This window comes from Equus quagga, chromosome 11 (assembly GCF_021613505.1).
Source record: "Equus quagga isolate Etosha38 chromosome 11, UCLA_HA_Equagga_1.0, whole genome shotgun sequence".
Taxonomy (NCBI): Eukaryota; Metazoa; Chordata; class Mammalia; order Perissodactyla; family Equidae; genus Equus; species Equus quagga.
Genome location: NC_060277.1, coordinates 23,313,241 through 23,385,329, shown reverse-complemented (window position 1 = coordinate 23,385,329; position 72,089 = coordinate 23,313,241). Strand labels below are relative to the sequence as shown.

Sequence of the window (72,089 nt, the reverse complement as noted above, 5' to 3'; positions counted from 1 at the left end):
AGTGGACAGCTATGTCTTTGCTGGCGAGTATGAAGGTAGGAGGATGTCAGATAGATGAAACTCTTTTTTTTTTTTAATATGCTTTTTAGAGAAAGTAGCTCTGTTATTTCTCAACAAGTTTCCTTCAAATTTTTCTGCAGACACTCTTGGGACTTGTGTTATATTTGAAGAAAATGTTGAACATGGTAAGTGATTGCTATGCTAACTCAACTCTTTTTACTATGAAATATTTCTAACATACTTAATGTACAGTGAATATTAAAATTAACATCTCATGTACCCATTGTCTAGCTGTGTCAAATCCTACCATTTTGCCAGATAATTAAAAAACATCCCAGATACATTTGAAGCCCCTGGTATACCCCTCTCTAAACTTACTCCCTTCTTCTGTCTTCAGAGGTAATCACTCTCTGAATTTGGTGCTTTTCTTTCCTATACTTGATTTTATATTACATATATATCCACAATAAATAGCATTTTTTGGTATATTTTCAAATTTGATATAAACTGTAGCATACAGTACATATCATTCTACATCTTTTTTCAATCAGAGGTATGTTTTGAGATTTATACATGTTGATAGATATAACTCTTATTTTCCCTGTCGCTTAGTATTCCATTTGTGACTATACTGCAGTTTATTCTCCAGTTAATGGACGTGTTGGTTGCTTCCACTTTTACTAGTAGTTATTAATTACAACTAAAATTTATTGCGTGCCTTCTATATGTCAGGCACTGTTCTAAATGCTACATGTCTAAACTCATTTAATTACCACAAGCCTATGAGGTAGATACCATTGTTATCTTTATTTTATGTTCGAAGAAACTGAAGCACAGAGAGGTAAATGACATTCCCAAGGTCATACTCAAGTAAGCAGCAGAGCCAGGATTTGAACCCAGGGGGTCTTCTCCAGAGCCCACGTTCTTAATTATGCTTATAACTCACTACTAAATGCCGCCATGAATATTTTATATGTCTCCTATGCCTATATGTAAAAATATCTTTAAGGTATACTCTTAGAAATGAAATTGCCAGATTGATGGGTGTGTGTATCTTCAACTTTGCTATTAGGTTCAGCCATATGAAATTACCAATTTTGGCTGAAGATTGACAGTTTCACATGGTTCAACTTAACAGATGCCACTATGTTGCTTTCTCAAGTGGAGTTTCAGTTTACACTCACAGTAGCAGTGTATAGAAGTTCTCAGTGGGGTTCACATCCTTAGCTCAGACCCTCATCCTCCCTCCTGCCTGTGTCCACAGCTTTCTATAAAGCTGTAACCCCCAGCAGCAGGTTAGCAGCAGTGTCTGTCTCAGCCTTCTTTCATGATTGGAAATATCCGCACTCCAGTCTCTGGCTTCAGGATTTGGTCCTTCTTCTTCTTCTTCTTCTTCTTTTTTTTTTTTTGCTGAGGAAGGCTGGCCCTGAGCTAATCCATGCCCATCCTCCTCTACTTTATGTGGGACCCCCGTCACAGTGTGGCTTGCCAAGTGGTGTGTAGGTCCGTACCAGGGATCTGAACTGGTGAACCCCAGGCCATTGAAGCAGAATGTACGAACTTTAACTGCTGTGCCACCTGGCCGGTCCCTGGTCCTTCATTTTGAGTGGTAGAATTTTAGACCTCATCACCCTGTAAGGCCAAATTCTTGGCCCCAGTTTCCTATTTAAGGGCTGCAGCCTAAGTGGCCCATAGTTTAATCTCACTCAGAGCTTTGGGTTTTCTATCCCCTGGAGATGTGTGTTGTTTTTGAGTCTGGTTGTGCCCTCAGTTGTTACGTGTTTTTGTTTTTTTTCTTTTTTCTGCTTTTTCTCCTCAAATCCCCCCAGTACATAGTTGCATATTTTAGTTGTGGGTCCTTCTAGTTGTGGCATGTGGGATGCCACCTCAGCATGGCCTGATGAGTGATGCCATGTCTGCACCCAGGAATTGAACTGGTGAAACCCTGGGCCGCAGAAGCGAGGGTGTGAACTTAACCACTCCGGCATGGGCCTGGCCCCTGTTACGTGTTATATCTGTCATTTATCTGTGCTTGGGGCGGAAGGGATGAGTAAATCTTGAACTTACTACCCTATCTTGACAGGAAGTAGTTTAGTCTTTTGAGGCTTAACATGATGATTTTATTTGATGGCATCCAGCAGTATAATAATTGAGTTGATTTTGTTCTAGTGGATGCAGAAGGAAATAATAAGACAGTGCTGAAGTATAAGTGCCATACAATGAAGAAGCTCAACATGACGAGAACTCTTCTGACAGAAAAGAAGGAAGGAGAAGAAAACATAGGTTGGTTCACTTAGGTCTTTGAAAACAGATGATTTAATATTGGCTCTGGTAATGACATATTGCTGCCAGGACGTTCCTTGTACTTTGAAGTAATGACTGTATGTAATATGTTAAATATATTAAAATTGAGGTGCTCCATGAAAAGTACCAAACATAAATTTAAAATTCAGTGGAATTCTAATATAGCAGAGATATGTAAGAAATCTCTATCTGCTTTGCATGGGAAACAATTGTGAGGAATTTCCCAAGAAACTTAATATGATTTCCAACCCCTAGGGAATTCAGCGTGTGTGTGTCTGTCTCTTCCTCTCTTTTATAATGAAAACTTCCCTGTAAGTGGGGGAGATATGATAGCAGTTCTGGATTCCCAGGGTGTAACCTCAGAGATCTCCTGACACTTTGGCAGCTGCTGCAGCCTTCCCCAGGAGCTCACAGCTGGAAGAAGCTGGCTTTAGACGTGAGGGAGGGACTCAGACTCTAGTACACAGTTGTTAGTCCTGAGTCCAGTTCTTAATTAGCGTCCATTTAGCCTTCTCCAGTCGCTTGTCATCCCAGACTAGAGACTTTAGACCAGGGCTGCTTGTGTCCACAGCAGGCACATGTTTATGGAGATAAACAGAGAATCACTCGAGAGTTTTAAAAGCTCATTGCTCAAAGACATATTTGAAACTCTAGTAAACATGACCTTAGTGATGAATATATTCATGACTCAGTAGGTTTATTGTATTTTAAGGAATAAAATTTGAAGGTACATTAATCATACAGAAATTAATAACACCAACTACACATTACTCCATAACAAATCTCTGTTCTTATGTATATCCCAAAACTATCCCCTTTTTTAGGCACTCTCTGAAAATAGCAGGAAGAATAGATAATACTTGAAGTTCTAGAATGAACTTGAAGGGCAGATGCGTATCAGATGAGCTTAGCTATTGTTTAGATACTCTTGTTAAAGGAAATTATAGAATTTCCTCTCTTGTAGTCTTTAATAGTCTGATAGATCTTTGGAACAATTTGGATGTTTTGCTTAATCAAATAAATTAGTAAGCAACTGTTCAAGGCTGTATTAGTTATCTATTGCTGCATAAAAAATTACCCCTAAACTTAACGGCTTAAAACAATAGCAAAAAACGCCATCTTACACAGTTTCTGTGAATCAGGAATTTGGGAGCAGCTTAGCTAGGTGGTTCTGGCTCTAGGTGGCTCCCGAGGCTGCAGTCATCTGAAGGCGTGAGTAAAGCTGGAGGGTCCGATGGTAAGATGGCTCACTCACATGGCCGGCAAGTTTGTGCTGGCCGTTAGCAGGAGGCCTCGGTTCCTTGCCTTCACTTAGTACTGTTTGAGTGCCCTCCTCACAAGGCAGCTGGCTCCTCCCAGATCAGGTGATCCATGAGAACGTCTTATGAACTAGCCTTAGAAGTCACATTCTGTGATTTCTGCAGTTTCCTATACAGTGTGGGAGGGGGTGACATGGGCATGAAGGTGAGGATCATTGGGGACCTTAGAGGCTGGCTGCCAAACATGGCAGTATGCTGGAGGCAGGCAAAGCAGACTGGAGATGTGGTCCTTACTTTCTGGGAACTTCACTCTAAAGGAAGTCACACTGAAATAGCCGTGGATGAATGTGAGTCCACGCCTATTTCATTCAGCTTATTTTAAGTATCTGTTATGTGCCAAGTATTATGCTAAATAACAGAATAAAGGATGGCTTCAAGGTTTTGAATCTGGGTGACTAGGAGAATGATGCCATTGCAGGAAAAAAATAAGAAAGTCAATAGTTGAAGCTGAACTGGAGAGAAAAGGACTAATCAGTCTTCGATAGAGGTAGACTTTATAGGAACAACACATGAGAAGACGCGGGATCAGCAGTGAGGACGTTTCAACAAACAGCTGCAGAAGAGCTCATTTATAGTGGGGAGTAGGAGCAGATGGATGTGTGAGCAGGTGACAGGATACGTTGGGGTATCTTAGAGATAGCTAGTGGAATTTTGAAAATGAGAGTAAACAGCTTGGGCTTGCTACAGAAATTAATGAGAATCAATTGCAAATATTTGGCTGAAAGGGTAATAAGAATAAATGAAAAAATGACTAGCATTATTGGAGCAGTTCTTGATTATAGGGCTTCATTGAGGGGTTAGGGCTTTGACTATGAGTATGGAGAGAAACAAAACTTTTCCAAGTGTTTTTTTTTTTGAGAGGTGTCTTATTTCACAATTGGATATTCCAACTCAAAACGACATGTAAGTGTTGACTTAGAAGATGATAGGTCAGTATCATCCATTGTGTTATGAAAACTGAGAGGTAAGGAGAAAGTTGTAGGGAAGTGACAGTTTTCGTTACTCTAAGGCTTGAGGTAGCAGTGAGAGCTCAAATTATCGTTCAGAATGAGTTGGGAATTGAACTCTGGGAAGAGGCCTTGCAGTGCTAACTGAAGTTGATTGCTTTTAGTGATTTTGACAATGCATCCCCTGTTAGCATTCCAAGGTCTCCATGTAAGATGGAAATTACTTAATTATTTATCAGTAGTTACAGGCACCATGTTCCTTGGTTTATGGTGGGCTTTTACTTTGACATTTATTCATAGGATGAATATTTAAATTAAAGAAAAATATGCTTAAGTAACTAAGACCCCTTTTTCCTGTGTCTTTCTTGGTTTGTCCTCCCCTCTTTCCCCTCCCTCCCCATTAGGTGGTGTGGAATGGCTGCAAATCAAGGATAATGATTTCTCCTATAGACCCAACATGATTTGTAGCTTTCTACATGAAAATGAAGATGAAGATGTTGTAGTTCCAGCCTCAGATAAACCTTTGGAGTTGGAAGAGCAAGAAATTCAAATGAAGGATAATTCAAACCTGAGTCACGAACAGGGGAAGCCACTGCACCTGGAAATAGAGGATTCTGGTCCTCTTATTGATATCCCTTCTTTTGAGACAGAAGGTTCTGTTTTTATGGAAACTCAAGATGCTACTTTAGAAAGCTCTCCTAGATGAAATGTTTCTCGTAATAACTAGTCGTGAACTTTTTAGAGTTTTTATATAAAATATTTGGCTGTGTAGCTTTCAGTTCACTATTATTTTATTTTTGTTGGCTATACACATATTTCCAATTATAGCTACAACTTAATATAACAGAATCATTAAGGACCAGGTATGAACTGAATTTTTTAAAATATGGTTTAAATGACTATAGCAACCCTTCTCTGCTGAGTCCTTTAAATTGGAGATTTTACTAAGGTAAGTGTATAAGTTTTCTATTTCGGCCATCATAAACTACCACAAACTTAGTGGCTAAAAACAGCAGGAATGTATTTTCTTACAGTTTTGTGTGTCAGCAGCTGGACATGGGCCTCACCTGGGCTGAAATCAGGGTGCTGGTAGGGCTTTATTCTTTTCTGAAGAGGGGCGTGGGGAGACATTTCCTTGTTCATTCAGTTGTGGGCAGAATTCAACTCTTGGAGTTGAAGGATTAAGGTCCCATTTCCTTGCTGTCAGCAAAGGGCCATTCCGGGCTTTTAGAGGCTGCCTGCATTCCTTGGCTCATGGTCCCCTTCTCTTCAAAGCCAGCAATGGCAGGTCAAGTCCCTCTCACGCTAAAATCTATGCTGCTTCCACCATCCTGTCTCTAACCAACCCTTCCTGCCTTTGCCTTTAAAGGTCCATTTGATTACATTGGGCCCACCTGGATGACCTTCCTGTTTTAAGGTCTGTAACTTTAATTTCATTTGCAAAGTCTGTTTTGCCATGTAACTTACGTAAACAGGCATAAAACTGAGGATTAGGGCCTGAAAATTTTGGGGGGCCATTTTCCGGTCTACCACAGTAAGTATTATATCTAGGAACAGAAAAAGAATTCAGAAGTGCTTAAGGATAAAGTTCAAGTTCCTGATAGTCCAGCTGTAATTCCACTCCTCTCCCCCTTGAGAAAGATACTGGAATTCAGCTGTAACAGTCATTCTATTATGGTGATGAGCAGATCTGGTCTAATTTGTATTTTTTAAGTAAATTATTCACAAACTTTAATACTTTGTTATAGGTTGAACTATATGAAATTGCCAATATTCAATTGTTTCTAACTACAAAAAACAGCAACTTCGTATGGTTTAACCTGGTGTTGATATGTTAAAACACACCTCACATTAATTATATCTCATAAGTGTTGGAGATATAACTGTTTTTTGTGACAGATCAGATAACTAATGTTCTAGGGTGAGGAATTTTTTTCTTCAATAAGTTTTGTAACTTTTCAAAAAAAAACTTACGCTGATTAAAAACATTTCCAAATCATAACTGCATATGTCTTCCCAATTTTTATACGGCTTTTTTAGCCTCAGCTTTTGTTAATAAAAAGCTTACTTTTCCCACCATATGTCTGTGTAGGAGAGACTGCTAATTATCTGACCCAATATCTGTTCTTCCTTTTTTTCTTTGTAACAGAATCCCAGAATTTATTCAGGTTATCAATGTGCCCAGCTTTCCTTGCGTGTATACATGGCCATTTGACTAAATTCTGGGCAGTGACATGGAATTAGAAGTGTCAAGAGTGGGATGATTCTGGCAAGTTTCCTTAACCCTTAAGGTGTAAGAGGAAATGGGCCAGCTCATCTTCTCTTTCTTCCTGCTGGGACATGGCTGTGGCGGCTAGAGTTCCACCAGGCTTCGTAGACTGTAAAGTAGCCTTGGAAATAGAAGCCCTGGGTGGCAGAGCAGCAAGATAGAAGATCGGATTCTGACGCTGCTGCTGCCCTAGACTGCTGTGAACAGAGGGTTAGTAAAACCCTTCTTTTTCTTCCTAGTAGAATGAGCTCGACTTTACCTTTCAGCAGCGTTTTCTCTGGAAACCTGCTGGACAAGGTACCAATAGAACATCAGCTGTAATGCCAGGCGATATTGTTTGTCATTTAAAATTACCCTTATCGGTAAGCTGTACCTGGACCAGGACGACTGGGACAAGTGCTATAAATGTCCATTGGAAAGCGTGGACTTTGGACTTCCTTAAGTGCTGTGTTTCTTTTTGCAAAGATCCCTGGAAGCGACACTCATGGGCTCTGAAGAGATATTGGTTCTTAGGGAGCATGAAGGTTGTAAGCCAATGTGGCTTCTGCACCCACCCAGATGATCTTGTTCCCTTAGAGTGGAGCTCACACTTGGGAGTCTGGAGCAAAGACTCCTGCTGAAACAAGTCATGCTGCTGTGCTTTTTCCTATGAAGTCAAGTGAGCCGCTGCAGGTTGGGTCCCCCAGGCTTATTGGGTCCTGTGAGCGAATGTCATTCCAAAACTCTGACTACTACTGCTGTTCAGGCAGAGAAGGCATTGCAACTACCTACCTCTGGCCTTTTACGTGAGAGAAATAACTTCTCTCTTGTTTAAGTCACTCTGTAATTGCCACAGTTAACCCTAATGGATACATTGTGCATTTTAGAAAACTTGAAAAATGTAGAAAAGTATAAAGAAGTTGAGTGGAAGCTTCTTGAGATTTGTAAACTTGTAAAAGAAACTGATGTAGACTATTAGGTAAGTTACACCTTAAATTGAAGAAGAAAATGAAATCATAAATTCTGAAGAGAATATGTGTTTTAGCTTCTTACCTGTTAATAGGATAGATGTTTGGAATTTAGTGAAATAAAATCTTATTTTTCAACCATGAAATATTTTGTAAGACTAGAACTTCATGTATGAATTTCTCCTCTGTTGGTTTGCCTTGTAACTTACTAGGATTACTCATCTTGGAACCAGTCTCTCTGTAGCTGTCACACTAAAGACTACTTCTGACACCAAATGCAGTGGGTGGCTTTTACTTGCAAATGATGGTGTTCTATTCAAAAGGGATCATATTGTTAGAATGTATCATGGAGAATTCTTCCTTAAGGCCATTATAGAAATGTTTGAAAACCCACCCGTTTTTCTTTTGTTTTTCTTTTTTGAGGGAAGTACTGGTATTTTGTCTCTGGGTTTAATGTAACTGTACTTACATAACATTAATGCGAATGTCAAGGTAGCAAGAGGTTCTAGTTTTCTCAGATCCAAAATAAAATTTCTTTCACTATCTTGTCTTAACAACCTCTTATTTCCTACTTATATTCCACGCTCCCAATTTGTGATTCTGTTAGTTTCCTACTGCTGCTGTAACAAATTACCAAGAACTTAGTGGGTTAAACAATATAAATTTATTATCTTGTAGTTCTGGAGGTCAAATTTCAAGATTAAGTCTTGGGGGATAAAATCAAAAGGTAGGGCTGCATTCCTTCTGGAGGCTCCAGAGGAGAATCCACTTCCTTGTCTTTTCCAACTTCTAGAGGTTACCTGCATTCTTTGGCTTGAGGCCTCTTCCCCCATATTCAAAGCCAGCAATTAATATCTTCACTCAATCATCAGTCTCTTTCTTCTGACCTCTGCTTCTGTCATCATATCTCCTCTGATTGTTACACTCCTGCCTTCCTCTTAGAAGATCCTTTGTGGGTCAGCCCAGTGGCTCAGTGGTTAAGTGCACATGTTCCGCTTCGGTGGCTGGGGTTTACTGGTTCGGATCCTGGGTGCAGACATGGCACCACTTGGCAAGCCACGCTGTGGTAGGTGTCCCACATATAAAGTAGAGGAAGATGGGCACAGATGTTAGCTCAGGGCCAGTCTTCCTCAACAAAAAGAGGAGGATTGGCAGCAGGTGTTAGCTCAGGGCTAATCTTCCTCAAAAAAAAAAATTATAAAAAAATAAAAAAGATCCTTTGTAATTAGATTGGGGCCACCCAGGAAATCCAGGATAATCTTCCTATCTAAAGATCCTTAATCACATCTGCAAAATTCCCTTCACGTATAAGGTAATATTTACAGATTCAGGGCATTAGGACATGGGCATTTTAGGGAGCCATTATTCTGCCTGCCACACTTTGGTGCATAAATTTTTCTGGGAGACAAATGAGGTGAGCCCTCTTATTGCCCCAGCATACCACCTGGAGAGAGTTTCCATGGCCCAGTGTAGGGAGGGGGAATCCAGATGGAGCCCAGTAGTCTCTGAGTTGAGGACATGGAACTGGGAATCCAGGGAGACCAAGGGGGCTGGAGTTTGCAGAGCAGAATATTAGAAAGAGGAGAGTGTACAGAGAAGGATCCAGAGATCTGCAGAGAGTCTCCCTGGAGTCTTCAGCAGAATACCAATCAAGTGTGTCAGAAGACCCCTGGAGGCAGGGAAAAGCGCCATCTGAACAGTCCCCGGAGCTTTTAACAGTTCCCAGCCAGAGTATAAAATCTCCTAATTCGTGGGGCATGGATAGAGTGCTTAGAAGGGTCCTGTCTCAGTACTGGAGCAAAATTAGCCTAAATAGGGCTCTCGCCCCACCTAAGAAAGCTTAAAAACAAGACCTGAGAGGATCAAACTGTTAGCTGCATCCCAGAATGACACTCAAGAATATTTTTAATGAATCCATCACCCAGCAAGGTAAAATTGACAATGTCTGGCATTCAATAAAATATTACCAGAGACTTCTGGTTTCTGGTCTGGCATGTAAGAAGCTGGAAGTCATCACTCTATCCTAACAAATAAAAAGGTAAACTGAAAAGCAACTCTCCTAAGACCCATCAGAGAAGTGAGGTCCCAGGGCAAACCACAGGGACAAGAATTGGAGAAAGTGAATACAGACAATCACAACTTACCAGAGCAGAAACCCACAAGCACAAACCTGCAAGAACCAGTGCTGAGATAGGAAAACCTGAACTGTGATTGATGGATTGCTAGAGGCTCAGTGTGGACAACCGAGAATTTAAAACCCCATGGGGTCTGGGTCATTGGGGGCCTCCACACTTTCTTGAATTTTGCCTCCAAGAGGTAGACCAGGTTGTCACAGTGAATATTGGAGAAAAATTCCTTTGTGCTTCTAGCATGGGGAGGGACAAAGGAACCATTTTCAAATATGCCAGAGCATGTTCTTAACAATGTCTGCCTTTAGGAGAAAGTATTTAATCAGAGCCAGCTGACCCTGGGGAGGGGAAATACCCAACTCCATCCCATTCTAGCCATCCTGTTCCATTAAAGAGAAGGGAGAAAATACTGAGAAGCACATGTGAAGTCCACAGTCCAGAGGATCAAGTCCACTGAGAGACCGAGTCCTCCCCATAGGTCAGGAGAACACTCCCCTGTCCCACACCTCACCACCACGTTACTAGAGGCCTGTTTACGGTAGTTCCTTTTACCCAGTACATCATGTCCAGCTATCAAAACAATTACAACACATACTAAAAGGTAGAAAGCACAGTTTGAAGAGACAGAGCAAGCATCAGAACCAGACTCAGATATGGCAGGGATATTGGAATATCAGACTGGGAATTTAAAACTATGATTAAGATGCTAAGGGCTCTACTGGACAAAGTGCATAGCGTGCAAGAGCAGATGGGCAATGTAAGCAGAGATTCTAAAAAGAACCAAAAGGAAATGCTGGAGATCAAAAACACTGTAACAGAAATTAATAATGCCTTTGATAGGCTTATTAGTTTACTGGACACAGCTGAGGAAAGAATCTGTGAAACTGAGGATGTCTCAATAGAAACCAACAAAACTGAAAAGCAAAGAGAAAAAAGACTGAAGAAAAAAAAGAACAGAATATCAAGAATGTGGCACAGCTACAAAAGATGTGACAGACGTGTATGGGAATTCCAGAAGAAAAGACAAGAGTAGAAGACATAATTGAAACAATAATGACTGAGAACTTCCCCCAAATTAATGTCAGATAACAAACCACAGATCCAGGAAGCTGAGGGAACACAAGAGGATAAATGCCAAAAACCCTACACCTAGGCAAATCTTTTTTCTTCTGCTGAGGAAGATTTGCCCTGAGCTAACGTCAGTGCCAGTCTTCCTCTATTTTGTATGTGGGTCACCACCATGGCGTGGCTGCTGCCAAGTGGTATAGGTCCACTCCCGGGAACTGAACCCAGGCCACTGAAGTGGAGTGCACCAAATTTAACGACTTGGCTGTGGGGCCAGCCCCTAGGCATATCATTTTTAAACTACAGGAAATCAAAGATAAAGTAAAAATATTGAAAGAATATAGAGGGGGGAAAAAAACCTTACCTATAGAGGAGCAAAAATAGGAATTATATCTGACTTCTCATCAGTAATCATGCAGGCAAGAAGAGAGTTGAAATGAAATAAAGCGTTGAGAAAAATAAATCACCCTAGAATTCTGTACTCTGCAAAATTATCCTTTAAAAGTGAAAGAGAAATACATTTTCAGACAAACAAAAATTGAGGGAATTTGTTGCCAGTAGATCTGTCTTACGAGAAATATTAAAAGAAGTTCTTAGAAGGAAAGTGATATGAGTCAGAAACTCAGATCTACATAAAGAAGGAAGAGCATCAGAGAATAAGTGAAGGTAAAATAAAAATTTTTATTTTTCTTATTCTTAATTGATCTAGCAGACAATAATTTGTTCAAATAAATAGCAACAATATATGTGGATTGTTATAGAATAAATGTCTGTGTCTCCCCCAAATTAATATATTGAAATCCTAACCTGCAGTGTGATGGTATTAGAAGGTGGGGCCTTTGGGAGGTGATTAGGTCGTGAGGGTGGAGCCCTTATGAATGGGATTACTGCTCTTATAAAGGAGACCCCATAGAGCTCCCTTGACCCTTGTTCCTTGTGAGGACACAGCAAAAACATGGCTATCTGTGAACCCAGAAGTGGGCCCTCACCAGACACCAAATCTTCTGGTCCCTTGATTTTAAACTTCCCAGGTTCTAGAACTGTGAGAAATACATTTCTGTTATTTACAAGCCACCCAGTCAATGGACTAAGACATGTATGCTTATGTACAAGTGAAATGACTGACAGTAATGATACATGGGACAGGAAAGATGAATTAGGATTATTTTGTTATTATAAGGTACTTCAACACCCCATGAAGTGGTATGTTGTTATTTGAAAGTAGACTTGGGGGGCCAGCCCTGCAGCCTAGTAGTTAAGTTTGGCATGCTCCACTTTGGTGGCCTGGGTTCAGTTCCTGGGTGTGGACCTACACCATTTGTTGGCAGCCATGCTGTGGTGGTGACCCACATACAACATAGAGGAAGTTTGGCACAGATGTTGGCTCAGGGTGAATCTTCCTCAGCAAAAAAAGAAAGAAAGGAAGAAAGGAAGGAAGGAAGGGACGGAGGGACGGAGGAAGGAAGGAAAGAAAGACCATTTTTAAAAAAAGAAAAAGTAGACTTGGATTAGTTGTAAATGTATATTGCAAACTCTAGGGCAACCACTAAAAAATGTTAAAAAAAGAAGTATAACCAAATATGCTAGGAAAGGAGTGGAAATGGAATCATATAAAATGTTCAATTAAAACCACAAAAGGCAGAAAAAGAATGGAAGACAAAACTATGAATGAAGAACAAGGGCAACAAATAGAAAACAATAATATATATGGTAGATATTAATCCAACTATATCAAAAATCACTTTGAATGTCAATGGTCTAAATGTACCAATCAAAACACAGAGATTGTCAGAGTGGATGAAGAAACAAGACTGAACTCCATGTTGTTTACAAGAAACCTGTTTTATGTATAAAGACACATATAGATTAAAACTGAATGGAGAAAGATATACATGCTAACACTAATCAAAAGAAAGTAGGAGTAGGGGCCAGCCGGGTGGCATAGTGGTTAAGTTCGCATGCTCTGCTTCAGCAGCCTGTGGTTTGCAGGTTCAGATCTCAGGCACAGACCTACACACTGCTCATCAAGCTACGCTGTGGCGGCATCCCACATACCACAACTAGAAGGACCCATGACTAAAAATACACAACTATGTACCGGGGGGCTTTGGGAGAAAAAGGAAAATAAAGTATTTAAAAAAAAAGTTTAAAAAAACAAAGAAATGGACAGATCCTGCAGGCAAAAAATCAATAAGGACATAGTCGATCAATAACACCATCAGTCAACTGGATATAATGGAAATCTGTAGATTGCTTTATACAAGAAGAGCAGCATTTACCTTCTTTTTAAGCTCACATGGAACACTCACCAATGCGGACCATAATTGGGGCCATAGAACACACCTTAACAAATGTAAAAGGATATAAATCATATAATGTCTGCTCTCAGGCCACAACAGAATTAAACTAGAAATCAATAACAGAAAGAGAGCTAGAAAATTCCAAAATACTCAGAGATTAAACAACACACTTCTAAATAACATGAGTCAAAGAAGAAATCTCAAGAGAAATATAAAAATATTTTGAACTAAATTAAAATGAAAACACAACTTATCAAAGTTTATGGGATGCAGAGAAAGCAGTTCTTTTTTTTTAATTTTTTTTTTTTGAGGAAGATTAGCCCTGAGCTAACATCTGCTGTCAATATTCCTCTTTTTGCTGAGGAAGAATGGCCCTGAGCTAACATCCGTGCCCATCTTCCTCTATATGTGGGACACCTACCACAGCATGGCTTGCCAAGTGGTGCCATGTCTGCACCTGGGATCCAAACCGGTGAACCCTGGGCCACTGAAGCAGAACATGCGCACTTAACTGCTGTGCCACCAGGCTGGCCCCAAGAGAAAGCAGTTCTTATAGGGAAATTTATAACACTAAATGCATATATTTGAAAAGAAGAAAGATCTAAAATCAACCATCCAAGCTTCCACATTAAGAAGCCAGAAAAAGAAGAGCTAATTAAATCCAAAGTAAGCAGAAGAAAGAAATAATAAAAATTAGAGCAGAAAGGAGTGAAATTGAAAACAGGAAATAGAGAAAATCAACAAAACCAAAAGTTGGTTCTTTGAAAAGATAATAAAATCAATAAACCTCAAGCCAGACTAAGAAAAAAGAGAGGACACAGATTTCTAATATCAGAAATGAAAGAGAGGACATCATTACAGATCCCATGGGCATTAAAAGGATAATCAAGGAATACTATGAACAACTCTGTCTACAAATTTGATGACCTAGATGAAATGGACTGATTCATTGAAAGATACAATCTGCCAAAGCTCACAAAAGAAGAAATAGACAATCTGAATCGGCTTATACCAATTAAAGAAATTGAAGCAATAAATTATAAGCACCAGACCTAGATGGGTTCACTGGTGAATTCTACCAAACATTTAGAGAAGAAATTATAAGAATTCTCTACAATCTCTTTCAGAAGATAGAAGCAGAGGGAATACTTCTTAACTCGTTCTAGGAAACTAGCACTATGTTAATACCAAAAACACATAAAGACATTACAAGAAAAGAAAACTACAGACCAACATCTCTCATTAACATACATGCAAAAATCCTCATCAAAATATTAGCAAATTGAATCCAACAATGTATAAAAAGAATTATACACTGTGACCACGTGGGATTTAGCCCAAGTATGCAACGCTAGTTCAACATTCGAAAATTTATTAATGTAATTCATCACATCAATAGGCTAAAGAAGAAAAATCACATGATCATATCAATAGAAGTAGGAAAAGCATTTGACAAAAATCCAACACCTATTCCTGGTAAAAACTCTTTGCAACCTAGAATAGAGGGGAACTTCCTGATCTTGACAAAGACTATCTACAAAAAAAACCTACCACTAACATTATACTTTTATTTTTTTAAGATTTTATTTTCCCTTTTCTCCCAAAGTCCCCAGGTACATAGTTTTATATTTCTAGTTGTGGGTTCTTCTAGTTGTGGCATGTGGGATGCTGCCTCAGCATGGCTTGATGAGTGGTGCCATGTCCGTGCCAAGGATTTGAACCTGTGAAACCCTGGGCCGCCGAAGCAGAGCATGCGAACTTAACCACTCAGCCATGGGGCTGGCCCCCTAGTAACATCATACTTAATGATTAGAAACTTGAAACTTTCCCACTAAGATCAAGAACAAGGCAAGGATATCCTCTCTCACCACTGCTTTTCAACATTGTACTGGAAGTCCTACCTAATGCAATAAGACAAGAAAAGGAAATAAAAAGTATACAGATTGGGAAGGAAGAAATAAAACTGGCTTTGTTCTCAGATGACATGATTGTCTACATAGAAAATTTGAAAGCATTGACAAAAAAACTCCTAGAACTAAAAGTGATTATAGCAGAGATGCAGGATACAAAGTTAGTACACAAAAGTCAATTGCCTTCCTGTATATCAGCAATGAACAAACGGAATTTGAAATTTAAAACACAATACCATTTACATTAGCATCCCAAAATGAAATACTTAGGTGTAAATGTAACAAAAAATGTATAAGATCTATATGAGAAAAACTACAAATCTCTGATGAAATAAATAAAAGAAGAACTAACTAAATGGAGAGATAATTCATATGGATAGGAAGGCTCAATATTGTGCAGATGACAGTTCTTCCCACCTTCCCAACACTGATCTATAGATTCAATGCAATCTCAATCAAAATCCCAGCAAGTTATTTTGTAGACATTGACAAACTGATTCTAAAGTTCATATGGAGAGGCAAAAGACCGACAATAGCCAACACAATATTGAAGAAAAAGTAAGGAGACTGACACTGTCTAAGTTCAACACTTACTATAAAACTACAGTAATAGAGACAGTATGGAGTTGGCAGAAGAATAGACAAATAGGTCAATGGAACAGAATAGAGAGCCCAGAAATAGACCTATATAAATATAGTCAATTGATCTTAGACTAAGGAGCAAAGGCAACACAATGAAGCAAATATAGTCTTTTCAATAAATGGTGCTGGGACAAGTGGATATCCATATGCAAAATATTGAAGTTGGACTCCTATCTCACATTATACACAAAAACTAATTCAAAATGGACCAAAGGCCTAAATATAAGAGCTAAAATTATAACTCTTTGAAGAAAATAATAGGTGTAAATCTTTATCATCTTGGGTTAGGGAATGGCCTCTAAGATATGACACCAAAAGTACAAGCAACAACAACAACAAAATGGATAAATTGGACTTCATCAAAATTGAAAACTCTTTTTGCTTCAAAGGACACTATCAGAAAGTGAAAAGACACCTGCCCAATGGGAGAAAATATTTGCAAATTATAGTTCAGATAAGAGACTTGTATCTAGAATATATAAGGAACTATTACAACCCAACAATTAAATGAGAACAGAATTTAAAAAGGGGCAAAAGAGGGACCAGCCTGGTGGCGTAGTGATTGGGTTCACATGTTCCACTTCAGTGGCCCAGGGTTCACTGGTTGGGATCCCAGATGCGGACCTGCACACTGCTCATCAAGCCATGCTGTGGTGGCAACCACATAGAAGAACTAGAAGGACCTAGAACTAGGACATACAACTACGTAGTGGGGCTTTGGGGAGAAAAAAGAAATGGGGAAAAGATTTGCATAGACATTTTCCCAAAGGAGGTATACAAATAGCCATCAGCCTGTGAAAAACTGCTCCACATCAGGGAAATGTAAATGAAAATGTAAATGAAGCTACAATGAGATACCACTTCACACCTGCTGGGATGGCTTAATTAAAAAAAGATGAATAAGAGCAAATTTTGGTGAAGATGGGAGAAATTGGGAACCTGTGGTTTGTAGACTAATGCTCCCCCTAAAAGATGTCCATGGCCTAAACTCAGGAATCTGTGAATGAATTACCTTACGTGGCCAAAGTGAATTTGCTGTTTGATTAAGTTAAGGATCTTGAGGTGGGGTGATTATCATGGATTATCCAGGTGGGCCTCATGTAACCACAAAGGTCTAATAAGAGCAAGTCAGCATTGTCACAGTCAGAGAAAAAGATGTGACAGTGGAAACAGGTTCAACTAATGCCCTTTGAAGATGGAGAAATACCAAGAAATGCAGACAGCATCTAGAAGTTGGAAAAGGCAAAGAAACAGATTCTCCCCTGGAGGAACGAAGCCCTACTGACATCTTAATTTTTGACCTGTAAAACCAATTCCAGACTTATGACTTCCAGAACTGTAACATAATAAATTTGTGTTATTTTAAGCCAGTAAATTTGTGGTAATTTCTTACAGCAGCAATAGAAAAACCAATACCAAGCACTCTTATATTGCTAATGGAAATGCAAAATGCTGCAGGTGACAAATAGTTTGGCAGTTCCTCAAAATGTTAAACATAGAGTTACCATATGATCCAAAAATTCTACTCCTAGAGAATTGAAAAGTCTGCACAAAAACTTCTACATATTCAAAGCAGCATAATTCATAATAGTCAAAAAGTGGAAACAATCCAAATATCCATCAATTTTTGAATGGATAAATAGGGTATATCCATAGAATGGAATATTATCCAGCCCTCAAAAAAGAAATGAAGTACTAATACATACTACAACATGAGCCTTAAACACGAACACGTGTACACCTAGTAAGTCAAAGAAGCCAGACAAGGAAGGCCACATATCGTATGAATCCATTTATATATGTTCATAATAGGCAAATCCATGGATACAGATTGGTGGTTGCCAGGGGTTGGCAGGAGGGGAAAATAGGGAGTGACTGCTACTGGGTTGGGAGGGGGCTGTTTCCTTTTGGAGTGATGAAAATACTCTGGAATTAGATAGTAGTGATGACTGCACATCTTGTGAATATACTAAAGACCACTGAACTGTTCACTTTACAGAGGTAAAATTTTATGGTATGTGAAGTATATGGCAAATAAGAAATTAGGAAAAAAGTCACGGTCAGCAGCGCTTTTCTGCACACCTTTTACATGCCAGGCACTGTGGTAGGTTATAAACTTTGCCTCACCGATCTCACAGTTCAGTCAATAGTGCACATTTCACACGGATATTTTCAGTGACTACTTGAGTACCCATCGTGCTATCAACCTTTCTAGCATCCCGGGAGACTCCCAGAAGAATAATACCTGGTCCCTGAAAACCTGACTCCGGGTACACACACAGGTGTGTAAGTCAAGCTGCTAGAGGTGAAGTTACCCAGAGCGTTACCTGCGGGTAAAGACCCAAAGCAAAAACGCGTAACCAAGGAAACCAGGCGCGACTCCACCCAAAATGGCCGCTCACGCCTCGCAGTGCCCGCGGCGCAGCGGCCCCAGGAAGTGGCGTCACGTGCAGCTTCCGGTTCCGCCTGTTCCGGGGCACTGGCCTATCTCGCGTCCCCGCGCGGTGCACGTGTGTTCCTCCGGCTCGGGTTGCGGTAGCGATGGACGCCTTGGATCGAGTTGTGTAAGTTGGCTGGCTGGCGGCCCCGGGGAAGGCTGGGGAGAGGGGCTCCTGTGGCGGGAAGGCGTGGTGCAGCCCCTGCCGCCCGCTCCTCCTGGCTGCCGCTCCTTCCTCGCAACCTCTGCCGGTTGGGCCCTGTCGACCCACTAGCCTGCGTCTCCCTCGGTTCGTGCCGCCTGCCGGGAGACGGAGAGCGGGCAGGCCCGGGGTGGGGGCCGCGGGGTGGAGGTGCCGCGTTTTTCCTGGCGGGTTAGAAGCGTCCTGATTACTGAAGCAGTGTGAGCGAGGTGGCGGAGTGAGGCTTACGAGCACAGGCCTCGGAGTCTGACGGACCTAGGTGACAGTCCGGGCGGTCCATTTAGAGCTTTGTGACTTGGGGCTATTTCATCTCCATAAGTCTCAGTTTTCTCTGTAAAATAGTGTTCCTAGTAGCCGTACTTCGTAGAACTGTGAGGATCGTTTTCGAGAATGTATGTAAAAGCCTTTGCCACAGCACGTAGAAATGCTCATTTGCTTTTTTTCCTCTCAACCTTGTCCACGTCTCCGAGTTATCCTGGAGCGATGGCTGTTTTCAATTCGTTCCATAAATATTTTTGATCTCCTAAATATTATTGCAGTTATTTGCTGTGGTTTTCGTGCGATTTACCTGGGTTAACATGCGATCAAGAAGAGCAAATTCTTTTAGTCATTAATGCCTAGATTTTTGCACACTTGCTGTCTATTTCTCTAGATGTGAGGACGGCAAATATCCGTAAGACTGGTTTATGGTCTAATTGGGGCACAAACAGCTAGTAAAACATAGAAGGTGTTACATTTGTTGCTGGTTAGCGAGAAGTAACAAACCACATGGAATATAGAGCACATATCACTTAATTGCCGTATAGACCCTAAAGACCTCTTGATTCCATTTAATAAATAATGTGTCTTTACCAACCAGTAAGGGATTAGAAGCTTTATATGTGCTTGACATTTTATCTGGAGGGGAATTTTTTAAGTATGCACGGTAAACTAAAGTGTATGTATATTCTGTTTTTCTTCTCGAAGAGTCCATAGGACTGGAAGAAGTAGGGAAAGTCATAGTTATTTAAAAGAAGAATTCTTTCAGTAGATGGCAGAGGACTGTTGGAAAAGCGACATAATCACTGTAGAGGAAGTAGAAGTGAAGCCCTTTCTGAGGAGAAACATATAAAAAACATTCTACTCCTGCTGTCACATCATCAAATCAGAGTAATGTATTTGTTTTCATATTGTGCAGGATGACTGGTCTAGATGAGTTTTAGTCTAGCTCATTTTGAAGATTTGCCTCCTTACAAGTTCTGTGACCCTGGGCAAATGACTTCTCTGGCCTCAGAGAAGTGTAAAGTGAACGTGATTGCGCCTGTCACATAGGGTCTTGGTGAGGATTAAGGCTTAATAGAGTGACTCTATAAAAGTGTCAGTCATTTTATCCTCCTTTTTTTGGAGTCGTATTTGACTTCTCAGCAGTGATGTTGTAGTGTGACAGTGTATACTTCCTGGCGGGCATTATGGTCTTAAAGCTGGAGGAAAGATAAGCAAGAATTTGCCTCCCTATGCTTAGTAACTGCCCCCGAGTTCATGAGCTGTCGGTGTGCAATTCTGTGTGTTAGGATACAGCGTACAGTTTGATTGCTTTAAGATTAAAGAAAAAATAATGGAGTAAAAACAGCAAGAGTATTCAAGTCTTTTTTTTTTAACTAAAAAAAAGATTTAGGAAAAAGCAGTAATGAAAGAGTGCTTGGAATATGAAAATGAAAGTGTTATTGAAAAACCAAAAGCTAATAAAATTAATGTTTAATTTAACAGTAATAACTGAATGTCCTTTACTAATTATCTCCTTAAAAAGTGAGATTTTGTTTAATGGTGGAATCCTAACTGATGAATGTTATGTAATGCCTCTGTTGATTTTTAAGATTTTGCACATTAGTCAAGTCATGGTTTTGTAATAGGAGGAAAATGTTTTAAGTTGTTATGAATTGTTATTTTCTGAACAGAAAGCCCAAAACGAAAAGGGCCAAGAGATTCCTTGAGAAGAGAGAACCGAAACTCAGTGAAAATATTAAAAATGCCATGCTGATTAAAGGGGGCAATGCAAATTTAACAGTGACACAAGTGCTTAGAGATGTGGTACGTATATATACTTATTTTTAAAATAGTATTGAAATCATTTTAGGAAATTTTCTGCATGCTAGTGTGGGCTGCTGGAGAAATGCATAGGTGAGTTTGCCTTGCCTTAAGAACTGCTAGCCTTAGAGAAAAGCTGAAGTCGGAGGTTGTTTGCCCTGCCAAGGCACTGACTATTGTTTTCCTTAAAGCAACTAGTTCCTTTAGAAAATTTTAACTGGTTTCAATTACTAGAATTTGGTTTACTCACCTTTAAGGCATCGATCTAATTTGTGAAGTGAAATAACTGCATGTTACTGTATATATTTATTCCCTCACCAACACCACTTAGCTGTGCTAGGTGCTGGGCATTAACAGATACGGCAGCTTCTCCCTTCGGCGAGCTTAATGAGGGAGATAGACAAGTAAAAAATTTATAGCCCTGTGAAGTAAGTGCTGTGCTGGAAGCGTGTACAGAGTGGGATGGGAGGCAGAGTTAGAGTCCCATAGGGGTACCCGCACACAGGATGGGCTTCCCAGAGGTGATGCTTAAGCTTCATTTTGTAGGAGGAGTTGGAGCAAGAAAGGAGAGAGGAAAAGGAAGAAAGGGGCTTCCAAGGATGAGGAAAAAGCTCGTGCAAAAGGGAGTGTGGGGGAGCATGATGCGTTTGGGGAACTGCAAATAATTGGGCATGGCTGAAGGAGGGTGGGCTAGATGAAGCTAGAAGAACAGGCAGGGATCAGATAGTAACGTGGAGCTTGGACTCTATTCTGAAAGCTCTAAGGAACCGTTGAAAGATTTGAAGTGAGAGGTATGATCATTCCATTTAATTGGCTTGACTAGAGAGGATTGAGAGCAAATGTAGGAAACTAATTAAGCCATTGCTGTCAGCCAGGTACAGAGCAGCTGGAGTCTGGCAGCAGTGAATATGAGAGATGACCAGGGAGAATAGATGTTGAGGGTAGAAGAGTTTGTGCAGGAATAAGAAGTGTGACTTACCAGGTTTCTGTCTTGGATGCCCATGAGCAATAATGCCAATTAAGGGAAAATATCTGGTGAAGCAGGTTTGGAGGGAAAAGTGACATGTTCAGTTTAGGATGCGTAATTTAGGTGATGAAGATAAAAGCTCTGGTTTTTTTTTCCTTCCTCCGTAGCCTGGTGTGTAGCCCAGTGTCTGGCACATAGTAGGTGCTCAGTAAATGTTTGATCAGTGACCGAAAGGCATAGTCTGTGGGGTTATCTAGTAGATAGTTGAATATTTAGGTCTCCAGTATAGCAGATAAATTCGTTGAGTTAAATGAACTAAGTAATTGAGTAGATTTTTAAATTTGACTAAACTCCCTATGCTTGTTAAATACGATGGTCAGTTCAGATATCTGAATGTCTAAATTGGCTCATCCTTTTTTAATATATTTGTCTGAATGTCATTGTATTGATGGGATACGGCCCCTGTCTTCTAAGAGCAGTACAGTATTACAGGTTATTACAGTAGGTAACGCTCATATTGATGACTCTGAGTTGTCAACAAAGGTGGTAATTCATTACACTGAGGCAGGGAAACGTTTGGTCAAGAATCATCAAAAGTTTTAGGACTTAAGATAGATTTTCCCTGTGAATTTCCCTTGTTCACCAGCTCTGATAGTTGATGACTGATCATTTCACCCTATTTTTTGTTGTTTCCCTCACTTTCCCCTTTCTCTAATGCGAGATAATGCCTTAGATCTTTGTTATTTCCTATGGTAGAGCATGGGACCATATGGGTAATAAGTGATTATTAGTGGATGGGTGGAAGGTAGTAGGAAAAAAATGAAAGAAGGCTTGAATCACAGGAATTTTTTTGAAGGGCTTTGTCTCTGGCTAGTATTCTGATTGTCATCATTGTGACTGTTTCTCAGTTCTTTTATCTCCAGACAATGAGTTTTCGATTCTCTCAGCCTTTCCTTATAGGATTTATCTTTTGTGTTTTCTTCTGCTCTTCTTTCTACTCTCAAATTGTTTGCCTGGAAAGAAGGGAATAGGTAGAGTTTAAAGAAATGAAGGGAATCTTTTAAGTTGGATGGACTGTTGAAAGGACATAGAAACCTTTAAGTAAGAAAATCTAGTCTAGGTTAGAGTATCAGGCATGTGTTGCAAGTTGTAAGTGATCAAAAGGGAGCCAAGCAGAAGACATCAGAATAGGATTCAGGGACCAGGGTAGTCTTGTATAGTGACTATTATAATGCTTTATTTTGTCTCTGCGTTTTAGAATATGTTTTTTTTTGAAATCTGTAAATTATGTTTTACAGTATGCACTGAAAAAACCGTATGGCGTTCTGTATAAAAAGTAAGTCATGATTTCTTTTACTTGAAATTGTATTGTTCCATTATAAAAGTAGCAACCAACCACTTTATGGAAGATTTAGAAAAGAGTTTTTTTAAAAAAACACTGCAGTTCCTTATATACTTTTTTTTTTTTTTAAAGATTGGCACCTGAGCTAATGTCTGTTGCCAATCTTTTTTTCCCCTTCTCCGCAAAGCCTCCCCAGTAGATAGTTGTAGGTCCTTCTGGTTGTGCTCTGTGGGACGCCTCCTCAGCATGGCTTGATGAGTGGTGCCATGTCCATGCCCAAGATCCAAAGCGGCAAAACCCTGGGCCGCCAAAGGGGATTGCGCAAACTTAACCACTCGGCCACAGGGCCGGCCCCCCTTACGTACATTTTTAACTTATTTCTTTCCAGTCTATTTTTTCATTTGTGTCGAATATTCTTACATAGTTGTAATCATATATATTATTTTGAAATAATTGATAGACTTAGAGAAAATTTGCAAAAACTGTAGAGTTCCCATATACCCTTCACCTAACTTCTCCTAATGTTACATCTTGCATAGCCATGTTACAGTTATCAAAAGTAGAAATTAACACTGGTACAATAATGTTAACTAAATTACAGGCTTGGGTTTTGGTTTGTACCAGTTTTTCACTAATATCATCCTTTTCTTCCAGTATCCCACAAGTTTAATGAGTCTTTACCTACTTTTGGTTTATTTTTTTAAATTAAAATCATATTTTGTTTAACTTAAATTTTTCATTTGTTCCCAATAGGTCATATTAGCTTATTTGTGAATTGCTGTTACCTGTTAATCATAAATCCTGCAATAATTTTTCCTGATTTGTTTCCCTTATAATTTTTTTTTTAAAGCTTTTTAGTAAGGAAGATTGACCCTGAGTGAACATCTGTTGCCAATCTCCCTCCTTTTTCTTTTTTCCTCCCCAAAGCCCCAGTACATAGTTATATATCCTTGCTGTAAGTCATTCTAGTTCTTCTGTGCAGGATGCTGCCACAGCATGGCTTGATGAGCAGTCTGTACGCCCACACCCAGGATCTGAACTGGCGAAACCCAGGCCACTGAGCCAGAGTGGGTGAACCTAACCACTCAGTCACAGGGCTGGCCCCTAATCATTTTTTTTTAAATACTTTCTTTTTACTGATTATAAAAGTAATACATGTTTATCTTAGATAATTGAGATAATGCTTAAAGGAGTAAATAACCACTCATAGATAAGCACTGTGTAATTTTAACATTTTCTCCCAATTTTTTTTTTTTTTGTGGAAGATTAGCCCTGAGCTAATGTCTGTTGCCAATCCTCCTCTTTTTGCTGAGGAAGACTGGCCCTGAGCTAACATCCATGCCCATCTTCCTCTACTTTTTATACGTGGGACGCCTACCACAGCACGGCTTGCCAAGTGGTACCATGTCTGCACCTGGGATCCGAACCGGCCAACCCCAGGCCACCAAAGTAGAACGTGCGCACTTAACTGCTGCACCACTGGACCAGCCTCCTGTTTTATTCTTTTAGACAAAATTGAGATCATATTGTATATGATTTTCTTTCTCTTTAAATTCTTAAAAATGATGAATTATATACTTTATTTACCTGATTGAAAATCAGAAATTATACAGTGAAAATGTAAACACACATTCTTCCCAGAATAACCACCACCATTATTTTCTTGTATATATTACAGAATTTCTTTATGCACATTTAAGCAAATAAAAATATATATTCTTATTTCTTTCCCTTTTGCATGAAAGGTAGCGTGTTCTCCATTTCTCTGCCCACTGCTTCTCCGTCTCCACTACTGTCGTTCCTGGTGCAATCCATCATTTTCTTCTTTCTCTTCTGGATTTCTGCAACAACTCCTTACTGACTCCTTTCACTCTTGCTGCACCGCATTCCATTCCATTCCGATCATATCACTCTTCTGCCTAAACCCTCCAGTGCTTATTCTTCTAATATCTACATTCCTTACCTTGACCAGCGAGGCCCAGCATAGTCTGGGCTGTCTATACTTATTTGACCCGTACCCCACCATTATGCCTTTGTTCACTAAGCTCCAGTGACACCTGCCTTCTTTCTGTTTCTTGAATAGTCTAAGCTTGTTCTGTCTCAGAATCGTTGCGTTTTCTATTCTCTCTTCCTAGAATACTCTTAACCTCAAAACTTTTCCGTGGCTAACTCCTCATTAATCAAGTCTCAGCTCAAATAGTCATTTTCCACTCTTCACACTAACAAAATGCCCTCTTTTACTTTTCTCACAGGTTATTTTTGAATTTGTTTATTTTTCCACTAGAATGTAAGCTCCATGAAAGCATGGATCTTGTTTGACATGGTATGATAGTGTCGCTAGCTCCTAGAACAGTGCCCAGCACATAATAGGCACTAAATAAATATTTGAACTGAGGATATCCTTCCAGGTTCTTTTTTTGATCATCTGAATATAAAATTTACCTGATATGTTACTTAATTATTATGGATGAATTACTAAGATTATTAAACTTAGGATTAAAATTAGAGTCACCTTTTTTTTAAATTTTCTTAGGAAAAATATTACAAGACCATTTGAGGATCAGACGTCATTGGTAAGTACAAGGATTTTTCTGATTTAAGAGAGCATATAAATGATTATTCAGGCTAATTTATGCAGTACTCCTAATTTATGATTTTTTTGAATCATAAATTTTTATGAATACATAAATTTGATGTAAAATGTAGGGGAAATAAGGCTTTTATACTTTCAAAAATAGGAATATAGATGTTACATTTCTCTGTGATTAGTATGTATATTCACTGCTTGCAAGTACTATATTGGTAGAATTTTTAAAAATTGAATTACATTTTAAGTGCATAATTAATAGATTATTAAAAAGGAAGCTTGTTATGAATCTATTTTATAAAGGAAGTTTAATTTTAAAAATTTGAGTTTTCTTTCTTCCAATAAAGGCTAGTAAGTGAAATCAGAAGATAAAAGGCGATACGTAGTCAATGGTGAATGATGAATGGACTTTGAGTATGTGGTGGTATTGGTTTCTTTCTAAAGAAAATCTTAAGGGAATAAGTGGTTTAAACTATTTAAATTGACTTAAAAAAATCAGAATGTGATTGTGTTCTCTTGACAGGAACACATTACGTGTTTTTTTTTTTTAGTGAATTTAAAGAAGAACTTTCTGAACAGAATCTCAATAATTAATTAGAAGACTAAAATTGAACATATTATCCTAATGTGGCATCTAACTGCAATGAAAATTATATTAAGATATATTGCCAAAAATATTGGTAAAATAGATATTCAGTTTTTTACAAAATTTCTTTCATTGCAATCTTGAGTTTTTCAGTCATTTGTTGAAGAGATCACAAAAATAAAAATACAGGGCTTACCCCAGAATTCTAGCTCTTCCATCCACCACTTACTGAGGACTTGTTTTGTTTTGTGGCGCTGTGATGTTAAATGACCATTGTAGCACTGTCATATTGTAAAATCTGTAGCATTCTGTACTTCTTTTTTAATTTAGTGCTGATATGACAGCTTTTCCTACACTTGAAATTAATAAATCTCAGACATCTAGAGCTCGAAATGGCTGTGGAAACAGTGGTCATGTTGGCAATGTGGTTGAATTCCTCCTCCTGACCCCTCTTCCCCAGTCACACGTTTCTTATACTATCGTCCTGGAACTGTGCTTTAGAACAAGAGTTGGCAAATATACCTCCTGTGAGCGAAATCCCTGTGTGTGAGAGGCCTGTGAGCTGAGAATGGTTTTTACATTTTTAAAGAGGTTTTTTTTAAAGCATATTAAAAGCCTAGAATATTTACTACCTGGCCTTTTGCAGATAATTTGACTACCCTTTCTCTAGAATTTTAGCTTATAAAAAGACTTCATGGAGAAGAATGACAGATCAGTACTGTATGTATGTGAAGGGTATTTTACGGAAAGCTTTGGGGTATTAGTCATAACATGAGAATGTAAAAAAAGATTTTAAGCAATCATTTTCATTGATTTGAGCATTTGTTTTTTTTTTTTTTAAGAATTGGCACCTGAGCTAACATCCATTGCCAATCTTTTTTTTCCTTCTTCTCCCCAATGCCCCCCAGTACATAGTTTGTATTCTAGTTGCAGGTCCTTCTAGTTGTACAGACTTGAACATTTAAAAAACGTTTTTTGAACATCTACTTTGTTCCAGACGTAGTATAAGGTACTTTCACATAGGATGTCTCATGTGGCCCTTGCAGATTTTTGCAGGAGGTGTTATTGTCCCTGTTACACATGATAAAACTAATTTTCAGAAGGTTGAACAGATCCCATAGTAAGTGGCAAAGCCAGAATTCTTGTACCTTCTGACTCTGCATCTAGGCTAGTGGGTAGTTGTGTGCTTGTTTGCTTCTGCTTAAATACTGGAATGAATGATAATCAAACGAGGGGCGCACACCTCAGGGACTCTTGTAACCAATGAAGAAAAGTTGAGGATTATGGTTGTTTCATCTGTTATTTAATTTTTTGTCATTAGTTTTGGAAGCTTTTCCAACTAGGACTAGACTAGAACACGTGGACTCTAATTTTTGTGCTGAGATTGGGAATCTCAATAAACTATCAAAGTGTGTGAGAGAGAGAGAGTATAGGCCTCAGTTTGAAACGAGCTGTCTAGGATAGAAAGCTCCATAACTGTATTTCCACTTCTCTCAAATCTGTAATGGAAGTCAATACTTTTGAGAACCAAATGGAGATGCTATCTCTTACTGGTAGGAACATCATAGATCTGTCAGTCTGTCCTTACCGGATGTACCACATGGAACTAGTCACAGCTGGGGTGGCATGAAGATTCGAGGGCAAGATTGCTGCATAGATGAAGTTTGCAATGAAAAGTTGCTAAATGTATTATAAACTCATGAGTCCAATTATAAACATCCAAGAACACCATTTTGATTACTTCATGTAGGTCCTCTATATATTCATGTGTGTTTTAAATGCATACTAAGATGCACCATTGATGTCAGTAATGTCCCATGAGTAGAGGCATTTGTTCAGCAAGTGAAATATTTGGTGTGCAGTTCCAAAACAACTGCATAGCTGAAAATAAATGGTCTCATTTTATTTAGTAACCTAATAGTTGTCATGTATTTTTAGTCTTGATCTTACATCTTTCTTTTTTTTTTAGTTCAGTGGTACAATTCTTAAGGTTCTTATATTTATGCATTGACCAAATGGGATTTCTGTGGTTTTACAGGAATTCTTTTCAAAGAAGTCAGATTGTTCTTTATTCATGTTTGGCTCCCATAATAAGAAGCGACCAAATAATCTAGTAATAGGTAAGTATCATTTACTTTTTAATATTTTTATTTATAGAGTCAGCTCTGTGACTCAGATTAATTGATGGTATTGAGGATTCAGGAGTAACCAGTAAGCCCTAAGCTAGTTATTTTTTTCCTTGTGAATTTGAATAAAATTTTTTATCTACCTCTCTGCAGGCAAAGAATAGGCATGTAAATATCACCCTACCTGAAGTTGTAGATATTTTTCTAATATAAAACATATATATCCTGAGGCCAGCCCAGTGGTGCAGCAGTTAAGTTCACACGTTCCGCTTCGGTAGCCCGGGGTTCACCAGTGTGGATCCCGGGTGTGGACATGGCACCACTTGGCAAGCCATGCTGTGGTAGGCATCCCACATATAAAATAGAGGAAGGTGGGCATGGATGTTAGCTCAGGGCCAGTCTTCCTCAGCAAAAAGGAGGGTTGGCAGTAGTTAGCTCAGGGCTAATCTTCCTCAAAAAAAAAAAAAAAAAGTATCTCTCTCTCTCTCTCTTTCTCTCTCTCTCTCTATCTCTCTCTCTCTCTATATCTCCTAAATCAGTATTAGAATTAGAAAAAACAACGTGGCATACCTACCCACATAAATTAACTCTTTGCTAGTAAGTGTCTGTTGAATGAATACATTTGAAAAAGAAACCTTGCTTGGGTTTATTGAGACTTGTTCTTACATGCTCACTGGCTTAGGCAAGCCCTTTACCCTCTGTGGGGCTTCATTTACTCTTCTTTAAAATAAGGGAGTTTGGCCAGATGATCTCTGAGATCCTTTCTAGGGCAAAGATCCAACAGTCTATTCTGGGTAGAGTTGAAAACTTAAGAAAGAGAGGACATGTTTAGAGGGTATAAGGAGGAAGAAAAGAGGCAGATATTGAGACATTTTGAACATGCCAGTAACTGGGTACGTATAAGCCAGCTGTTTGCAAAAAATAAATGCTTAAAAGAAAATGTATTTTCTTTCTAGGTCGTATGTATGACTACCATGTGCTGGATATGATTGAATTGGGTATCGAGAAGTTTGTATCTCTAAAAGATATTAAGGTGAGATACTGATCGTAAAAGTTAAAAGCGTTTTGTGATGTTGCTCTTGGGTGAGAGTGACATCTTGTGGTGAAGAGTACCAATACAGTTTTGTACCTTAAGTGAAAAAGAACTTTGTTGCTCTAAAAGCACAATTTCATTTTACCTTTGCTTTAAAAGGAGGAATATATTTATGGCATGTAACACGTATGTGGATCTTCTGGCTCTTAGACTTCGGTCTGGTTACTGACTCTTCTCTTGGCCCACAGTTTAAATGCTATGCTCTCCCTCTGAATTATCACGGCATCTATTTTATGGAACCGTGAAATACTAGAATTTTCAGTGAGCCCTGTTCTAACCCTAGGAAGCTCTGGCTGATTCTACGGTATTTTGGCTGCCAGCCACCAAATGGCTAGATCAGTCCTCCCCCTGAGGACTTGTATTTTGTGTCTCCTTTGTTTGAATGGGATTATGAAATAAAAAGTAGTTAAGTAGCCTCAGAAAAGCAAGAAAACTGTCCTAACTCAGCTCCTAGGTCCAAATTGGCTTTCTGCTCTTTCAAAACTCTGCTTCTGGCTTAATCTACTCCATCAAATACATTATTTCACTTAGACCTCATAGCTATCCTCTGTAAGGCTTATCGCAGATTTGTATAGATTTGGAAATTGAGGCCCAGAGGGATTCCATTGGTGACCTAGAGTCATACATATAGTAAATGGTATAACCAAGGTTAGTACTCAAAGACTTTGAAAGAAAGGAGATCGAAGTTTGTAATGGGAAGTTATGTAACTGTTCTAAATTTATGGATCTTTGAGGCTCATGGTATAGTTGAAAGAATTAAGCAAATATGTAATCTCTCCTTTTCTGAGCCTTTCCCTAAGAAGAAGACATGCCTTCTGGGTTTCCTGTGGGTTTGAAAAAAGGCTCGGATCAGATCCCCACTTAGTCAGCTGCACCAGCTTCCTCAGGTACAAGGGAGAACAGTGCTTGAAACAGCATTTAGAGGCAGAACACTTAGAGGCCTGTCTTGGCCGTTTAGATGCTGTTTGTGACCTGACAAGTCAGTTATTCCCCAACCCTCAATTGCAGTCAGGTCTTAGGTAAGTAAAACCACATCAAATGAGATATGTGAAAATACTTATCAATGAATATAATATGTTGGAAGGTGTTTTGTGAAGTGTATAAGCTGTAATCTTTTATTACGGTGGAATCCATCCTTTTATTACAGTTTCTTTGGGACCATGCACGAATCCCTGGAGATGAGCAGCAGGTCCCCACTTCACCTTTACCACTGCTCCTAGCGTGGTCCCCAGTTGGTGCACATGAGCGCTGGCTGATGTCTGCATGCCAGCCCCTCTTCTCCACTTCGCTTCCAAAGCAAAGAAATACTTCCATCACTGTGCGGCTTCGAAACTGGACCACAAAACCATTATTGCTTGTCAGGTCTCATTCAAGAACCATTTGAATTGAATACTAAATAGTCACTCATGGAATATATCCATAACTATAAAATTCATTGATTTTTGAGAATATGCTTACATTGGCATCCTAACCTAGACTGTTAGCCAGTGTTCAACTTTTTACCCCATTTTTGGTTACAAGCTTATATTTGTAGTGTATTTTGGAGTTGCCTGTTTTGTTACACTTTGCTTTTATATTTATTTCTTCTTTAATTCTACGTCCTCATTTTTAGGACATCTTCACCAGGTATTTCTTTTCTCTCTGGCTTATTTTTGTTGCTGAGCATCATCCGTCTGTTAACTCGTAAGCAACAGGTGATCAGCGTCTGCCAGGAAGTTGAGTGATTATTCTAGGAGCCTGTTTTCTAAGATGGCCAAACTTCCAGGGATGGTTATTCTATGTAAAATAAACCTTAATGAATGAGATGATTAAAATTAAAGGCTAGTTGATTCTATTTTAGACAGGATAGAATACATTGCAACTGTCTGGGGATATCTTATTTGAAAAGTTTGTATATAATTTACAAGAATTATTTCCTTTTTTTCCTTTGTTTAAGAAGACCTAATTCCAGACGTTAGTTCAAGGCCTTCACATAATTATAGTATTTTTAGTATACTATATCATAGTGTTTTTATAGTATTTTGAATGTTAAGTGCCTTTCAGACTACTTAAATAAAGCTCATCTCTGTGGTTTCTTCTAGTTCAGGGTTTTCGCACTGGGAAAGATATCAGTGATACACACGTTAAGTACTGTTTCGCATAACTTGTTTGGTTATACTTTTATGATGTGTATACTGGGTCATGACTTAAAATAATATTTTTTATTACTATGCATTGTGGTCAGGATGGTTTGAAAGCCAAAGCTGTATTTGATGTTGCCTCACTTTCTCTTACGGACTGTCTGCTTAAATAGCCCCCATAGACCTGGGAGGAGCAGTGGAGGGTGCGGTAGGCACAGATGGAAAATGGAAGAGTCATTGGATCTGGAGGGTCCATCTAGACCCTCTGTCAGACAGACAGATCTTAGGCACATCTCCTAAGGATAGACAGTTAAAGTTCAGGGTTTGGAAGCAGAGAATGTCAACACGAGTGGTTATGGTGAACAGGGAAGCAACAGGCGACCTCTTGTCCTAGGGCAGAGGATGTTTGTTTTTTAGTCCTGTTTTTCTGGGTTTTTTTGCCAGGTTTGGATAATCCTTGATTGATGTCAGAGCACAGGTACTGGAATCGATGGGAAGCTCAGACCAACAGCTGTTCACCACCCTCCATAGATCAATCCTTCAGTTAAAGAATTTTTTCTATTTGATTTTTTTTCTTCTTTCACGTTGGTGGCTTTTAAATCCTCTTATTACTCGTGTCGCATTCTTATAGAAAATCCAGAACTGGACAAAATACTTTTTATAGTAAGCTTCAACCCTGCTGAGTGAGGCTTGCCCATACTTTCTCTCGCTTGTATAAAATTGTATTGCTTCCCATGTGAATGTTTAGTCGGTAGTTTAGTTTAGCTTTCATTTAAAAATGTTATTTATGTGATACAGTAGGAAAGGCACAGTGGTACAAATAATTCAAAGAAGTTAAATTTATTTTGATTCTGGGATGCTGGCTATTAGAGGGCTATGTTTATTCTACAGTAAGTTTAGCTTTTTATTTTATTATTTGCATAGAATAATGTTAAAAGGTAGCTTAGATCATTCTTTAACCACTAATTTGGCAGTGTGAGGGAGTGGAATGAAAAATTATTTTTTAGTATAAAAATCTGTAAGTTTAAAAATCCCAACTCTAGTTTTTTTTTTTTTTTTAAAGATTTTATTTTTTCCTTTTTCTCCCCAAAGCCCCCTGGTACATAGTTGTGTATTCTTCGTTGTGGGTTCTTCTAGTTGTGGCATGTGGGACGCTGCCTCAGCGTGGTCTGACGAGCAGTGCCATGTCCGCGCCCAGGATTCGAACCAACGAAACACTGGGCCGCCTGCAGCAGAGCACGCGAACTTAACCACTCGGCCACGGGGCCAGCCCCCCAACTCTAGTTTTAAGTCTAAAATTAGTATTCATAGACATAGTTTTAGGACAGTTAAGAAAATACGAAAACAAATCACTGTATATAAGTATTGACTGCAACACTTTAATTAGCATACAAACGGTTTAGACTTGATAATTATATAATTACAATTTTTTTTCATTTCGTAGAATAGTAAATGTCCAGAGGGAACAAAACCTATGTTAATATTTGCTGGTGATGATTTTGATGTAACAGAAGACTACAGAAGGCTAAAAAGTCTCCTTATTGGTAAGTATTTTAATATTTACTCCAAGTAGGGGGAGCTCAAGTGGACAGTCTAAGATGTCACTGGGGCACTTTCCACTTCGCTCTAGGTATACAGCTTTTTCTTCCTCCTTTTTCTTCCTGATCTCTTTTTTTCCTTTTCGTTATCTTCTTTATTCCCCACTAGCAACAGGGGACAGTTAAAGGGATGTTATATTCTATGGATCATTATTATTTTTAGTAACTTTGGTATCAACCTATTTATATAGCATTTTACACTTTATAAAATGCTTGCACCCACCTCCTGTCATTATTATCATTAAATTAAATTCAGAAAATTGGAAAGTTAGATTTTCAAGATTGTTATAAACCACTCACTTCCAACTCGGAAATCTCTGTTACTTTTTCTTAGTTTGATGTATGACTTTTCACGTTACGACCCCACATAACTTGCTTTTTTGATCTCCTTCCTCCCTTTTCCATTAAAAAAGTGGTTTATTGAAAGTATACCATGCCCGTTCGTATTGTCTTTTCTGATTTCATTCTTATTTATCTGGTTTCTTTGGTTCTTGCAAGTTTCAGATCAACTTTCTTTCCCAGGAAACCCTCAGTGACCTCCCTGGCTCCTTTTATTTCATTATCTTCGTCATCCTAAGTGTCAGGCCTGTACTTTATATATGTTGCTTCATTTTCACAATAACCTTGTAAGGTGGTTTTGGAGTTGACTTACTCTTAGTGGACTATGCTGGTTCCTAATGATTTATATAATGACTACATCCTTGCCTATGTGTTGACAAGTCACCTTCTTAAAATTCAGTCTACGGTTACTGTCATTATCTGGGATTCACATTAAATTTATCAATTTTAAACCGCTTTTTCTGCCCTATTTTGAAAAGCTGGCACTTTCGTTCTCCATGATTTCTTAAAGGTTACTAATACTTAATATTCTGTGATCACATCTGCCAGCTCTTTTCTAACTCTGGAAAGTAATTTAGTTTGTCCCTAGAGATATGAAGTTTTCTGATACTCAGCAGCATTTTCTTAAGTTTAAATAATTTATTACATTTGCGCCTTTCTTGCACCATTCTTATAAGCTATGACACTTTTTTGGTTGCCTTTCTTTGGGATTTTTAGATACAGTAGTCTAGATCACTTTTTAAAAGTTATTAGAGTATATGTTATAAATAAATTGTGTACATGCTCTTTACAAATCTGAGCCGACTGAAAAAGGTTTGTAGACAGACTCATTTCTGTCATTTTCCTTACTTGAGATTTTGTTGTTAGTGTTGTTGAGTGGATTCTGACTCCTGGTGACCCTGTGTGCAGCACAGTGAAACACGACCCGGTCTTTTCGTACTATCCTGTCACCCTCTAGCACTAGGTCAACCAATACTCTGTTGCTACTCATAGGGTTTTTTTTTTTTCTTTTTTTCTGCTTTTTCTCCCCAAATCCCCCCAGTACATAGTTATATATTTTAGTTGTGGGTCCTTCTAGTTGTTGTATGTGGGACACTGCCTTAACATGGCCTAATGAGTGGTCCCATGTCCACGCCCAGGATCCGACCCAGCGAAGCCCTGGGCCGCCGAAGCTGAGCGCGCACTTAACCACTCAGCTATGGGGCCGGCCCCTACTCGTAGAGTTTTCATGGCCAATTTTTTTCCAAAGCGGGTGGCCAGGTCCTTCTTCCTAGTCTGTCTTTGTCTGGAAGCTCCAATGAAACCTGTCCACCATGGGTGACTCTCCTGGTATTTGAAATACTGGTGGTGTAGCTTTCAGTATCACAGCATGACAACCAACAGGTGGGTAGAATGGTTCCCTGACCAGGAAGTGAACCCAGGCCATGGCGTTGAGAGCACCGAATCCTAACCACTATACCACCAGGGCTGGCTGTTGGAATTACTTATGGTCTCATTGTTGGGATTACAATGTTCAGAACTTCTCATTTCTCTTATTAATGATGGCTATTTTTTCTTTTTATTTTATTGAGGTCATAATGGTTTATAACATTGTGAAATTTCAAGTGTACATTATTATTTATCAGTTTCTGTATATACTGCATCATGCTCACTACCAATAGTTTAATTTTTATCTGTCACCATATATATCTGCCCCCTTACCCATTTTGCTGACTCTCTGACCCCCTTCCCCTCTGGTAACCACTCATCTGTTGTCTTTGTCCATTTATTTGTTTATTAATTTCCACATGTGAGTGAGATCACACAGTGTCTGTCTTTCTCTGTTTGGCTTATTTCACTTAACATAATACCCTCAAGCTCCATTCATGTTAGTGCAAATGGGACAATTTTGTCTCTCTCCCTTTTTTTTTCTAATAGCTGAGTAGTATTCCATTGTATATACATACCACATCTTCTTTATCCTTTCGTCAGTCAGTGGGCACTTGGGTTGCTTCCACATCTTGGCTATTGTGAATAATGCTGCAGCTAACATAGAGGTGCATAAATCTCTTTGGATTGTTGATTTCAAGTCCTTTGGATAAATACCCAGTAGTGGGACAGCTGGATCATATGGTATTTCTATTTTTAATCTTTTGAGAAATCTCTATACTGTTTTCCATAGTAGCTGCACCACTTTGCATTCCCATCAGCATTGTGTGAGGGTTCCCTTTTCTCCACATCCTCTCCAACATTTGTTATTTTTTGTCTTGGTAATTATAGAATAATGGCTATTTTTTAAAAAACTGAGTACAACTGTTATCTGTTTAATCCTTAATAAAGCTCTTGAGTTTGATGACATTCCATTTTACAGATGGAAAAATGGAGAGTCAGAGAGCTGGTAAGTATGTGAGTCAGAATCAAAACCCAAAACCTGAGCTTTCCTGCCTCTGTTGTTCATCTTGCCCAAGGTGAACAGTTCCCTTGAGAGTCTTTGCTATAGGTTCTTACCTGTACTTTTCATGAATTAAAAATCATAATAATGACCACCATTTCCTTCTTCCAACATTACATACCCCCAAATACCAAGGGTGTTTTTTCAGCCAAGGTTTCTATTACTTGTATTCCATTGGCCCAGATTTCCTGTCTTTTTTTCCTCTAGTTCTTCCGTGTAATTATTAACTGTCAGTAAGGGGAGTACTTATACTATAATTTGTTATAACAGAGAGGGCTTTTGTTTAAATGGTTTTTATAAAAACTTTATCTTATTTTGTGCTTCCACTAGATGGCAGGAATGACCACATAATGCAGTGATGAGGGTGAGGGAGCGAAAACCAAAAAGGAATCTGGGGAAAGCCCGAGAAAGAAAGGTAGAGGAATGGAGTGAGCTTCTCAGGCTCTGAGGGGAGTTGAGTTTTTAATATAAATATGAAGTAAGACGGCTGCAGACTTCTTGGTTTATGTCGTGTGTTCAGATGAAGTAAAGTAGAGCAGTAGGGAGAAAGAATTTTATCAAGGGCTTTCTTCCTTCTAGGAAGTTCTTCTTTTGTGTGTGATTCGCCAGAAAGAAAAGTTACCTTCTTAACTTTAGCATTTTCATGCCAGGTACTCATTTTGTTCATTCTGAATTTTGCTTCTGTTTTGCTTTCTTAAATATTATATAGATTTGTAGTTAATCTTAGCAGGTCCTGCTTTTCTTTATAGGAAGCCAGGAAATACCTATGTTTAGATTCACTCCATCCTAATTTTTATGGTTCATTTTTTATATGACTATTCATTGTCTATAAAGATGATAGTAAATCAGGTAAAAGGTTAGTTTTGTTAAATGTTCGTTTAAGGCCTACCTTAAACTTAGCTACCTAAGTGGGTTGCTTTTTCTTTGTTGCCCTTATCTCCATCAGTGGTCGTTGTTTTAATTTTTTTTTAACATTTCTCATTTCCTAATTCTAACTCCACTTGAAAAATGTATAATAAAATAACTGCCATAGATTAGGTCAGGTAATTTATTAAATTTAATCCTTTCTGCCTCTCTACAAAGATAATTGCAGTAGTCTGTTCAGGCTGCCAGAACAAAATACCATAGACTGGGTGGCTTAAACGACAGAAAGTTATTTTCTCGTAGTTCTGGTGGCTGGAAGTCCAGGAGCAAAGTTCTGGTGAGGGTTCTTGCTGGCTTCTTGCTGTGTGCTCACATGGCTTTTAGTCCATGTGTGTGCAGGGAAGGCAGAAAGGGAGAGAGAGACCGAGGAAAGAGGGTGGCAGTTTTCTAGTGTCTCTTCTTATAAGGGCACTAATCCTGTGGGCTCAGGGCCCCACCTTTCTGACACACCTCATTTAACCTTAATTACTTCCTTAGAGGCCCCATCTTCAAATGCAGCCACACTAGGGTTTTAACATATGAATTTGGGGGAGACACAAACATTCTGTTCAGGTGCCAGCCCGGTGGCCGAGTGGTTAAGTTCACATGCTCCACTGCAGTGGCCCAGTGGTTTGCCGGTTCAAGTCCTGGACGAGGACATGGCACCGCTCATCGAGCCGTGCTGAGACAGCATCCCACAATGCCACAACTAGAAGGACCCACAACTAAGAATATGCAACTATGTACCAGGGGGCTTTGGGGAGAAAAAGGAAAAATAAAATCTTTAAGAAAAAAAAAATTCCGTTCATTAAGGTAATGTTATTCCCATGTTATGGATGAAGAAATTGAGACTAGTTACCTAACTTGTCCGGAGTGAAGAGCTAGTAAATGGCAGAATCAGGATCTTATCTATTCTCTGACTCCCCGTCTCCTAGTCTTTCCCATCAACACCCTGGTCTGCTACCTGTGCGCTTTCCCAATGTGTTTACTCATGGACACAGGCACACTTGAGATCTTATTTGTGCTTGGAATTGATCCATTGAAAAATCCAAGCTGGGGCTTTCCTTCTGGCTTTAATCTGTTTGTCTTCTGCCTCTTCCCCCTCCTTACTTCCGTTTAACCAGGTTCTTATCCTTATCCCTGTACTCATAATATGTCCCTTTTTATCTCAACCATTATCCCTGCCCATTTTAGAGTCTGCCTTTTTGCAAGTATTCTGAGTTTCAACACATTTTTTTTTAAAGATTTTATTTTTTCCTTTTCCTCCCCACAGCCCCCCAGTACATAGTTGTATATTCTTCATTGTGGGTCCTTCTAGTTGTGGCATGTGGGACGCTGCCTCAGCGTGGTTTGATGAGCAGTGCCATGTCTGCGCCCAGGATTCGAACCAACGAAACACTGGGCCGCCTGCAGCGGAGTGTGTGAACTTAACCACTCAGCCACGGGGCCAGCCCCTCAACATGTTTTAATCCATCACCCTTTTGATAGTTCAGACTCTTCTTGTACTGTCATATCCCCAGGCCTGGAATCAGCTATTTCTCTAAGGAGCCCTGGGTGTTTTTAAGTGAGAAATTATTTTAGAAATCACAGTCTGGGTCCTAGGGATTTTTTTGGGGGTTTGTCATTGTTTTTAGGCTTTTTTAGTGGACAAAAGTATGAAATATGTTTGTTTGCTAAGATAAAATATATCGTGAGTTCATACTGAAACTTCCAACTCAACTTTAGGACGAAAGGATCTTTACTTCATTGACCTCATGTATGTACCTCGTTTTATCCATGACAAAAATCCAGATTCTCAGTGACTCCACCGTAATTACGCATTTACTTTATACTGTACTACGCACACAGCAGTCTCAGAATGAGGTATCGGTATTACTGCTACTAATATGAATATTGAATGCAGTTGAAGGTTTTTTGATCTTTGTGTTTTTTTCCAGTTCTGTTTGTCTATAAGATACATCCTATTAGGAATAAATGGTCAAATTTCTGTGTTTTGAAGTCACTTGAAGAGTTCTTTTCTGTATGATAATGCCTCCAGCTCAATCTCAATACACAGGTTCATTTCATTTTGTTTTCAATTGTTGGGGGATTGCTTTAAATTTTTTTCATTTTAAACAACTTTTGAGGTATAATTTACATACAGTCAAGTACACATAAAGATTTAAAATTTGATGGATTTTGACATAGCTATACACCTGTGAAAACACTACTGCAATCAAGATACACTTTCCATCATCCCCTAAAATTTCCCTGTGCCCCTTTGCAATCCATCCCTTTTCTCTACTCTAAGCAAACGTTGATCTACTTACTGTCGTAGATTAGTTTGCGTTTTCTAGAATTTTAGATAAATGGAATCATACAGTATGTATTTTTCTTGGCCTGTCTTCTTTCACTTAATTTGTTTTGATATTCATCATTTTGTTGTGTATATCCAAACTTCATTTCTTTTTATTGCCAAGCAATATTCCATTTATAATTATTCCATAATTTGTTTGTCCCTTCATCTGTTTATGGGCATTTAGATTGATTCTAGCTTTTGACTATTACCAGAAGAGCTGCTATGAACGTTTATATGTAAATTTTTGTGTGGATGTATGTTTGAATTTCTTTTGGGTAGATACCAAGGAATGGAATGGTTAGATTATTTGAATAGTGTGTGTGTAACATTTTAAGAAACTATCAAACTGTTCTCCAACATAGTTTTACCATTTTACATCCCCACCAAGAGTGTATGAGAGCTCCAGTTACTGCACCTCATTGCCAATACTTGGTAGACCGTTCTTTTTAATTTTAGTTATTCAAATGGGCGTTGTATAGTGATAGTAATGTGTTTCCAGTAAAATCCACAAAATAAAATAGTGGTATCATTGTAGTTTTAATTTGCATTTTCTGATGATAAATGATGAACATCTTTTCATGTGCTTATTGGCCATTCATATATCTTTTAGCAGAGTGTCTGTTCAAATCTTTGCCTGACCTTTTTTTTTAATTGAGTTATTTGTCTTCTTATTATTGAGTAATAAGAGGGGTGTATGTGTGTGAAATAAGTCCTTTGTCTCTTTTTCTGGTATATAGCCTTTGAATATATTCTGTTAGTCTATGGCTTGCCTTTTAATGATGTTTAAAGAGCAATCTTTTTAAATTTTTTAAAAGTCAGGTTTTTTTCTAATGATATGTTCTTACTGTGTTTTAAGAAACCTTTGCATATTCCCAGATCGCAAAGATTTTTCTCTTAAATTTTCTTCTCCAAGTATTACAATTTTAGGTTTTACATTTAGGTTTATGATCCATTTTGAGTTTATTTTTGTGTATGGTGTGAGGTAAGGGTCAGTGTTCTTAAAACTTTCTACCTTCATTTCATTCTGTTTTTTCTTCTTTCCTTTTCAGTCTTAAAAGCTTATGGAAAAAGCACATATGCCTCCAAGGTTTGCATTACAAAAGCTGTTTCAGGGGAAACTAGAATGTACATATCTTGTTCCCCAGAATGACTCTTGACTTCAGTAACCCTACCACAGTAGTGAGTGGGGCTTTATTAACTTGGTCACTGAAGGAGAATCAGGTTTTGGCAAAATCATGGGAAAACTCTTCATTAATTATGATCAAAATTTAGAGCCAGCCCTGGTGGCTTAGTGGCTAAGCTCAGTGCGCTCTACTTTGGCAGCCTGGGTTCGGTTCCCAAGTGTGGACCTCTGCTGCTCTCTTAGTGTCCATGCTGTGCTGGCGGCCCACATACTAAAAAATAGAGGAAGATTGTCACGGATGTTAGCTCAGGGCAAATCTTCCTCAGGGGTAAAAAAATTCTATCAAAATACCTTGAAAAGGGGGGACAGCTTAGTGGTGCAGTGGTTAAGTTTGCACACTCTGCTTCAGCCGCCTGGGATTCGGCTGTTCAGATCCTGGCTGCAGACATACGTACCGCTTTTCAAGCCATTCTGTGGCAGGTGTCCCAGATATAAAATGGAAGAAGATGGGCACAGATGTCAGCTCAGGGCTGATCTTCCTCAATCAATCAATCAATCAATAAAATATTATATATATATATATATACCTTGAAAAGTATATGCTTGGTTTTTAGAAACATCCCTGTGGGATTTTTGTTCAGGGGAGTAGGGAAGGGTGGTGTATACATGTGCGCACACACTTGTGTCTGTTTTATGCATATCAGTGCTGGGTTTTTGGGTTTTTTTTGGTTAACCACGGGAAAGAAAAAGCAAACAACCAAAGATGTGTGCACTGCATCACCTGCCTGGGGCAGCTCCTCCTGAGTAATTAAGCTGGATGAACTTTGTCTGTAACTTTCTCTTAGCTAAATATTGTTCATGTATTTCCATTTAGCCTCCTCGGGGTTCAATCTTAGCTTTAAAATGAGGGGCCTAAACTTGATCACTGTTTTCCAAACTTCTTTATGCACCACCTTCCTAACTTTAGCCAAGTCATGTAGTATCCATAGTGTTGTTCGCTAGAGATTTTTCTTTAAATTGACTCCTCTTTTTAAAAGGAAATTTATGTCCCTACCATGAATAGGAAATGGTATACAATACGATAAATAATACATAGGAAATTAGGTCTGCCTGTATGTCGTTTGAAATTATCTCATGTGCCACCAATGGTTTGATTACACACTGTAGGAAAACAGCCTACTCATTGATCTCGGTGGTTCTTTTCTGATTTAACAGTTTAATTTGTTAATTTTTGCTCATATAATTGAGATTTCTTGTTAGAATTTTCTTACTTGTTGGCCTCCGCCATAAAACAAAGGTGAGTTTGATTTAATAGTCAAAGTTTGCATACCCATTTCTGTAGAAATTTGCCATCTTAGACTACCTGTCTTATAGATTGAAATTTTATCCCTTGCTATACATTTTTTAAAAAGTAATATCCGTGATAATATGATACACTCCAATGCTGAGCACTAGCTTAGAGGGAGAACTTCAAAACTGAAAAATTCGAGGGCTCACGGAACAAAACACAGAAGTAAAGTCATGAGGTTAAATGGTGGAGGGTGGGATCGCCAGACATTTTTTAGGGATCAGTTTTTGTGAAACCTGTCTTATCTCTTTAGGTGAGTATTAGTATATAAAACAGAGCATTTAGAACGTAGTTCTTTGTAACTGAATTTTAAAAGTGTGTTAGCCTTTTTTTTTTTAACAACCTAATATGTACTTGTAGATTTCTTCAGAGGCCCCACAGTATCAAATATCCGCCTGGCTGGTTTAGAGTATGTTCTGCACTTCACTGCATTGAATGGGAAGATTTACTTTCGAAGCTATAAGTAAGTGCGTTTCTTGGCATGTTTTTGTTAATCCTCAAGGTTGGCCCATTAGCGTGACTGTTTTATGGAGCTTAAACTTAGAATTGGTTTCTGGCCAAAAGTTTGTTTGGAGAGTTTGCAGAATAGCTGTGGCACGGCAGCTCCGTGCTGATCCTCAAGCCTGTCCTTCCTGCCAGCGTCTGCCTCTGAACCCCACTCTTCCAGGGCCCCAGAGCATCCAACACTGCACTCCCTCTGAGCTTAGAACACTCATTGAGTCTTCACCCCCCCTGCTTTTATGCAGTCTCTCCTTATTTTTCTTGACTGGATTTAGAGCACCAAGCTGCAGGTCTTAGGCCAGCCAAAGCAAATCTCAAATCCCTGAGTCTAAAAAATGTAGTCCGGAAGGAATAAGGAGATTCAGTGGCTAGATTCATTTTATCCTCTGTCTCCCATGTAGGCTTTCTAGCCCTACCCCCACCACAATATAAATATGGATCCTAACAAACTGATTTTGTTTTCATTAAAAAGCTTAATCAGGAGGCGGCCCTGTGGCCAAATGGTTAAGTTCACGCGCTCCATTTCAGCAGCCCAGGGTTTTGCTGGTTTGGATCCTGGGTGCAGACATGGCACCGCTCATCAGGCCATGCTGAGGCGGCGTCCCACAGCACAACCAGAGGCACTCACAACAAGAGTATACAACTATGTAGTTGGGGGCTTTCGGGAGAAGAAGAAGATTGGCAACAATTGTTAGCTCAGGTGCCAATCTTAAACACAAAAAAAGCAGCTTAGTGATATGCTACAGTTGCACCTCTTGAGGTAAGCATGACTTTTTTTTAAAATTGAAGTAGAGTTGACATACAATACTGCGTTTGTTTCAGGTGTACTGCACAGTGTTTTGACATTTATTTACATTACAAAATGATCACCCTGGGAAGACTAGTAACCATCTGCCATCATACAAAGTTATTACAATATTGTTGTAAGCATGAGTTGTTTTTTCTTTGAGGAAGATTAGCCCTGAGCTAAGATCTGCTACCAATCATCCTCTTTTTGCTGAGGAAGACTGGCCCTGAGCTAACATCCTTGCCCGTCTTCCTCTACTTTATATGTGGGACACCTGCCACAGCATGGCTTACCAAGTGGTGCCATGTCCGCACCCGGGATCCAAACCAGTGAACCCCGGGCCGCTGAAGTGGAACATGTGCACTTAACCACTGTGCCACCGGGCCAGCCCAAGTTTTTTTTCTTAACTAAGATAAAGTGTTGGCACTGACTGATAGAGCCCACACTTTCCTAGAGAATACGTTGACTCCCCACAAACCTCCTTCCTTTGAACATTGAGTTCAGACTGATGTCCATTTTGAGTTGTGCATGACAGTGCAGCCTGAGAGCTGACAGCTCAGTGTTGACAGTGTCTTCTGTGCAGTCATGCTGTTTGTGTGACCATTTGTGGACTTCAGCATTTCATCCATGGTTTTTAATTTTTTTTCTTCTTCACAGTGGAATACATGGTTGACCAGCTTCTGTTGTGTAAATGTCCAAATGAAGCTAAATATTTACCTGTTTTGTTGGCAGTTTCCATCTTTGTCTCAGTTGCGTTGTGTCAGAGATATTCAGTTCTTTTCACCATATGATTAGTACCACCACTTCCGTTTTTCTATTTTCTGCTTGTTTAAATAATAATAGTGAGGGGGCCTGCCCAGTGGTGTAGTGGTTAGGTTTGTGTGCTCCACTTCTGCGGCCCGGGGTTCACAGGTTCAGATCTTGGGCACAGACCTATACACCACTCGTCAAGCCGTGCTGTGACAGTGTCCCACATATAAAATAGAGGAAGATGGGCACAGATCTTAGTTCAGGGACACTCTTCCTCAGGCAAAAAGAGGAAGATTGGAGACAGATGTTAATTCAAGGCCAATCTTCCTCATCAAAGTAATAATAATAATAATAGTAAGGCAAAATACAATAAAATATCCACGTGATTGCAAGATGTAATTAGAGATTTTAATGTTGTTTTCAGCTAGTTGAGATTGAAAGCCCCTTAAGTCTGTTGTTTGAATTTCCAAACTTGATTTTGGGGCTTTTAAGAATATATTATAAAGTTGGTGACTCCTGTTTATAGAACAAGAAATAAAAGATTAAAAATCACTAACATAAGAAAAATCTTTTTGAAAATTTGTGTTAAACAAGGAGACGCTAGGGATATAAAGGAGCCAAAGATATAAAGGTAACCATCTTTGAGAATGAATAATAATTATAACCTAAAACTCTTTCATGTTGAACAATTTCAAAGAAAGTATTCATTTGTATCAGAACTTGTATTTAGTGAAAAGAAAGATTAATTTGTAAAGAGACGAAGAGATATATATTGGAGAAATAAATTGGACGGAAAGTTAGCAAAGCAGACTTCAGAACAAGGATAAATTAGCAGTGTAACTAATATATCTACTCATCCACATACTTTAAGAAGAATATAATTGCTGGAATCACTGTTAGGTTGGCATGGCAGCTCCTATAAAGGAAAAAAAAAAGTTGGAATTTTTAAAATCAGAGACCAGGGGCCAGCCCCTGGCAGAGTGGTTAAGTTCGGTGTGCTCTGCTTTGCTGGTCCCAGTTCACGGGTGTGGATCCCAGTGTGGACCTACACACTGCTCGTCAAGCCGTGCTGTGGTGGCATGCCACATACAAATAGAGGAAGATTGGCACAGATGTTAGCTCAGTGACAATCTTCCTTAAGCAAAAAGAGGAAGCCTGGCAACAAATGTTAGTTCAGGGCTAATCTTCCTCAGCAAAAAAATAAAAAATGAAAAAAAACAGAGACTGCAGTGTAAAATTTTAGGTGTTTCATATATGCCTTGTAACGTCTCTTAGCTATTGATTTGAAATAGAAAATGGACAGTGTGGTTGACAGCAAGCTGCTACTGGGAAAATCACTAAATGTGGATCAGCTTAATCTCTAGGGGCTGTGCCACACTTGGGAGGGGAAGAAAGAAGTGTCCCAGGAATGAGCATCACTTCTGAGCCTAGTGACCTACTCTGGGCTGGGTCAGCCACAGGACATAGGCAGGGCACTTCTCAGGGTATCTGTTTGTCACTTGTAAAGTGTAGCGATACCATTTAGGTAATTCTGAGGCCCCTCTGAGATGGATGGTCCTCCTTTAGAAGAGGGAGAGGGGTGCAAATAGAGGTGGGGATGTGACAGAAGTGTGTCTGACTTAGCGACTCCTCAGGCCAGTCTTGCAGGCTGCACCACGACGTCCTGCCCTCTTTCTTTTACTGCGAACCAGCCCTTAAGCAGTTGGTAAAAGATAATAGTTAATATTCACACTCATTCTTTGTGAAGATTAGTAAGGCTTATAAAATGGTTTTGAGCTTTTTGGATGAAAGGAACTCTGAACGGGAAATAATGTTAGTATAACCTTTGACCTAGCCTTTTGGGGAAATAAATCAGTGTTACTGACCTCTTCCTCTGTATCCTATAATAATTAATTCCTTATACATGAGTGACTATTTGTATTCCTTGGAGAATTTTATTCACTATATGGCCAGAGCCATTAATATGAAACAGAAAATCTTCAGTAACTGCCACGTTTGCCTTTGCCATGGCATTGACTAGGTTTTAAAGGGAGAAATAGGCAAAACAGAAAGTGTTAGCATACTTTTTTTTCTTTTTTGAGGAAGATTAGCCCTGAGCTAACTACTGTCAATCTGCCTCTTTTCACTGAGGAAGACTGGCCCTGAGCTAACATCCATGCCCATCTTCCTCTGCTTTATACGTGGGACACCTACCACAGCATGGCTTTTTGCCCAGCGGTGCCACGTCCGCACCTGGGATCCAAACCCACAAATCCCGGGCCGCCGAGAAGCGGAACGTGTGAACTTAACCGCTGTGCCACTGGGCCAGCCCCAGCATACTTTTAAAAAGCAAACACAACATTCTAGACAAAGGGTTTAGGTGATGAAAATCTCTTCTGTTGGCGGAAGAGAGGGATATAGAAGGGAGGAATATAAGGAAATTACAGTTCAAACCAGAGTGGTAATGCCAGTCTTTCTCAAGAAATAGGCAAATAATATTTTAAAATATATAGAATTTGCCTATCAACATATCTAATAGCCTGAGCCCATTTGAGAGTGAAGGAACTGGACTGTTTGTCTTTGTGTCCCTGCACCTTGTGCCATAGAGCTTGCAGAACCGAGTGTCACTTTTGATTTAGAGCTTAGAGGGAAAACCGAGGATCTGAGACGGAGATTAGGCTTATGATGTCAAAGTTCTGGACAGTAGATATTTGGTTGAAAATATAAAGGCCTGGAGTTGAAATGTCTATTTAAAAAAAAAAGCTACAGTGTGTATGATGGGATGCAGGTGAAGGGAATGGTTTTACTTTTGTTTTAGTGAGGCGGTGTTTAATAGTCTCTTCATTTTGCTTAGCGTGATTACAAAAATTATTTGTAAATTCTCCATTAATACTTTTCCTCTGAGAAAGAGTAAACGGGTTGCTTTTTAGAGGATTAACAATTGATACTTGTAGCTTCTAGATTTCACTGTTTGAGGTCTTACTGAAGAGAAGGGATGATAGGTCTGTCACCAGAAACCACATGCAGAGAACTGAAAACTGAGAGTTTCCTTCTGTTTCTATCTATTTGATCTACCAGGAAGCATGCTCAGTGAAGTGATTCAGACTAGATCATTTACACAGACAGTATGGCTCTGTAACTTAATTCTTCAATAAAGAGCAACATACGTAGTTATTCTGAAATAATCTTAATTGTATTTACCACTCAAAAAATTACTTTGTTAGGAAGACACCTGTATAAATAAAAAGATGCTTTAGTGGAGTTTTGTCATGTCCAGTGGTACTTGGGTGATCTGAATCCATAAGGTGTGCCATGAGCTGTTCTGGATTGCCAGGTTTCCCATTTAGCTGAAAATGAGCAGTTTTGTATTCATTAAGATATTAATCTTGATATGAGTTCATTATAAATATCATTTATTTGGAGGTACTGAAAATATGGATGCAAATGCAGCAGTATGTGTGATATGACAGTCATATGGTCACTGCTCTTAGATGCTTGGAATTCGATCTTAGGGAAGATGCCCTGGACCAGCCAACTTCAGCTCGTAAAAATATATCCCCCGCAGTGAGCCCGAGACAGGCATTCTCTCAGGTCTCTTCTCCTGGAACCACTATGAAGAGAGTGGCCTAAGGGCTCTTGTTCAGACTTTTTCCCTGTGCTTGCTCCCTTCAAGTCCCGTACTAATGTTCATTTTATCTTTTAATGTTCATATAGCTTGTTTGTTTGTTTAATCCTTCTGCTCTTTACGTATCCTATGCTGGTTTGGGGGGGCGGGTTGCCTTGTTCAATTGGGTATAAATAGCTGTGTCTGACACAGTCTGTCACTATGGCTCTTCCTGCGATCGGTAAGTGTGCCTCCCGTGGGTGAACTGTATTGGTTGGCCGTCTGCATGTGACGCACTTTGGGCCCAAAGGGCTGTTAGTGAGCTTGTGCACACTCACTTCCTCCTGGTGTTTGCTGCTCTCTCAGGTATTCCTTGCTGTGCTTTCCTCATCTGTTCTTTCTCTTCTCTCATGGCACCTGTTGCCTCTCTCACACTCCAGCTTTTGCGTGAAGTGACTGACTGATCTTTTATAAACATTGTTGTTTAATCACTTTTTTCCGTGTGGAGATCTGCCCACTGTAACAAACTGAGTCTTTTAGCTCAAATAATCTTCAGGTCTTTCAGCTGTTCGTGTGGTGTCACTCACAAAAGCAATTTCCCAGTCTCCCCTCCTCCCCTCTCTGTCCCTCGATGTTTCCAGATCCAGAGCTGTTTGGACATATGGTATCCAGAAAGTTGTGCTTTTGTTATATTAAGATTTTAAAGTTTATTCCAATCTACAGAGATCAGCAAATGTCTGTGCTATGAAGAAAAGTTGATTCTGAATGAGTCTTAGAGAAACAAGAATTTGTTAATCATGTGAACATAATGTTTCAAAGACCCAATTAAAATTAGTTTTATTACTTACGTAAATCTTATGTAAGGTGAAGTCAAATCAAAGGATTCTGTTTCTTAGAAGAATTGTCTGTCTCACTTGCTGTTTCGCAACAGTGTCATATACTTTTATTTTTGATTTTTAAAAAAAAGTGAACCAAAGAACACACTTGGCCTAAATGTATAACGTATTTAAGAAGCTTAGCCTTCCTAAAGATTTTATGTTATTTTATGGAACTGTAATTCTCTTGAACAAAAATATTTGGGAGTAATAGGACTTTTATCAGTCAAAGCAACATTTCTTTTTTCCTATTTCATAAAGGTTGCTGTTGAAGAAATCCGGTTGCAGAACACCACGGATTGAATTAGAAGAGATGGGACCCTCGTTGGATCTGGTTCTGAGGAGGACACATCTGGCATCCGATGACCTCTATAAGTTATCTATGAAAACACCAAAAGCCCTCAAGGTACATAATCAGCAGATTGGTGCCATATTTATCTGTACATTCCACTCTTCTTTCCAAAAGGGATTTGTGGCATATTACATTAGAGGACATACGAAAAAGAGATCAATAAAATAGATACAATTAGACTCTCAGAGCCAGGAAAAGGAGGAAGAAGCAAATAAGCCAACCATAAAAGATAATAAAAGAATTGCAGAAACCTAAGCATCAAGTGTGGCCGAGAGCTTTCTAGTAGCTCAGACTGCCAGTTCTCAGCCAAAAAGAGAATCAATTTTGGCATTGTGAAGACATGGGATTTAGAGCACAACATGTGTAACCCAAACTTGCATAAAAATGTGTTTTGACTTTTGAATGGTTTTAAAAAACAAATAGAAATGACGTCTCTGGAATGCCAGTAAAGATTAAACTGATAGTTACAGTTCCTTAAGCTAAACACCGGAAATCCTCTTGGTGCATGACAATGGTTACTGTATTCTGTAGTGTTGCTTCTCAAAGTGTAGTCTGACGACAGTTTACCTGGGAATTGTTAGAAAGGCTGAATCTCAGGTCCCACCCTAGGCCTACTGAATTAGAATCGGCGTTTTAACAAGATCCCCAAATGGTTTGTATGTACGCTTAAATTTGAGGAGAAAGGTCTATGGGACTATAGACTTTACATCATTGAAGGGGCGCTCACTGTGGAAATAGTAAGATATTTGTGTACACTAGATTTTTACCAGTTCATGGTAATAGAGACTATTAAATATATATATTCTTGTCTCATAGCCAAAGAAGAAGAAAAATATCTCTCATGATACTTTTGGTACAACTTATGGAAGGATTCATATGCAGAAGCAAGACCTAAGCAAACTACAAACCAGGAAAATGAAGGGGTTGAAGAAGAGACCTGCAGAAAGGATAACAGAAGACCAGGAGAAAAAATCAAAGAAAATGAAAAAACATTGATGCAACTTAGCTGATAACTGTGGTTTTATTGTAGGCTATTTCCTTAAGGGAATTATCAAGCATCAGTCATTTCAGAGATTTTTACAAGATTTTATTGTATATTTTTATAACATGAAAATTTACCTAAACTATGTATCGTATATATTATGAACAGTAATGTGCTAGTATTAGGTTGAAAGTAGGCCTCTCAACTTGCAACATTACACCCTGTGTGCCATTTTTCCTCTGTGTTCTGGTATTTCCCTCTGCCCATCGCACTGCAAAGTCCCCTGTCTCATTGGGTGGGCGGGTGAGGAGGGATCTCCAGAATGACCATTGGTGTCGTAGAGAATTTCTGGGTTAAGCTTTAGCTAAAGGGAAGAAGCCATGGAAAGTAGGAAATGGCCCGGAAGAGCTGTGTGCACACTCAGTGTGAGCTGCCTGGAAAGTTAACCCCATCTCCCACGATGTGCTGACAGCCTGACTTCCATTTTTCACTTTTCTGTTCTTTTGCCTGAAATTCTCCCAGTTAGAGATTCATTTGAGATTTTAAGCTTTGTGTCTTAAAACATAGGTCTCTGAGAGAGATGTTCACTACCTGATCATTGACAATATTACCTTACTATTGATTATTTTAAGAGATTCTGCTACCAGGTGGGGCCCTAACCCCTTCTCTGAGAGAAAGGAAGTTTTGGTAAGGGTAGAAGTGAGGAAGGAGAGAATGGCTGGGTTTTAGGACAGGGCACTTGAGGGTACTGGGTAGCCCTGGGTTGCTAAAGGTCACACAAAGGCCCTGGGTATTTGCACACCGAGTAGGAGTAAGCCAAAGCCAAACAGCTTGTTTCGAAATGTTCTTGAAGACTGGCGCTGGGCCTAGGAAAATGGGAAGAAACTTCGTACTTCCTCTCCTGGTGTGTTGCATACTTGTTTTCCCTCAATGTAGAGTTTAGCTTCCTTGCTTGAGACCTCAGCAAAGAAGCTCCTTTAAACAGTGCAAGCCAATTATGTTGTAAAAGCACAGACATCCATAAACCATAATTTGTTATATGAAGCAGAAATGCTTTTGTTTTCAATTCCGTGTCAAGGAGCTCCTCCATGCCTGTGTGTGCATGCCTTGTGTGAGTTTGTTGACACTAAGACAAAGCTAGGGCCTCAATTTTACCTGCCGTATCTTTTCCCTTGCAAACACGTTCTCTGGACTCACGTCTCCCCATCCCTTTCCAGATGGCTAACATTTTCCTCTTCTCCATAAAAATGAGGCAGCTGGTATCACTCATTTACACTTGTTGCTTGATTGTACGTTTAACCAAAGACTGAGCAGTTTTAGATCTGAAGCAGGCATTTGCATTTTATGTCTAAATGGGGAGAAAGAGCTAAAATGATTCCTATGTCCCATCTGCAAGTCGATGGACAATAGTTGGGAAGAAGGGGAGTCATGGAAGGGGCATCAGAAATGGATGCATAGTCTTTCCCTAATGCCTGACCCCTGACTGGTGCAGCTAATGCTAATGGAGATAGTGAATCAGGAGGCAAAGCAATGGGTCTGTCTCACCGGCCGCTTAGAGGAAAGACTCTGCCTCTCCATCAGGAAGACCTGCCCCAACAGTTCAGCCAATCTCAGTGTAAAGATGGCCACAATTGCTGTATATAGGATGTTGTCTTTAGGGTCTTTTTGTTTTAATCAACAACCCTTTTGTTTGAGATTTTGTAATGCAGCCTTCTGTTTCCTATGCACTTTTTATCCCTGATAATAGTGTGTCTGATAAGTGTTTGAATTCATTTTCTTCACTAAATATAGTATTACTAAAATCTAGTTCAAAGACTTTTTGTTGAAGTCTTTTTGTTGTAGAACCATCTGGAACCCTTGATCCACCATTTATATCAATGTTTTTGTGGGAAGTGCATTTTAATTTCCAGTTGTCCTTGAACTTTATAACATATATAAATTGGAGAATATGTATCCATTTCAATAGAGGTGGTAAATTGCCTGTCTTAAATTTACTTAACTTTGGATGTTAGTGGATGAGGAAAGCAGGTTAGGTTGTTTTTTTTAAATACCAAACTCCTTGTGTTTTTTCCTAGAATGTTAATACTTAGTACCAAGCTATATTTTTTTATTTTGTGAAATTTGGTTCGTTTTTATAACTTAAATGATGATACTTGTTTTCTTGGTGTTGAACATAATCCAAAGTAGAGATGTTATTACCCAAGTCAGGAAAGGAAAGGGGGAAAAGAAAGAACTTGCCTGAAGTCAACTTTCAATTATCTGATTATCTAGCTGCTTCTGATCTCTCCCTCCTTTCATTTATATTTTTAGCCAGTTCTCCCCCACCTCGAGGGTGGGGCCAGCAAAGGATTCACAGAAGCTTTAAAATGGAAAAAGTTAAAACCACTACTAAAATTTTACCAGTAAGGGGAACGTTTGTCTGTTTTTTTAATGCAATTTCAGTTATCAGTGCTTTGTCTGTTATAAAATTAAGAGCCTGCAAAAAAATACAATGTCGTCATGTCCTTAATGCATTTTTTTTGCTGAGGAAGATTGGCCCTGAGCTAACTTCTGTTGCCAATATTCCTCTTTTTGCTTGAGGAAGATTGTTGCTGAGCTAACATCTGTGTCAGTCTTGCTCTGTTTTGTATGTGGGACGCCATCTCAAGAGTGGCTTGAGGAATGGTGTGTAAGTCTGCACCCAGATCAGAACTCACAAACCCTGGGCTACTGAAGCAGAGTGTGTGAACTTAACCACTACACCACTGGGCTGGCCCCCTTAATGCACTTTTAATAGAGCATAGAAATGGTCAACACATGCCATAACTGCATTAAAGGCAAATGTATCCTAGCATATATACATTATGAAATTGTATAGGACATTATGTAAATCCGTTGAAATAAGCTACTGTGAACGAGAAGATAAAATGGGATTACCAGCTGAGGTTTATGCCAGCTATGAGAAGAAAGTCCACTTGCTTTTAAATGTATGTTGTTTTCCTCTCATACTAACAACTTGAGTTGTTTAAGTTCAAAAACAGCGAAGATAGCACTGTGTTTCCTGTACCACCCAGAGTGGGCCATGTCAGGAATTTTAACTGGGCCTCCGTTGAATTGGAGCCATTCTACACTTTTTCCGTTTCAAAGCCCTTTGAGGAAAAGTTTTAAAATATAGCATAAATGTAAGGTAGGCCTTTCTTTTTAGATAACAAACATGCATTTTAATTCTGTTTTTGTTCTGCTTCCTTTAGACAACTTCCCTCCTTCCTCCCCCTAAATCATCTCCCCCCCACCCCCACCCTTCACGCACACTCTGCATCAGAAAGTAGCTTCCAGACGGGAGGAAGGTCTGGCACTGTGCAGGCCCCTGCTGCTGAGCAGGGCTGGGCCGGCATGAAAGAAGGCAGATAAAAGGGAAATGGCAGAGCTTCTAGAACTCCGCAGTGAGGGTTTTTGCCAAGCAAAGATCAAAGGCCCTGAGCTTTAAGTACTTTACTGGATTGGAATTGATTCCTCAGACTCAAACCGAGCTTCTGAGGGCTCAGCGAGATGCAGGCTGGCAGATGTTGGCTCTGTGAGGCATGCGCTCCCACTCAGCTGGAACCCGGGGCTGCCGAGGCACCACCTCTGGACGCCAGATCAGGGAAAGGGACCTGCAGCCAGTTAGGGCCAAGCGGAAGGGGAGGCTGTGTTCAGGTGGCCCCTCTGTGCCTCTCAAACACCTCGAGTGAGCTCAGAGAGAGGAGGCTGGGGGACAAAGCACAGCCTGTTTAACTGGTGTATTTGAAATGCACTTGCAAGATTCACCTTCATCGACTTGAGAGGTTTATTTCCTCAGTGTTTTGGCTAGTTCCCCAGAGTCACCTGACAAAGCAGATGGCAAGGTCACTTTAGATGACAACTTCCAACAGTGCCTCTGGCCCAGCCTCTCAGAGGCAGTTCGGGTTTATGGCGCTGAGGGAAAGAGTGTGAGAACACTGCTGTCCCCGTTAGACCCCATTTCTGTCCGTTTGGCTCATCACTTAAAGCTAGTCTGTCCCAAATGTGTCAGTTTTACCCACACACCTTCCTCCATATGGGGAGCCCTTGGGGAAGGAGTAGACACATCTAGGAAAATCAGCAAACACAGAAAGCACAAGTGGTGTGGGAGCTCCTCAAATGTGGAATCTGGGAGGGAGGGACAGCGGGCCTGCAGGGTCAGGGGAGGAAGTTGTGGCATTAAAAGGAGCTGGTGTCCTCTCCTGATGCGCTCAGAGCTCAGCTGAGATTTAAAAGGACAAGGACCCAATTAAAGACAGGGCACAAAACCATGGGCAGCAATACCACCAATTACGGTTATGGTTCTCTAAGAGTAGCGTTAGAAGCGTTAGTTCCCAGCATTTTTCCAGAAACACAAAGGAGATAAATGAAGCTGTTTTGTTTTGCGGTAGTAGTAGTACAATGACTAAAAGGGGCCTGCTAAGGCAAGTGGTATAATGTCGATGGAATCCTTACATTATTCCCCTGCTCAGAAAAGGAGAGGAGCAGAGCCATCGCAGTTGAGAGGTGGGGCTCCAGAGAGTAATGCTGTTCCAACCTCAAGGTGAGTGAGAGGGATGGAAAGGCCCTGGTTGGCTGAAATGACTTGGAGCCTCAAGTCCAGACAAGGACACTCAACAATCTTGAAGGAAGAGTGGGGAGGTGAAGTGAGGCAGAGGTGGTTATCTTCTAGATTTGGCCTCAGGGTATTTTGGGAAGAATCATCACATAGGTGACTTGTGAGCACTCGCTTAGAAGTGGAGGTAGTCATTGGTAGGGGCCGGCATGGGTTCCTGGAAGCCGAGAGTGTCAAATGATCCCCTTCCTGTTTTGAAAGGAATACTTGCCTGGTTATGTTTCAGGCCTTGTGCTAGAATCATGCCTTACATTGTACATGTTTACAATCTAGAAAACATTTTCTTTAAAATACAAGTTTGATTTTTTTTCCCAATATAGAAAACCAAATCATTTTTCTGATTATCCAAAGAGAAAGTTGCAGAGGAAATAAAAGTCACTTGTAATCTCACCATCCAGAGACACCACTATTAACATTTTGCTGTATTTCTTGCCACTTCTTAAGAATACAGTTTCTTTGGCTGGCCCTGTGGCCAAGTGGTTAAGTCTGTGCGCTCCGCTTTGGCGGCCCAGGGTTTCACCGGTTTGGATCCTAAGCACGGACCTAGCATTCATCACACCATGCTGAGGCGGCATCCCATATAGCAGAGCTAGAAGGACCTACAACTAGAATATACAACTATGTACTGGTGGGCTTGGGGGAGAAGAAGAAGAAGGAAAAAAAAAAGATTGGCAGCAGATGTTAGCTCAGGTGCCAATCTTTAAAAAAAAAAATTCATATATATACTCACATTTAACTATAAGAAAAATACAAGCTCTTAAAATAAGAATATGATCTTACCATGTTATTTGGAGTTCTGCTTTTTTTAAAAAAGAACTTTTTAAAGTAAATATTTCTTTAATATACACGGGGAAGTGCTCAGATGAGTAAATGTGAGGACTTTTTACAAAGTGAACACATTGTATAACCATTATCAGGATCAAGAAATAGAAATATTGTCAGGACCCACAGAAGCCTTTGCATCCACTTATTAGCCCATTAGTGGTAGGCTTAATTTCTAAGTGACTTGCTGTTTAAAATCAATGTTATACTGTAAGCATTTTCCTGTAACTTTTTTTGAAAACGTTCTTTTTGATAGCTACAAAATGATGAGGATTATTTTAGGCTGGTTAATTTTAAAACTGCAGATGAGAAGCAGGCTCCAAGGACTGGAATTTGCTTGCCCTTTGAGAGACATTTGCATTTGTGAAAGAAGGGAGATGACCTTGTCTCTAGAAACTCTTAATGTGGAAGGCAAGAACTTAAGTTGGTTGCTGTCTGGCAATCTCATGTAACTGATTTAGGGTGGTGGCTTCTGACCTTTACGTAATCCGATTTGATTCTTGTCTAAAAGTCATGGGATCACCCAATAACCAGACCCCACTTGCACTGATACCATTTTAACTTTTTTTCATATTCTTTCCTTTGTCTTGTAAAGAGGTGGCTCACACACCTATGCCTTAAATTTAGCCTTACTCTCCACCCGTGTTTGCAGCAGTGCAGCAGAAGCGGAGGCAGCAGCACCTCCTCCTACCCGTGGGCCCTGTCCCCACGCAGCAGCCTGACTGCCCATGGGTCCTGTCCCCATGCTATTCCACACTATTCTCTAAATAAAAGAGCACTACTGCCAGATCTTGGGAGTCCAAGAAATCTTTCTTTTCGACTCCTCGGCTCACCGACCCCATATCACAAAATATTTGACTATATAGATGATTTAAATTTTATTTAGTCATTCTATTATTGGGCATTAATGTTATTTCCTTTTGGCTTTGTTATCAATAATGTGATCTATATCTTTGCACAGAATTATATATATATGTGTGTGTGTGTGTGAGGAAGAGTGGCCCTGAGCTAACATCTGTTGCCAGTCTTCCTCTTTTTGCTTGAGGAAGGTTGTTGCCGAGCTAACGTTGCACAGAAATATTTTTAGAAAGCATTTTCACATGCTTGTTTCACTTGATATTTAAAATATCCTGTAAGATGTGTAGTGCAGGTGGTATTATAATTTCCGGCCCAGGAAACAGAGGCTGAGAGACACCAAGTAACTTGTCTGAAGTTGCACAGCTAAAAGGAGTAAAGCTGGCCCTAGAAACCCCGTCTTCTAACTCCTAGTCTAGTGGATTCTCAACGAGACATCTGTGTCTCTCAAGGTGATCTGATAAATCAGATGAAGCAATGAGATGTAACTACAGAAAGCACTCAGGCTAATTCGAAGCAGTTTGAAGGACTCCTGTACCCAAAGAGTGCTGATGAATGGTGACAAAATCTGTGGCGTCTGCAAAGGAAATCTTTACTGGCCTCAGGCCTCTGTCCTTGGCCTTTGTCTCCTTAAACCATTGTATCTTCCATTGAATGAAGACGAAGAAGACACACTCATTAAATTTGTGGATGACGCGAAGCAGTAAGAATATTAGATGACATAAATGTAAAACATCTTGGCATATAAACTATCTTGGCAGGCTGGGAAGGTGGACCGAAGCCAAAAGGAGAAATTTAGTAAGATAAATGAAAAGTTCCGTATCTGGAGGGGAAAAGATGAGCATAGGATAAGAGAGGCGTGGTTCTGCAGTTGGGAAATGACCCAGGGGACAAACCCAAGGTCGGTCATCAGTGTGAGCAGACTTCCAGAAAGGTCCACAGAAATTTAAGCTGCATTGACAGAAGTAGAACATTCAGGTTGACTGAAATAGTAAACATGAGATAGACAAGAAAGTCTGAAAACAGCAAAGGCTGAGATGAACATAGCAGAGTAGTAAAAACTGGAGGTAACAAAGACCCAGTGTACTAGAGTCTGCTCAAACCACGCCTACAGTATCGCTTCCAGTCCTGGGCGCCGCCCTTGGAGGAACGTGAGCTACCTGGAGTGTGTTCAGAAGGAGAGGTGAGGAAAATCCCCAAACCTTGCCAGACGGGGGGAAACAATTTACCAGGATAAAAACGGCATTCACTGAACAAAATTTGTTTTCATCAGCTTAGTTGGAATATAATTTATGTACAATAAAGTACAACTAGTTAAAGTATATGATTTGGTGAGTTTTGACATTTGTATGTGGCCATGAAAACACTGGCACAATAAAGATGGGGACATTTTTATTAGGCCAAAAAGATTCCTCATGCCTATTTGTGGTCCATTCCCCCTCTACCTCAAGCCCCAGGCAACTACTGATCTGCTTTCTGTCACTACAGATTACTTAATGTTTTCTAGAATTTTATGTAAATGGGATAGAAGCAGAGAATTCTTGTGACTGGCCTCTTTCACTCAGCATGAAGATTTGAGATTCGCACCTCTTGCTGCATCTATCAGTAGTTCATTTGTTAAGTAGCAGTCCATCATATGGGTGTGTCACAATTTGTCCATCTGTTTACGCACATTTGGATTGTCTCTAGTTTTTGGCTATTATGCAAAAAAGCTGCTATGAACATTCATGATACCAGTTTTTGTATGGACAAATATTTTCTCTTTTTTTAGGTAGATACCTAGGAGTGGAATGGCCGGATCATATTGAACGTGCCATTCCACTAGGAGTTGAATGAGCAAGAGAAACAGTTTCCCCGATGCCGGGAGGCGCACGTTCTAGTGGAGGGAAAGAGGCAGTAAAACACATAAACAAACAGGATAAATTTAGAAACTGGTAAATGGTACAAGGACAGTAAAACAGAATAGAGGAGAGTGACTAAGAAGGGTCTACTTTAACTAGAATAAGAAAGGAAGTTCTCTCTGGAAAGGTGACATATGAGTTGAGCTGAGTCCTGAATGTTGAGGAGGAGGCCATGTATGAAGATTTGGGGGAGCACATTCCAGGAATCGGGAACTGCCAGTGGAAAGTTCTTGAGAAAGGAGAGAGTTTGACTTAAGAAGGACACAGCAGTTGTCTCTGGATGTTTGAAAAACAATCAGGAAGAAAAGAGATTACATTTATTCTATGAAATTTCGGAGGCAGAAGTATAACCAATGAGTGGAAGTTAGATGGAGAAAAGTTTTGGTTCAGTCTAACCTTTTAGTAGTGGGACATTTGGGGATAGGAAAGAGACCACATTTTAAGTTTTGTTGTTGTTGTTTTGGCTTTGTTTTCTTTCTTTCTTCCCTTTTTTTTTTTTCATTAAGACATTTCCCACTAATGTGATTAACTACTACAAGTAGATGGACCTGCAACAAAACTTGTGACTCTAGTGTCTGAAAGGGAATTACTAAGAAAGTGTAAATCTAGCTTAAAAACCAACTGCAGTAATTTGCACTAATTTGTAAGGCAATTGATAGAAAAAGTATTTCCTTTTCCTACTAAGTCTGGGTTTAACAGCAGGCACTTAGAAAACACTCAAGTATTCCTTGAAGGGCTGGGGAAGGCGGGACATGTTACATGTCCCATGACATTTTCTATAGTCAGCATACAAGGAAGTGAGAACACGTTAATAGTAAAAATGGGGAGCATTTACCTACATCTGTCCATTTAAAAATAATAACAGTAATTTGAAATTAAATGATAACTACCAAGGTATTAACCCAGATAAAAGGTGCAATAACACAATTGGAAAATGCATTAGAATACTAAATTATATAATTTCTTATCATAATTATTGTGGGGCCGGCCCCATAGCTGAGCAGTTAAGTTTGTGTGCTCCGCTTCCGAGGCCCAGGGGTTTCACTAGTTCGGATCCTGGGCACCGACATGGCACTGCTCATCAGGCCACGTTGAGACGGCGTCCCACATAGCAGAACTAGAATATACAACTATGTACTGGGCGGTTTTGGGGAGAAGAAGAAGATTGGCAACAGATGTTAGCTCAGGTGCCAGTCTTTCAAAAGTAAATAAATAAATAAATATTGAAAAAAAGAAACATAATTATTGTGCAAACTTGAGAACAAGAAAGGAACAGAAGAAGGAGGAGGAGGTGGAAGAGGACAAGGAGAGAGAGGAGGAGAGAACCATCCTTCTGTCGTAGGAAACCTGCCACTTTCATCCGTCCATGAGCTCCTTCAGTCCTTGTCTGTTCGCTTCCGTAACCATCAGGTAAGGGCATAGGCATACTTTTAGTATATAATTTTGTGGCATGTTAATTCAATAAGGCATATCATTAATCATCAATTTCTTATATAAAAGGGCTGTATATTTAGGGTCACCAGCAGGAGGAACTTCTTGGCATTTCTTTGGCGTGGGAAGGGCCTGTAATGGATGGGAGTAAGGTACAACTCCCCAGGCAGGGTCCCAGGCACCTCCAGGGAATGTGGTGTGGCCTGCTTCCCCAGCCCTTGTCATCCTCAGGGTCCTCAATTTGTGCAAGAAGATGGCTCATTTACCAGTAAGAGAGAACAGCCGTTCTCCATGAACTTGTCAGGGAATATCATCTTTATTGAGATGTAACATAAAATTCACCCTTTTAAAGTGTACAATCCAGTATATCAGAGTTGTGCAAACATCACCACTATCTAATTCCAGAACATTTTTATCACCCCTGAGAAGAAATCCTGCATCAATTAGGAAACACTCCTCATTCTTTCCTGCTTTGTCTAGTCCAGGTCCTGGGTCTACGGATTTGCATATTCTGGAAATTTCATTTAAGTGGAATGGTACAGTAAACGGTCTTTTGTGATTAGCATTTCACTTAGCATAATGTTTCCAAGGTTCATCCATGTCGTACGTAGCATGTGTCACTACTTTACTCCTTTTCATGACTGAATAATATTCCATTGTACAGATATAATATACCAGAGTGTATAATCTGGAACTCACTGTCATCAGAACTCAGCAAAGATAAGCTAGGCCCTTGGAAAAAATGGGTGAAGTGCTCAAACATATATAAAAAAACCAGTACTCTTTATGGAATTGTGCTGCAAAGGTCAAACAAAGAAATGAAGTTTGTCTTATAAGGCTATCAAAAATATCTTTATAAAATTACACATCTCTAAAATAAAAACAATTCTCTCATGCTTGCAAACCCAATATGAATTGTACAAATATTCGTAATTTTTAGTTTTATTTTTCAACTCAGAATCCAAAGCGAACCTTCCCCTCCCCACCCGAAGTACTATTTACTATAAAATGTTGGCTCTTGTTTTAAGTGGATTTCCTTTAAACAACTTTTTTTCCAATGCCAATTATCTCCAACTTCAAGGACCGAAAAACTGACAGTGATCATTTCTAGGTGGTGAGATTTAGGGTGATTTTAGTTTCCTCTTTGCATTTGTTTCTATTTTCCTCTACAGACATGCTTTATATTTGTAAATAAGAGGAGGAGGAAAGAAAAAAAAAAGACTGAGGGAAATAGTTGCGGAAGTTCTGAAGGATGCGCGATCTGTCCATTCTTCCAGAGCACGTTCATGGATTAAGCCAGAGGGCAAGTTGCGTTTACTTTGGTGCCCGAACCTGTGTTGAGGTGTATTCCAGGAACATTCTCCTTCAGGGTACTGCCGCATTGCTTAAAGGATATCATTGAGACTATCACTTTCTACATTTCACAGGGTCTTCTCTATGAACATCTGCTGGAGAGACATCTCTTTGGTCTCAGTACCACGAATGGTAGTGCTTCTTCCAAGGGAGTAGGGGTTTTTTTGTGTGTGTTTAGTGTCAATTTTTTAAACAGCTTTATTGAGCTATAACTCGTATACCATACAATTCACCCACTTAAAATGTACAATTCAAAGGCTTTTAGAATATTCACAGGGTTGTACGACTGTGGCTACTATCAGTTTTATAATATTATCGTTATCGCAAAGAAACCCTCCTCCCCTTAGCCATCGTCCTCCAATTCCCCTATCTGTCCCTTATCCTAGATGACTACAAATCTATTTGCTGTCTCTATGCCTTTATCTAATCTGGACATTTCATACAAATGCAGTGATGTAATATGTGATCTTTTGTGCCAGGCCTCCTTCACTTAGCATGGTGTTTTCAAGGTTCATCCATTTTGTAGAATGTATCAGTACCTCATTAATTTTTATTGTCAAATAACATTCCATCGCATGGATATGCTACGTTTTATTTATCCTTTCATCTGTTGATAGACATTTGGATTGTTTTCACCATTTGGCAATTGTGAACAAGACGGCTATGAACATTCATTACACATGTTAAATGAATACTTGTTTTTAATTCTTTTGAATATATACCTAGAAGTGGGATAAATGGATGCTAGATAATACGGTTAATTCTATGTTTAACTTCTTTTTTCTTTTTAAAGATTGGCCCTGAGCTAACATCTGTTGCCAGTCTTCTTTTGTTTTCCTTCTTCCTCTCCCCAAAGCCCCCCAGTAGATAGTTGTGTATTCTAGTTGTAGGTCCTTCTGGTCTGCTGTGTGGGATGCCGCCTCAGCATGGCTTGATGAGCAGTGCCATGTCTGCGCCCAGTATCTGAACCAGCGAAACCCTTGGCTGCTGAAGTGGAGTGCGTGAACTTAACCACTCGGCCATGGGGCCGGCCCCATATGTTTAACTTTTTGAGGACTCTCCAAACTATTTCCACAGCAGCTATATTATTCTACATTCCCTCCAGCAATGTGCGGGGTACCAATTTCTCCACATTCTCACCAACACTTGTTATTTTCCATTTTTATTATAACCATCCTAATGGATGTGAAATGGTATCTCATTGTGTGTTTTTGGATGCTATTTAATTTATCTCACCCATCAACAAAAAGAGCTACTTGTCAGTAAATAACAGGTTGCCATAAGTTTTTAGGCAGATTTGCTTTTCATTTTAGTTTTGATTTACACTTCCCTGATAATCAGTAATGTTAAGCATCTTTTCATGTGCTTATTGACTATTTGTATATCTTCCTTGGAGAAATGTCTACTCAGATCCTTTCCTCATTTTTAAATTGGGTTATCTATCTATCTATCTATTTATTTATTTATTTATTTTTTGAGGAAGATTAGCCCTGGGCTCACATCTGCCACCAATCCCCCTCCTTTTTTTGCTGAGGAAGACTGGCCCTGAGCTAACATCTGTGCCCATCTTCCTCTACTTTATATGTAGGATGCCTGCCACAGCATGGCTTGCCAAGTGGTGTGTAGGTCTGTACCCAAGATCCAAACCGGTGAACCCTGGGCCGCTGAAGCAGAACATGCAAACTTAACCACTGCACCACCAGGCCAGCCCCCTTTCCTCATTATTAAATTGGGTTGTCTTTTTTTTTTTATTATTGAATTGTGTTCTTTTATATTCTAGATACAAGTCCCTTATTACATATATGACTTGCAAATATTTTCACCTGTTCTTTGAGTTGTCTTTTCACTTTCCTGATGATGTCCTTTGAAGCACTAAAATTTTAAATTTTGACGAAGTCCAATTTATCATTTTTTCTTTTGTTGATTGTGTTTTTATGTCATGTCTAAGAAACCATTGCCTATTCCAATGTCACAAAGACTTGCTCCTATGTTTTCTTTGAAGAGTTAAGAGTTTTAGCTCTTACATTTAGGTCTTTGATCCATTTTGAGTAATTTTTGTGTGGCATGAGGTCTGGGATCCAACTTCATTGTTTTGTCTATGGATATCCAGTGTCCCAGCACCATTTGTTGAAAAGACTATTCTTTTCCAGTTGAACGGTCTTGCACTCTAGTCAAAAAGCAATTGACAGTAAATATGAGAGTTTATTTCTGGACTCTCAGTTTTGAAATGGAGAAATGGAATCCTCCAACTTTGTTCTTTTTCGAGATTGTTTCGGCTATTCTGAGTCTCTTGAATTTCCACATGAATTTTAGCATCCGCTTGCCCATTTCTGTGAAGAAGTCAGCTGTGATTTTGATAACAATTGCCTTGAATCTGGGGGCCGGCTCCGTGGCTGAGTGGTTAAGTTCGTGCGCTCCACTGCGGCAGCCCAAGGTTTGGATCCTGGGCGCGGACATGGCACCGCTCGTCAGGCCACATTGAGGTGGTGTCCCACATCCCACAACTAGAAGGACCTGCAACTAAGATATACAACTATGTGTGGGGGGTTTGGGGAGATAAAGCAGGAAAAAAAAAAAAAAAGAAGATTGGCAGCAGTTGTTAGCTCAGGTGCCAATCTTGGAGAAAAAAAAAAGAATTGCCTTGAATCTGTAGATCAATTTGAGAAGTATTTCCATCTTAACAATTTTAAGTTTTTCAATCCATGAATGTGGGATATCTTTCCATTTTTGTATGTCATCTTTAATTTTTTTCAATAATGACCTAGTTTTCAGTTTATACGTCTTGTACCTCTTTTGTTAAAGTTAGTCTTAAGTATTTTATTCTTTTGACGCTACTATAAGTGGAATTCTTTGTTTCATTTTATTTATTCATTTATTTTTATATTTGTTTCATTTTTGATTGCTCATTGTAACTATTGTGTAGAAATATAATTTATAGTTGTTTATTGATCTTGTATTCTGCAATCTTGCTGAACTTAATAGTTCTAATAGTTTTTTAGTGGATTCCTTAGGATTTTCTATATCCAAGATCACATCATCAGCTAATAGGATAGTTTAACTTCTTCCTTTCTAATCTGGGTACCTTCTCCTTCTTATTCTTGCCTAATTGCCTTGGCTAGAATGTCCTGCACAATGTTGAATAGAAATGGGGAGAGCAGATATCTGGTCTTGTTCCTCATCTTAGAGGGAGATTACCCAGTCTTTCAACATTAAGTATGTTGGCTGTGGGTTTTCTGTAGATCCTCTGTGTTGGGTTGAGGAAATTCCCTTCTATTCCTAGTTTGTTGAGTGTTTTTATCATGAAGCAGTCTTGAATTTTGTCAAATGCTTTTTCTGCATCTATTGAGATGATCCTGTGAGGTTTGACCTTTATTCTATTAATGTGATGTACAGGCATACCTTGTTTTAACCACATTTTGCTTTATTGTACTTCACAGATATTGTGTTTTTTACAAATTGAAGATCTGTGTCAAGCAAGTCTATCAGTGACATTTTTCCAATAGCATTTGCTCACTTTGTGTGTCTGTGTCACATTTTGGTAATACATGCAATATTTCAAACTTTTTCATTATTATTTATATTTGTTGTGGTGATTTGTGATCAGTGATCTTTGATGTTACTATAGTAATTGTTTTGGGGCATCGTGAACCACACCCATATAAGACAGCAAACTTAACTGATAAATGTTGTGTATTCTGACTGCTCCATGGACCAGCCATTCCCCTGTCTCTCTCCTTTCCCTCAGGCCTCCTTATTGACTGAGACACAACAATATTGAAATTAGGTCAATTAATAACCCTACAATGGTCTCTAAGTGTTCAAGTGAAAGGAAGAGTTGCATGTCTCTCACTGTAAATCAAAAGCTAAAAATGATTAATCTTAGTGAGGAAGGCAAGTTGAAAGCTGAGATAGGCTGAAAGCTGGGCCTCTTGTGCCAAATGATTAACTAAGTTGCAAATGCAAAGGAAAAGTTCTTGAAGGAAATTAAAAGTGCTACTCCAGTGAACACACAAACGATAAGAAAGGACATCTGCCTTATCGCTGATGTGGAGAAAGTGTGAGTGGTCAGGACAGACAATCACACCAGCCACAACGTTCCCTTAAGCCAAAGCCTAATCCAGAGCAAGGCCTAACGCTCTTCAGTTCTCTGAAGGCTGAGAGAGGTGAGGAAGCTGCAGAAGAAAAGTTTAAGCTAGCAAAGGTTGGTTCATGAGGTTTAGGGAAAGAAGCCATCTCCATAACATAAAAGTGGAAGATGGAGCAGCAAATGCTGATGTAGAAGCTGCAGCAAGTTACCCAGAAGATCCAGCTAAGATAAGTAATGAAGGCGGCTACACTCAACAACAGATTTTCAGTGTGGATGAAACAGCCTTATTTTGGAAGTAGATGCCATCTAGGACTTTCATAGCTAGAGAGGAGAAGTCAATGTCTGGTTTCAAAACTTCAAAGGATAGGCTGACTCTCTTGTTAGGGGCTAAGACAGCTGATGACTTATAAATTGAAGCCAATGCTCATTTATCATTCTGGAAATTCTAGGGCCCATAAGAATTGTGCTAAATCTACCCTGCCTGTGTTCTATAACTGGAACAACAAAGCTTGGATGACAGCGCATCTGTTTACAACATGGTTTACTGAGTGTTTCAAGCCCACTGTTGAGACCTACTGCTCAGAAAAAAAGATTCCTTTCCAAATATTACTGCTCACTGACAATGAACTTGTCACCCAAGAGCTCTGATGGATGTGTACAATGAGATTAATGTTGTTTCCCCACCTGCACACACAACGTCTATTCTGCAGCCCAAGGATCAAGGAGTAATTTTGACTTTCAAGACTTATTATTTAAGAACTACATTTTGTGGGGCCAGCCCTGTGGCCAAGTGGTTAAGTTCGCGTACTCTGCTTCGGCAGTCCAGGGTTTTGCTGGTTCAGATCTTGATTGTGGACCTAGCGCCACTCATCAATCCATCAAGCCACGCTGAGGTGGCATCCCATATAGCGCAACCAGAAGGACCTACAACTAGAATATACAGCTATGTACTGGGGGGGCTTTGGGGAGAAGAAGAAAAAAGGGAGAAAAAAAGATTGGCAACGGATGTTAGCTCAGGTGCCAATCTTTTAAAAAAAAAAAAAGAAAGAAAGAAATTTAAGAAATAAATTTTGTAAGGCTATAGCTGCCATGGATTATGATTCCTCTGATGCATCTGGGCAAAATAAATTGAAAATCTTCTGGAAAGGATTCACCATTGTAGACACCATTCAACATTTGTGATTCATGGGAAGAGGTCAAAATATCAACATTAACAAGAGTTTGGAATAAGTTGATTCCAACCCTCATGGATGACTTTGAAGGGCTCAAGACTTCAGTGGAGGAAGTAACTGCAGATGTGGTGGAACCTGCAAGAGAACTAGAATTAGAAGTGGAGCCTGGAGATATTACTGAATTTCTGCAATATCATGATAAAACTTGAACAGATGGGGAATTGCTTCTTATGGATGAGCAAAGAATGTGATTTCTTGACTTTGGGCTTTGTTTGTTCTTCTTTCTCTAATTTAGTTAGGTGTAGTTTAAGATTGCTTATTTGGGATTTTTCTTGTTTGTTAAGCTGTGTCTGTGTTGCGATGAATTTTCCTCTTAATACAGCTTTTGCTGTATCCCATATGAGTTGGTATGGCATGTTATCATTTTCATTTGTCTCCAGGTATTTTTTGATTTCTTCTTTAATTTCTTCAATGATCCATTGCTTATTCAATAGCATATTGTTTAGTCTCCACATCCTTGTGCCTTTCTCAGCTTTTTTCTTGTAATTAATTTCTAGCTTTATAGCATTATGATCGGAGAAGATGCTTGTTATTATTTTAATTTTTTAAAATTTGTAGAGTCTTGCCTTGTTTCCCAACATATGGTCTATCCTTGAGAATGTTCCATGTGCGCCTGAGAAGAATATGTATTCTGCTGTTTTAGAATGAAGTGTTCTATATATGTCTATTAAGTCCAACTGTTTTAGCTTTTCATTTAGCTCCACTGTTTCCTTGTTGACTTTCTGTCTGGATGATCTGTCCATTGATGTGAGCGGGGTGTTGAGGTCCCCTACTATTATTGTGTTATCTTTGATATCTTCTTTTAGGTCTGTTAATGGTTGCTTTATGAACTTTGGTGCTCCTGTGTTGGGTGCATAGATATTTATAAGCGTTATTTCTTCTTGATGAAGTGTCCCTTTGATCATTATATATTCACCCTCTATGTCTCTCTTTACCTGCCTTATCTTGAAATCTGTTTTGTCTGATATAAGTATTGCGACACCTGCTTTCTTTTGTTTGCAATTAGCTTGGAGTATTGTCTTCCACCCCTTCACTCTGAGCCTGTGTTTGTCCTTGGAGCTGAGGTGTATTTCCTGGAGGCAACAAATAGTTGGATCTTGTTCTTTAATCCATTTCGCCGCTCTGTGTCTTTTTATTGGAGAGTTCAATCCATTTACATTGAGGGTGATTATTGATGCATGAGGGCTTAATGCTGTCATTCTGTCGCTCGTTCTCCAGTTTTCCTGCATTTCCTTTGTTTCTCGTCCTGTGTGTTTTAGCCTACCATTGACTTCTGCAATTTCTTATGCTGGGTTTCTTAAATTTTTCCTTATTTATGTTTTCTGTCTCTGTTCTGTTTTTTAGTATAGTGGCTACCCTGAAGTTTGTATTCAGAATTTTGTGTAAACATAGTCCATTTTCTGGTGGTCTGTTACTTCCTTAGCCTAGGCTGATTTAGTCCCTTTCCTCCTCCCCTCCTAAATTATTATTTTTATCTCTTATTCCAACTTGTGTTGTGAGTTTGTGGTTAGAGTGATAAGATTGTCTTTGCTTTGGTGATTTCCTTCCCCTTATCCTAATGCTATAGTTGAATATTTGCTATCCTATTCTGATTCTATCTATTTGTCTCCCTACTCTGTGTTTTGTGACCCCTTTCTCCCTTTTTTTCTTTTTTCAGGCATGAGGGCCTTCTTGAGGATTTCTTGTAGTGGTGGTCTTGTGGCTACAAAGTCCCTTAGCTTTTGTTTGTCTGGAAAAGATTTAATTTCTCCCTCACATCTGAGGGATATTTTTGCTGGATAGAGTATTCTTGGATGAAGATTTTTATCATTTAAAGTTTTGAATATGTCATTCCAATCTCTCCTAGCTTGTAAGGTTTCTGTAGAGAAATCTGCTGAAAGTCTGATAGGAGTTCCTTTGTAGGTTAATTTCTTCTGCCTTGCTGCCCTGAGTATTCTTTCTTTGTCATTCATTTTTGCCATTTTAACTACTATATGTCTTGCAGTAGGTCTTTTTACATTGACAAATCTAGGAGATCTGAAAGCTTCCTCCACACACATTTCTCTCTTGATCCCTAGATTTGGGAAGTTCTCTTCTATTATTTCGTTGAGCACAATTTCTGCTCCATTTTCCTTTTCCATGCCCTCAGGAATTCCGATAATTCTTAAGTTACATTTTCTCATTGAGTCAACTAATTCTCTGAGATTTTCTTCCTTTTTTAAATTCTTAGTTGTCTTTCTTCCTCTGTCTGGAGCCATTCAGCCTGTCGATCTTTGATTATGCTAATTTTCTCCTCTAGGGTGTCTACACAGGCATTCAGGGAGTCCATATTCTGTTTTATCTGATCCATTGTATTTTTTATCTCTAGTATTTCTGATTGATTCTTCTTTATAGTTTCAATCTCTTTTGTGAAGTAACTCCAGAACTCGTTGACTTGTTTCTCTATATTTCCCTTTACCTCATTGGGTTTTTTGATGATAGCTACTCTGAATTCATTGTCACTTAGTTTACCTATTTCCAACTCCTCAGGACATAATTCTGTGTTTTTATTATTTTCCTTTTGGTCTGAAGCTTTTATAAATTGCTGAGTGGTATAGGAGCAGTTTTTGCGCATGTAATTATTCGGTTGCAGTTAGAACCTGACACCACTAGATGGGGGTCGAGAGCCACGCGTTCTGAGCCTTCTGCCTTCAGCCGCGATGGCAGCGTGCAGCACGGGTTGGGGGAGGAGGGGCACTTTCTCTTGCGCACAGACCTGGATTCCCTTCAGCGCTGCTCTCTGGTTTCCCAGGGCCCTGGCTTGCTGGGGTTCCCTCAATCGAAAGGTTCCCCCCATTAGAGGGTTTCCGCTGCACAGGTCTGTGGGAGTCCTGGATGATCCTGCAGATACATGGCCCCTCCCCACTCCTTCCCTCACCCGTGGCAGCAATCCCAGTCTCTAGGGGAGGAAGCAAAGTTCTCTCTTACTCTGTTCCAGCTCCTCCAAGGGCAGTTCCAGCCTCTCTGCCCTCCGTTGTTCAGCTGCTGTGGGTCTCTGACAGTTTCTGTTATTAGGATTTTTTGCTTGAAAAGCAGTTGGTCCTTTTGGTTGTAGTTTGGAGGGGAGAGAGGTCCCAGGTGAGCTCACTCTGCCATGTCGCTGATGTCACCTCTCAGAATGTGATTTCCTGGCATGGAATCTACGCCTGGTGAAGAGGCTGTGAAGAGTGTTGAAATGACAACAAAGGATTTAGAATATGACATAAACTGAGTTGATAAAGCAGCAGTAGGGTTTGAGAGGATTGACTCCAATTCTGAAAGAAGTCCTACTGTGGGTATAATGCTATCAAACAGCATTGCAAGCTACAGACAACTCATTCATGAAAGGAAGACTCAATCAATGTGATAACCTTCATTGTTGCCTTATTTTAAGAAATTGCCACAGCCACCACAGCCTTCAGCAACCACCACCCTAATTGGTCAGCAGCGACCAACATCGAGGCAAGACCTACCAGCAAGAAGATTATGACTTTCTGAGGGCTCAGATGGTGGTTAGCATTTCTTAGCCATAAAGTATTTTTTAATTAAGGTGTGTACATTCTTTTAGGCATAATTCTATTGCACACTTAATAGACTACAGTATAGTATAAACATAACTCTTATATGCGCTGGGAAACCAAAAAATTTGTGCGACTTGCTTTATTGTGATATTCGCTTTATTGTGCTTGTCTGGAACTGAACCCATGGTATCTCCAAGGTATGCCTGTGTTACATTAATTGAGTTTTCTATATTAAGCCAATCTTGCATTCCTGGGATAAATCCTACTTGGTCATGGTTTATAATCCTTTTTATACTCTGCAGGACAAACAAATCTGAGCCTCTAAAATCTGCTCTTACAAAGATGGAAGAATTAGAAAGTGAATATTTTCATTACAATCATATTTATTAATAGTGCAAGTAAAATTCAATATAAGGGTCCTTAAAATAATCAGCATCTTTAGATATTAGATGATTCCGTTTTCAAAAATATTGTTTGCACACAACCTTCCAGGAACACAATGGTCTTTTAAAGTAAGGCACATCAATCATTATAAAAAGAAAAAAATGGGAAAGCTAATATTTGGATTTTTTTCAGAGGTAAAGCCCTGATCTAATTACTGAGACGATTAGCCAGTTCTGTCCATATTTTATTCATTTAGCAGAAACATGCAGACATAATATTTTTGCTCCCCTTAAACATGTGCAGAGGCCCAGAAACCTTTGGGACAGAAATTACAAATATCTTTTGAAGTAAACTTTATTAGTAGAATGCCTGTGACTCTTATTATATCCCTATTTTTGTAACTCTTATTATATCCTTATTTTTGATTAGTTGGTCCCTCTGCTTTTTGCATAAACTTAGATGTTTTGAAATAATATTGCCTTATTCCCACAATCTGGCAGGCATGGATTTTTCAGACAAGGAGATATTTATGGTCAGCTGAGGCAAGGATCTCAAGGTTTCACCTTAGATGTAGAGACTATAAAAGACTCTTTTTACTCCTGGCTCAGCGTTAGAAGCTTGGAGCAGACTCCAATTTCCATGTAGTAGTCCTTTGTTGAACAGTTCAGCCTTTGTGATATGTTGTGGTTGGAATAATCTTCCGTTCCACAAAACTTTTCAAATACAAAACGTTTGTTTTTCATTGTTGGATTGTTAGAAAGGGAACAGGTAAGGGTTTGAATATATTTGGATGTCTTCCTTTAATGAACCAGGTGGAGTTTGGAGCAGAATTAGAAGAGGATGCACTGCAGTTGATGAAATCCTCACCAATTTTAAGTCAGGTGATTACTTCCAACCTCCTCCCTCACCGAACCGTTAGTAGAACCACTAGCAGGAAAAGTGCTTGGAAGATCATCTTTACTCCATGCCAGTGAGGTTGTTAAAGGCTTAAAGTGGCTTAAAGGGAGCAGGAGAGTGTCACCGCCAAACCCCAGGGGCATACCTGTGGGTAGTGATTGGATCCAACTGCTACACATCCCTTATCCAGAAAGGCCAGGCTTGCTCTTCTTCCTCTTGTTCAACATATAGTTAAAAATAAATTTGAGGCTGGCCCAGTGGCTCAGTGGTTAAGTTCACGCTCCACTTCAGCAGTCTGGAGTTCGCCGGTTCGGATCCCTGGCGCGGACCTGCACACCGCTTATCAAGCCATGTTGTGTGGGTGTCCCACGTATAAAATAGAAGAAGATGGGCACAGATGTTAGCTCAGGGCTGATCTTCCTCAAAAAAACATAATAAAATAAAATAAAATAAATTTAACCCACAAAAAATACTGAATCACAGACATCCCATTCACTCTTTCAGAAATTATTTATTGAAAGTACAGGATGTGCTAGGCCATAGGGGCACAACCATGAACTAGATATGTTCCTGCCCTCTTGGAGCTGGAGGGCCTTTGCTGGAAAAGACAAACAAAAACGTGATGACAAAAGTAACAAGCAAAATTATTACAAATCATGATAACCTTCCATAAGATCTATGAAAGAGGGGCTGGCCCGGTGGCACAGCAGTTAAGTTTGCATGTTGTGCTTTGGCGGCCCAGGGTTCGCCAGTTTGGATCCCGGGTGTGGACATGGCACTGCTTGACAAGGCATGCTGTGGTAGGCATCCCACATATAAAGTAGAGGAAGATGGGCACAGATGTTAGCTCAGGGCCGGTGTTACTCAGCAAAAAGAGGAGGATTGGCAGCAGGTGTTAGCTCAGGGCTACTGTTCCTCAAAAAAAAAAAAAAAAAGATCTAAGAAAGAGACACACCAGGGCCTGGGATACAGAACGTCAGGGCGCCACCTCTGTTATATGGGGTTATCAGGGAGGCATTTCTGACAAAGTGACATGTTAGCTGAGACCTGTGGGACAAGGAGGTGGTCATTTAAAAAGCAGGGTGAACAGAGCTCTAGGGAGAAGGAATAGTGCATGCAAAGGCCCAGAGACTGGAACAGGGCTTATCTATTCTAGTCACTAGAGAAGGCCAGCTTGGCTGGAAGGCAGTGAGCAAGGGAGAATGGCTCAGAGGCAGCCCAAGGTTAGTGGGGATCCAGATCGTGCTGAGATCTTTTAAGCAACTGTATTAGTTTGCTAGGGCTATAGGATATGTGTGTTGCTTTTTTTCCACACCACCAAGCAATTAACTCAATTCTGACACTATCTACCTGGAGATGGTGTCAGATCCCACCGGTTAAGGGCTCAGTCCTACGAGACTGCCTCCCCTTCAGATGCCAATCACAAGTCCAGGTTGTCACCTGTGCTTCTTTCTAACTTGACTATAGATCAGAGGTTCCAACGACCTACTCTTTGGGTTTGATTAATTTGGTAGGATCACTCACAGAACTCAGAGAAGCATTTTACTTACTAGATCACTGGTTTATTATAAAAGGATATAGCTCAGGAACAGCCAGATGGAAGAGAGGCATGGGGCAAGTTATGCGGGAAGGGGCTTGGAGCTTCCATGCTCTCTGGGAGCAGCACTCTGCCCAAATCTCCATGTGTTCACCCACCCAGAAGCTCTCTGA

General features: G+C 39.6%; 2 protein-coding genes across 7 annotated transcripts in view; both read left to right on the top strand.

Annotated features, from left to right (window-relative positions):
- The window catches only part of GTF3C6 (general transcription factor IIIC subunit 6), a 10,623-nt gene extending 2,294 nt beyond the window's left edge, over positions 1-8,329 (top strand). Inside the window, exons 3-8 of one of the 4 annotated variants that reach the window (XR_006890760.1) lie at positions 1-35; positions 141-185; positions 2,170-2,283; positions 4,975-5,519; positions 5,940-5,987; positions 6,720-8,329. The exon at positions 1-35 is cut by the window's left edge and continues 29 nt beyond it. Coding sequence is in view for 1 of the 4 variants with exons in the window: in XM_046676953.1 (XP_046532909.1) it covers positions 1-35; positions 141-185; positions 2,170-2,283; positions 4,975-5,276 (496 nt within the window). In the remaining 3 variants the exon portion in view is untranslated. Of the gene's footprint in view, positions 36-140; positions 186-2,169; positions 2,284-4,974 lie in introns of all 4 variants that reach the window. The other 3 variants (XR_006890759.1, XR_006890758.1, XM_046676953.1) reach the window with 3 other exon arrangements.
- Positions 8,330-18,311: 9,982 nt separating this feature from the next.
- RPF2 (ribosome production factor 2 homolog) lies at positions 18,312-51,419 on the top strand. 3 transcript variants are annotated; one of them, XM_046676749.1, is made up of 10 exons: positions 18,312-18,396; positions 20,406-20,538; positions 22,801-22,838; positions 25,378-25,417; positions 28,056-28,137; positions 29,100-29,176; positions 32,801-32,900; positions 41,797-41,899; positions 48,194-48,338; positions 49,101-51,419. In XM_046676749.1, the coding sequence occupies exons 1-10, from the start codon at positions 18,374-18,376 to the stop codon at positions 49,278-49,280; spliced, it is 921 nt and encodes a 306-aa protein (XP_046532705.1). In that variant the 5' UTR covers positions 18,312-18,373; the 3' UTR covers positions 49,281-51,419. The 3 variants fall into 3 exon arrangements, with proteins under 3 accessions (XP_046532705.1, XP_046532706.1, XP_046532707.1); XM_046676750.1 differs by lacking the exon at positions 18,312-18,396 and adding an exon at positions 18,443-18,558; XM_046676751.1 differs by lacking the exon at positions 18,312-18,396 and adding an exon at positions 19,438-19,620.
- Positions 51,420-72,089: the final 20,670 nt, after the last annotated feature.

Excerpts from the sequence above, each read along its gene's own strand:
- RPF2 (XM_046676749.1), top strand. The coding sequence starts at position 18,374 with ATGGACGCCTTGGATCGAGTTGT. Across the intron at positions 20,539-22,800 it reads CACAAGTGCTTAGAGATGTG|TATGCACTGAAAAAACCGTA; the intron begins GTACGTATATAT and ends TATGTTTTACAG. Across the intron at positions 28,138-29,099 it reads ACCAAATAATCTAGTAATAG|GTCGTATGTATGACTACCAT; the intron begins GTAAGTATCATT and ends TTTTCTTTCTAG.